At 49.3% G+C, this 55,674-nt stretch overlaps 2 protein-coding genes across 2 annotated transcripts; both read right to left on the bottom strand.

The window, feature by feature from the left end:
- Positions 1 to 232: 232 nt before the first annotated feature.
- Positions 233 to 16,468, bottom strand: FLYWCH1 (FLYWCH-type zinc finger 1). The gene is made up of 8 exons (XM_065892616.1): positions 16,135 to 16,468; positions 15,410 to 15,871; positions 13,937 to 14,380; positions 13,500 to 13,763; positions 9,608 to 9,871; positions 8,387 to 8,659; positions 7,161 to 7,233; positions 233 to 574 (listed from the first exon to the last, which is right to left on the bottom strand). The coding sequence occupies exons 1-8, from the start codon at positions 16,466 to 16,468 to the stop codon at positions 535 to 537; spliced, it is 2,154 nt and encodes a 717-aa protein (XP_065748688.1). The 3' UTR covers positions 233 to 534.
- A 21,335-nt stretch (positions 16,469 to 37,803) lies between these two features.
- On the bottom strand, positions 37,804 to 45,316 carry FLYWCH2 (FLYWCH family member 2). The gene is made up of 3 exons (XM_065893350.1): positions 45,207 to 45,316; positions 39,295 to 39,726; positions 37,804 to 38,108 (listed from the first exon to the last, which is right to left on the bottom strand). Exons 2-3 carry the CDS (start codon positions 39,623 to 39,625, stop codon positions 38,005 to 38,007), a joined length of 435 nt encoding a protein of 144 aa, XP_065749422.1. The 5' UTR covers positions 39,626 to 39,726; positions 45,207 to 45,316; the 3' UTR covers positions 37,804 to 38,004.
- Positions 45,317 to 55,674: the final 10,358 nt, after the last annotated feature.

Genomic DNA, 55,674 nt, shown 5'->3' on the forward strand with positions numbered 1-55,674 from the left:
CTGCCCGGAAAACACCTGGGGCGGCTGGAACCGCAGGGGCAGCTCAGCCTGAGGAAGCAGGAACTTCCCCAAACATGCCCCACCTTCGTCTTGAAGTGGCCTCCACGATGATTTTCCACGTTGTGGAGCTGAAGCAGGACCACACCCAACAGGAAAGCCCTTGGCAAAGCCGTGGGCTCTGAAAACAGATGGGTATTTGCACCAGGGCAGGAGCAGGTGTCTTTGTGAACGATGCTTCCTTCCTCAGAGCTTTTGGTGGCCGTGGCCCTCCCCACGTCACTCCACGTCACACACAGCTGCGGGCCACCAGCTCCTGGGGCTCTTCTTTGTCGGCAGGGAGACACCATCGAAGCGTTCCTCCTGGGAGGCCTCTTGAGGAAATGTGAAGGCCGTGGATGCTTTGGAAGAGTGAAAAAGGTTTTGTCGAGCAAAATCTAACCGGGTGGGAAATGCCGGGGTTCTGTGTGGACCTGGAGCATCCTTGACGCAGGTGACACGTGAAGTTCCTCTGCTGAGTCTGGGAGGAGGCTGGCCTCATTGGGACTCGCTGTCCAGATGTGTATCTTCCACCTTCCTGATGACAAAGAAACACACATTCTTGATATCCATGAAATCCAAACGTGGTGGAAAGAGATAATCAAGAAAGTTAAGGATTCCCGTAATCCCTTTCCCCTAGAGATCACCATCAACCAGATCATTTTTATACACACTCATATACATGCATCACAGCAGTTCCTTTAAAATGTGAGATTGGGAATTCCCTGGTGGTCCAGTGGTTAGGACTCTGAGCTTTCACTGCCAAGGGCGCAGGTTCAATCCCTGGTGGAGGAACTAAGATCCTACAGGCCATGCGGTGTGGCCAAAATAAATAAATAAATAAATAACTTCATACCCTTTAGCTACACCCCCGAACATTCTTCACCCTAGGCAACCACTAATTTAATTCCTTTTTTTTTTGATTTTTTTCTTTTTTTTTTTTAACATCTTTATTGGGGTATAATTGCTTTACAATGGTGTGTTAGTTTCTGTTTTATAACAGTGAGTCAGTTATACATATACGTATGTTCCCATATCTCTTCCCTCTTGCGTCTCCCTCCCTCCCACCCTCCCTATCCCACCCCTCCAGGCAGTCACAAAGCACCGAGCTGATCTACCTGTGCTATGCGGCTGCTTCCCACTAGCTATCTACCTTACGTTTGGTAGTGTATATATGTCCATGCCTCTCTCTCACTTTGTCACAGCTTACCCTTCCCCCTCCCCATATCCTCAAGTCCATTCTCTAGTAGGTCTGTGTCTTTATTCCTGTCTTACCCCTAGGTTCTTCATGACTTTTTTTTTTCTTAAATTCCATATATATGTGTTAGCATACGGTATTTGTCTTTCTCTTTCTGACTTACTTCACTCTTTATGACAGACTCTAGGTCTATCCACCTCATTACAAATAGCTCAATTTCGTTTCTTTTTATGGCTGAGTAATATTCCATTGTATATATGTGCCACATCTTCTTTATCCATTCATCCGATGATGGACACTTAGGTTGTTTCCATCTCCGGGCTATTGTAAATAGAGCTGCAATGAACATTTTGGTACATGACTCTTTTTGAATTATGGTTTTCTCAGGGTATATGCCCAGCAGTGGGATTGCTGGGTCATATGGTAGTTCTATTTGTAGTTTTTTAAGGAATCTCCATACTGTTCTCCATAGTGGCTGTACCAATTCACATTCTCACCAGCAGTGCAAGAGTGTTCCCTTTTCTCCACACCCTCTCCAGCATTTATTGTTTCTAGATTTTTTGATGATGGCCATTCTGACTGGTGTGAGATGATATCTCATTGTAGTTTTGATTTGCATTTCTCTAATGATTAATGATGTTGAGCATTCTTTCATGTGTTTGTTGGCAGTCTGTATATCTTCTTTTAAGAAATGTCTATTTAGGTCTTCTGCCCATTTTTGGATTGGGTTGTTTGTTTTTTTGTTATTGAGCTGCATGAGCTGCTTATAAATTTTGGAGATTAATCCTTTGTCAGTTGCTTCATTTGCAAATATTTTCTCCCATTCTGAGGGCTGTCTTTTGGTCTTGTTTATGGTTTCCTCCGAGCTTTCACTGCCAAGGGCACAGGTTCAATCCCTGGTGGAGGAACTAATATCCTACAGGCCATGCGGTGTGGCCTAAATAAATAAATAAATAACTTCATACCCTTTAGCTACACCCCCCAACATTCCTCACCCTAGGCAACCACTAATTTAGTTTCTTTTTTTAAAAAAAATATTTATTTATTTATTTATTTATGTTTGGCTGCGTCGGGTCTTAGTTGAGTCACATGGGATCTTTCATTGTGGAGTGTGGGATCTTTCGTTGCGGAGTGTGGGCTCTTCGTTGCAGTGCATGGGCTTCTCTCTAGTTGTGGCACGCAGACTCCAGAGTGCGTGGGCTCTGCAGTTGCAGAGCGCGGGCTTAGTTGCGCCTCCGCATGCGGGATCTTAGTTCCCTGACAAGGGATCAATCCTGCATCCCCTGCATTGGAAGGCGGATTCTTAACCACTGGAACACCAGGGAAGTCCCTAATCTACTTTTTAACTCCATAGATTTGCCTATTCTGGACATTTCATAGAAATGGAATCATACAAGTTGTGGTCTTTTGTGTCTGGCTTCTTTCACTTATCATCACGTTTTTGAGGTTCATCCGTGTTGTAGTGTGTGTCAGTTCTTCATTCCTTTTTATGGCCAAGTAATATTTCATTGTATGAATGAACCATGCTTTATTTATTCATTCAACCATTAATGGATATTTTGGGTTTTCACTTTTTGGCTATTATGTTTAATGTTGATATGAACATTGGTGTACAGTTTTTTATGGACACATGTTTTCAGTTCTCTTGGGTGTACAACTAGAAGTGGAATTACTGGGTGAACAAACACTCTATGTTTAACTTTTTTTTTTTTTTTGGCTGCATCACACAGCATGCAGTTTCCCCGACCAGGGATTGAACCCTCACCTCCTGCACTGGAAGTGCGGAGTCCCAACCACTGGACCGCCATGGAAATCCCTGTTTAACATTTTGAGGAACTGCCAGACTGTTTTCCAAAGTAGCTGTGCCATTCCACCAAGAGTGTATGAAGGTTCCAATTTCTCCACATCCTTGTAAACACTTGTTATTGTCTGTCTTTTTGATTTAGCCATCTTAGTGGGTGTGAAGTGCTAGCTCACTGTAGTTTTTGTTTTTTGTTTTTGTTTTTTTTTGGCTGCATTGGGTCTTCATTGTTGTACACGGGCTTTCTCTAGTTGCAGTGAGCAGGGGCTACTCTTCGTTGCGGTGCGTGGGCTTCTCATTGCGGTGGCTTCTCTTGTTGCAGAGCATGGGCTTTAGGTGCGTGGGCTTCAGTAGTTGTGGTGCACGGGCTTAGCTGCTCCGAGGCATGTGGGATCCTCCCAGACCAGGGCTCGAATCCGTGTCCCCTGCATTGGCAGGCGGATTCTTAACCACTGCACCACCAGGGAAGCCCCTCATTGTAGTTTTGTTTTGCATTTCCTAAGGCTAATGACGTTGAACATCTTTAATTGTGCTTACTGGCCATTAGTATATCTTGAACTTCATAAAAGAAATAAAATCTTTGAAATAAAAACTGTCTATTCACATCCTTTGTCCACGTGTTAATTAGATTATTTGTCTTTTTATTGTTGCGGTTTGCAAGATCTTAGTTCCCCGACCCGGGATTGAACCGGGCCCTGGCAGTGTAAACTCTGAGTCCTAACTGCTGGACTCCCAGGGAATTCCTTAAGAATTCTTTATATATTCTGGATACAAGTCCTTTAACAGATATGATTTGCAAATATTTTCTCTCATTCTGTGGATTGTCTTTTCACTTTCTTGATGGTATTATTTGAAGCACTAAAGTTTGTTTTTTTTTAAATTTTTCTATTTTTGGCTGCGTTGGGTCCTCGTTGTTGCGCGTGGGCTTTCTCTAGTTGTGGCAAGTGGGGGCTTCTCTTCACTGTGGTGCACAGGCTTGTCCTTGCAGTGGCTTTTCTTGTTGCAGAGCACGGGCTCTAGGAGCATGGGCTTCAGTAGTTGTGGCTGCTTTATTTTGTACAAAAAGGTAAGAGTGAGCAATTGTTATCACTTAGGGATAGTATCAGGGTCAAGTCCTGGAAACATCCTTGACCTTGACCCTGGAAGCTAAGGGTCAGCCTTGCAAGCAGGTTGTTCTAAGGACAGAAGTTGCAGGCCTGCTGCATTAAATCCGTTCTGTACACAAGCTGTATGATATTGATTTACAGCTGGGAAAGCAATCTTGCATTCCTGGCATAAGTCCCATTTGGTCATGGTGTATGATCCTTTTTTATGTTGCTGGATTCAGTTTGCTGGCATTTTGTTGAGAATTTTTACTTCTATGTTCCTAAGAGACATTGCTCTATAGTTTTATTTCTTTTAATTAATTAACTAATTAATTAATTTATATATTTTGGCTCTGCCAAGTCTCAGTTGAGGCACATGGGCTCTTCATTGTGGCATGCATGCAGGATCTAGTTCCCCAACCAGGGATCGAACCTAGGGCCCCTGCACTAGGAGCACGGGGTCTTACCCACTGGACTACCAGGGAAGTCCCTAGTTTTCTTTTCTTGTGATGTCTTTGCTTGGTTTTGATAACAGGGTATTGCTGGCCTTACAGGATGAGTTGGGAAGTGTTCCCTCTTCTTCTATTTTTGGGAAGAGTATCTGTCTTCTTTAAATATGTGGTAGAACTTGGAACTTCCCTGTTGGTCCAGTGGTTAAGACTCCATGCCTCCAATGCAGGGGGCCCGGGTTCAATCCCTGGTCAGGGAACTAGATCCCACATGCTGCGTGGCCAAAAAAAAAGAGAATATATATATATAATGTATATAAGTATGTAAATAATATATATTATATCTATAAATATGTATTATATATATATATATAGATATAGATATAGATATAGATATAAAACATATATATATGGTAGAACTCATCAATTAAGTCATCTAGGCCTAAGTGGGAATCTTAGTTCCCTGACCAGGGATCAAACTTGTGTACCCTGCAGCAGAAGCACAGAGTCTTAACTTGTGGGTAGTTTTAAAATGACTAATTCAATCTCTGTACTTGGTTTAAGTCTATTCAGATTTTCTATTTCTTCATGAATCAGGTTTGGTAGCTTTCTAGGAATTTTTTCATTTCATCTAAGTTATCTAATTTGTTGGCATGCCATTGTTCACAGTATTTCCTTATAATTGGTTTTTCTGGTCTAGCTAAAGGTTTGTCAATTTTGTTGATCCTTTCAAAGAAACAACTTTTGGTTTTGTTAGTTTTCTCTATTTTCTTTTTTTTTTAACATTAAAAAAATATTTTATTTATTTAGTTATTTATTGTATTCTTGCCTGTGTTGGGTCTTAGTTGCAGCACACAGGATCTTTGTTGTAGCACGTGGGACCTTTTGTTGCTGCACATGGGCTCTCCATTGCAGCGCACAGGCATCTCTCTAGTTGTGGTGCACGGGCTCCAGAGTGCATGGGCTCTGTAATTTGCGGCATGTGGGCTGACTAGTTGAGGCGCGTGGGTTCAGTAGTTGTGGCACGCGGGCTTAGTTGCCCCGTGGCATGTGGGATCTTAGTTCCCCGACCAGGTATTGAACCCGTGTCCCCTGCATTAGAAGGCGGATTCTTTACCACGGGACCATCAGGGAAGTCCCTACTTTTCTATTCTCTATTCCATTAATTTCTATTCTAATAGCTATTATTTCCTTCCTTCTGCTTGCTTTAGGTTTACATTGTTTTTCTTTTTCTAGCATTCTTTTTCTAACATGTAAGTTTGAGTTATTGACTTGAGATCTTTATTTTTTTATTATTTTTTAAAAATTTATTTATTTAATTTATTTATTTTTGGCTGTGTTGGGTCTTCGTTGCTGTGTGCAGGCTTTCTCTAGTTGCGGCGAGTCAGGGCTACTCTTCCTTGCGGTGCACGGGCTTCTCGTTGCAGTGGCTTCTCTTGTTGCAGAGCACAGGCTCTAGGTGCACAGTCTTCAGTAGTTGTGGCTCGCAGGCTCTAGAACGCAGGCTCAATAGTTGTGGTGCACAGGCTTAGTTGCTCTGCGGCTTGTGGGATCTTCCTGGACTAGGGCTCGAACCCGTGTCCCCTGCTTTGGCAGGCAGATTCATAACCACTGTGCCACCAGGGAAGCCCAAGATCTTTATTTTTAATTTTTATTAAAAAAAATTTTTTTTGGCTGCGCTATGCAGCATGTGGGATCTTAGTTCCCTGACCAGGATTGAACCTGTGCCCCCTGCAATGGAAGCGCAGAGTCTTAACCACTGGACCACCAGGGAAGCCCCTCAAAGTATTTTCTAATCTCCCTTGTAACTTCTTTGAGTCACTGGTAATACTTATAAGTAGGCTGTTTAACTTTCATGTATTTGTGAGTTTCCCAAATTTTTTTGTCATTGACTTCTAATTTCTTTCCACTGTGGTCAGACAAAATACCTTGCATGATTTCAATCCTTTTAAATTTGTGGGGTCTGAGGACTTCCCTGGTTGTCCAGCAGTTAAGACTCTGTGCTCCCAATGCAGGAGGCCTGGGTTTGGTACACGGTCAGGGAACTAGATCCTGCATGCTGCAACAAAGATCCCCCATGCCGCAACTAAAGACCAAGTGCAGCCAAATAAATAAATAGATAATTTAAAATAAATAAAAAATTTTGTGGGGTCTGGTTTCATGGCCTAGATATGATACATCCTGGGGACTGTCCCACATGTGCTTGAGAAGGACGTGAATTCTGCTTTAGGTGGTGGCCTCCTTCTTGCTCTGCATTCTCCCTTGGATCCCTTGGATCACTTGTTTTGAGGGGAGATAGCTGTCATGTTTGAGGGCACTCAAACAGCCCTAAGGAAATGTCTACATGGTGAGGAACTGAGGCCTCCAGCCCACAGCCATGTGAGTGAACAGGCCACTTGGAAGCACTTCCTCCAGCCCCACTCAAGCTTTCAGATGGGTGTACCCCCACTGACATCTTTCCTTCAACCCCAGAACCACCCCACCCAACCACTCCTGAAATCTCAACCCACAGACACTGTGACAGACAGTAAATATTTATTGTTCTTAGTCACTAAGTTTTGTGTAATTTGTGATTATGGTAATACAGTTACCCATAGCTCTGTTGGCTTTCAGGAGCACAAGTCTCGAAGCACAGTTGAACTTCAGGCAGAAGTTTTGTCTTTTCTGAGGAAAAAACATTGAAAACATGGATTAATAATTCTTTTCTTGTTGAAGCTGCCAGAGGCAAAGGCACACCTCCTGGAACGATGACTTCAAGGCCTTGAGGATGAAAACCAGGTGGAATGACTCTGATTGGGGGAGTCATTAGGGGAATTCTGGTTTTCTGATGCCAAAACTACCTATGCCTGGTAAAATAAACTGCTGGAGATCCTGAGTCAGTCTTCACCTTGTCACAAAAGGTGGGAGGCAACAATCTCAAAGATGGCACGCCCTTCACCCCAACAAAGGCAAACCACAGCGCCTCGTCCTTGGTTAAGCTGAACAGTGGCTTTCTCATGGAAAAAAAAATTTTTTTAAACAGAAATCAAGTTTCTTTTGTTTGTTTGATGCAACTTGGATTCATTCCCATATTTTATAAGATGTGGCCTTTAATATTTCCATGAATTAATATGAGACACATGATGCTTTCTAAAGACTGGTTTTACTAGAAAAATGGTACAGATGAACCGGTTTGCAGGGCAGAAATAGAGACACAGATGTAGAGAACGTATGGACACCAAGGGGGGAAAGTGGCGGGGGGTGTGTGGTGATGGGATGAATTGGGAGATTGGGATTGACATATACACACTAATATGTATAAAATAGATAACTAATAAGAACCTGCTGTATAAAAAATAAATAAAATAAAATTCAAAAATTAAAAAAAAGACTGGTTTTACATTCTGTTTATCTGAAGGGAACCCATTTTCAGTTTGATACAGTTAATTATTTGCAAAACTACGTGTGTGTGTGCACGCACGGGAGCACTCATGTTTGTGTGTGCACACACATTAGTATATTCTTCTAGGGCGGTCTATATTTTTTCATCAGATTTTCAAAAGATACTACCACCCATAAAAAGTTAGGACCTCTTAGTATAAAAGAGAGGGAAAAAATGGCAGTTACAAGGGGAGTTGGTTTTAAGGATGGGACCAATTTAGGTGTGTTTCTAGGCTCAGGAGAAGGAGCCAGTAGAGAGGAAGCTTAGAAGACTGGAAAGGCAGGAAGACCAGGGAACAAAGGTCCCCAGACAGTGCCTGTCGCCTGAGGTGTCTGAACCTCGGGCTGGTAGAGACCAAGATACCCACAGCTCTCTCGCCCCCACTCCTGTCTGTACCTGGGTCCTCTTGCTGGGCTGTGCTGGGGAGCCGCTCCCGCTGCCTCAGGGCCTCCAGGCCCGCCAGGTCAGGCAGGTGGCAGTGGCTGCGCATGATGGTCACCCGCTGGCCCTGGGTGATGGCCCGGCTGCGGCAGCCCATGCGGGCCTGGTCCCGGCACATCCAGTATACCTTCTCCCCGGCCGCCTTCTCCTTCCTGTAGAGGAAGGACTCGTACACCAGGAACCTGCCCCCGAGAGAGGTCCTCAGGAACTCCAGGGGCTGGAGGGTTTCTGGAAGGAACATGACGTGTGAGTGGGGTGCCTGGGCCGGGCCTTGGAAGCAGGGGACAGAGCCTGGGTGCCAGGGATGGAGACTGCTTCCTTTGTCCCACCAGCCAGCTCCAGCCAGGAAACTGCAGACCCCCCCAACCCCCGCAGGTCCCTCTTTGGTCCCTGCCCTCCACCCCAGCCTGTGCTGCAGGGCCCTGGGGACTGAAGCTCAAGCCACCACGGCCCTGATGCCCTGGAGTGCAGACTGTCTGTCTGTCTGATGGCTGTAGTGCTATCGGGGAGGCTGGCCCTGTAGCCGCCCAAACACTGAGCTTTCCTGCAGGCCTCTCCTGACCCTGCTCGGCCTTCATGCTGGCTGGCAAGCAAGCACCCCAGGGCAGGGGCTGGGCTGAACTGGAATACTCTGGAAGGGCCGTGGTTGGTCTCGACAGTGCACTAGGGGCCTCCCGGCTCCCTGTTCACCCTCCCCTTGGCCAGCTGGCAACCAATCAAATTCTCCCTTTTGAGACTTTTAAGACTCTGAACTGAAAGCTCCTGACATGTTGGGGTTGGGGTGGCTGAAGGCACTGGCAGGGGTGGGGAGGGAGAGGGGAGACAGAGGGTCCCCCAGGTCCAGGAGCACTGCCCCACAAATGGGTGCTGAGCATTTCCTGCAGCTGCCAGTAATGCCACTGCAGCCCCTGGCCCTGTTTTCTCCAGTGGTCTGAGTGGGTTTCTCCCACTGACAGCGCATCCCAGATGAGGACCAGTGCCATTAGTGTGGAGTCCAGATGTGGCCCCTGCCCTAAGGGAGCCCACAGACCAGGAGGACAGACACCACTGGACATGGGCCACAGGAGGAATGTCCCAGCAGGCAGCCTCCAGTCTGTGTTCTGAGCTGTCCCCAGGGGCTGCTGGGCCAGCAGGGAGACCGGGGCCCCGCCCCTGCCACGCCCCTCTCACCCACACCTGAGCCTTCCCTCTGGGCTGGGCTGGGGAGCTGCTCCCGCTGCCTCAGGGCCTCCAGGCCCCCCAGGTCGGGCGGATGGCAGTGTCTGCGCATCACCATGACCCGCTGGCCCTGGGTGATGGCCCGGCTGCGGCAGCGCATGCGGGCCTGGTCCCGGCACGTCCAGTACACCTTCTCGCCGGCCGCCTTCTCCCGCCTGTAGAGGAAGGACTCATACACCAGGAAGCTGCCCCCCAAAGGGGTCCTCAGGAACTCAGGGCCTCCTGGGGAGAAATGGGAGAGGGGGTCGGGGGAGGAAGAGCCTGGAGCCAGGCCTGGAGCCGAGGAATGAGGGGGGCCGTGACCCCGTTCTCAGAGCCTAGAGCAGCATGGCTCCTGGCATGAGACCCACGGACCCCACCCCACGCTGCACTTACCTCCTCACAGCCCAGGACACAGGCCCCCCATCCCCCAGACTCAGCCTAGCCTGAGCTCCCAGGGCTCCTTTCCCAAGCCTGGGAGAGAAGGGAGGCGGGAGACTGGTGAGGTGGAGATCGCTGAAGGCAGAGTCCGTCTCCTCCACCTCGCGGCGCCTGCAGGAAGGCGGTGTCTTATCTGAGGTGCCGGCAATGAGATGGCACAAGGGCCTCTCGCCCCTGCTAAATTGGAGGAATTAGTGGACAGGCCCTACGGGGGATAAGCAACCAGGAGCGAAATGGGAGTTGCATGCAGCCCCTTGTGCGTGGTGGGCAGTGGGGCTGTAGAAGGGTCCACTCACCCAGGGAGCCAGGCTGGGTGGGCTTTGACCTGAGGGCAGGAGGGGAGGCAGGGAGTGGCCTGGGCCACTGTCCTGACGTGTTGAGAGGGGGGACCTGGAAGGTGGCCACGGCCTTCTGCTCTGAGGACGCCCTTCCCGCCACCCAGGCACCAGGACCACACAGGAGGGGTGGAGGGGAATTCGGGGGTCCATCAGCACAGCAGCAGGGATGGCAGCCATAGTGGGGGGTTGGTGAGAATGCCCTGGAGAAGGGGGAGCCAGGGTGGGGGGTGAGTGGCCGAAGGGGAGGTATATGATGTGGGGCATGTTTCTGCTCCCCCAGCACCCAATGAAAATGTCCACTGAGGGATGAAAAAGGCACAGGGCATGAGGCCAGAAATTCAGAGAGGAGAGGAGATGGCAGAGATGCTGACCCAGGTTAGACGCTGGGCAAAGGGGGTCACCTGGTCACAGACCTGGCAAAGCAAGAGCTCGCCCAGCCTCAGGGGGTGACTCTCAGAACAAGCAGAGTCCAGTGGCCAAGCCTAGGGAGGCCCGAGGTCCCTCCGAAGTAGGGGTCTAGGGCAGGCCCCAAACAGGGGGACTGACGAGGACTGTCTGCGTGAAGAGCAATGAGACAGGTGCCCGCCCTGGGGGAGGAAGAGTCTGGGGTGTGGGGGAGGAGGAGGAAGTCTGCACTGACATGAAACTCCCTGTTTCCCTGCCCAAGTCCCTGGAGCCGGCAGCCAGGCTGAAATCGCTGCAGGAGGTTGGTCCTAGGGCTCTGAGGCCTGGGGTCTCAAGGGTCGCCTGTTCGGCACCCACATACGGAGCGTGTGGGTCTCTCCTTAAACCTGGCTAAGGACCACTGGCCACGTGGGTCAAAGGTTCTCACACCATCTTACATGATGAAAAAGTCAAGACTCTTACACCAAGTATCACAAATGAGACCATGCAAAGCAATTTAAAGTGTATACAACAATCATTCCCCCTTTAGTTTTGCTGCTTTATACAACTGTGTGATCGACAGAAAATTGAATGGCATGTACCTGGCTGGAAAATTTCACCAGTTGACAAAAAAAAAAAAAAAAAAAAAAGAGAGAAGTTTCACCCTGAATGGCAGAGACTAAAGAAACTCATAGAGAAAAGGTAGTTGGAGAAAACAAGGCCACTACCAGAGGCTGGACGGCAGGGCCGCTGCACTCCTCAGAGGATGGAATGCAAAGGAGTTCAAATACAAGAGTGAAAGTTAAAAATTAAATAGAAGGACTGGAAAGCAAAATCAAGGAAATGTCAGAAAAATGGGGACTCGAAAGTCATTGAACATGAGGAAATTTTCACGAGTGAAGGACATGGTTTCCGGCCTGAAAAGGCCCAAGTGCCCCCAGCAGAGCCAGGTACCACAGGGATGGAGACACGACCCTATACCTTCAAGCAAAGACCCCCTGTATGCACCTTGGAAAGATGCAGTCATTCGAGCACAAACACCAGACAACCATGGAAAAGGAGCCACAAACAGCCACACCTCCACTGCAGTGTGTTCCCACTCAGCCGTGGACAGATTTATAGAACAAAAGTGCAACAGTGGGGCTTCCCTGGGGCGCAGTGGTTAAGAATCCGCCTGCCAATGCAGGGGACAAGGTTCGAGCCCTGGTCCGGGAAGATCACACATGCCGCGGAGCAACTAAGCCCGCGAGCCACAACTACTGAGCTTGTGCTCTAGAGCTGCGAGCCACAACTACTGAGCCCACATTCCACAACTTCTGAAGCCTGCATGCCTAGAGCCCGTGCTCCACAACAAGAGAAGCCACCACAATGAGAAGACCGCATACCGCCATGAAGAGTAGCCCCTGCTCGCCACAACTAGAGAAAGCCTGCACACAGCAACAAAGACCCAAAGCAGGCAAAAATAAATAAATAAATAATAAATTTATTAAATAAAAAAAGTGCAACAGCTGCCTCGAGAGGAGGGGGCAGTGGGTAACTGCTGGGTCCTTGCCATCTCTGGTCGGAAGTCAACAGGAAATAAAAAACCAGTTGACAGCAATGGAAGGAAGCACGCTTTAGGGAAGAGGGCAGCAGATGCCCTAAGGAACAACGGAAAGGGGACTTCCCTGGTGGTCCAGTGGTTAAGGCTCAGCGCTTCCACTGCAGGGGGCATAGGTTCAATCCCTGGTTGGGGAACTAAGGTCCTGCATGCCGTTTTGCACAGCCAAAAAATTAAAAAAGGAAGCAAGGAAGGAAGGAAGGAAGAAAACAAAAAAAGGAACAATGGCTGAGTGGTTATTCGGGGTGGGAGTTGGGGGTAAGGACAGGGCGAGGCTAGATCATCCCTAGGTACATAAAAGTTATAAGGAAATGGGATAAAAAGAGAGTCAGAAAAAAAAAAATCAGAGATCTCGAGTTTGAGAGAATTTTAGGGCCAAAAAGGCTCTAAAGGTGACTCAGATGACTCAGAAAAGTATGGGACTGGGAACCCCTGAGGGAGAGCAGGGAGCAGAGAAGGCTGGGCCGAGGCTGCTCTTAGCAAGATGAGCCGGAATATGCATGTTATTGTGGCCACGAGAGTCAAACATAAGCACTGTGGGGCCAACAAAGGTGGGAGGAGGGGGGCTGTGACCCTCATCATAGAGCCCAGAGGGACCATGGTAGATGATCAGGCAGAACAGCTGGAGGAGAACAGAAGTCAACGACAGGAATGGGTCACCTTCAGCCCTTAAGCCACATCTGTAGGACGTGCTTATTACTGGGCACGGTGTCAGCCACCCACACTGGAAAAATGAGAAACCAGCTTGTGCGATTAGCTTTCTCTATGAATCCTATACATTCTTAAGAAAAAAGAAAGGATGAGAAGGAGGAAAGGGAGCCTGGGTTGATCAAGTGCTGCAGAGATTCTGGGCTGGTCTGAGCAGAAGAGTGAGGCCCACTGCCCAAGAGAAAGGGTGACGCCCCAAGTCACCTAATCGACTTGGGGATAAGGTGAGGTGGACCAGGAGGGGGTGTGGGGGTAGGGAGATGAGACAGGAGGGAGCTGTAACCTTCCAGAGGGTCCCCAGTAAGGACGGGGAGGATGCTTGCTGGAGGTCAAGAGGGAACGGGGTGGGCAGTCTGGGTCTTCTGACTGTACCCCGAGGCCGCTCCCCGGTCTGGCCTACCAGAGCTCCCTCGCTGAGCCGTGCCAGGGCGTTTCTCTCGCTGCCGCAGGGCCTCCAAGCCCCCCAGGTCGGGTGGGTGGCAGTGGTCTCGCATCACTGTCACCCGCTTGCCTTGGGTGATGGCTCGGCTGCGGCAGCCCATGCGGGCCTGGTCCCGGCACGTCCAGTACACCTTCTCCCCGGCCGCCTTCTCCCGCCTGTAGAGGAAGGACTCATACACCAGGAAGCTGCCCCCCAGAGGGGTCCTCAGGAACTCAGGGCCCCCTGGGGAGAAATGGGAGAGGGGGTCAGGGGAGGGAGGTTGGAAGCTGGGGTGTGAGCCGGAGCAGGGCCTGGGGCTGGGCCAGGCCTGGTGTCGCCCCCCTCCTACCTCCTGGGACCTCGGGGAGCAAGACTGGAGTGCAGGCAGAGCGCCAGGCCAGCGGGTGTGGACTCACCCAGGTCCTCGTCCTGGTCCTCCTCGCCTTGCGGCTGGGCCAGGAGGTCCTGATCTTTGGCCTTTGACCGTTTTCTGGGCCGGGGCCTGGTGAGAGTCAGGGGGCCCGGCCCCCTGCGGTAGAACAGGCTGTCCACGCCTTGGAGCAGCTTGTCCACTTGGCCCCCGGGGCCGCCCGGCCTGGCCCGCAGCAACTCCATGGCCTTCTCCTGCTGCCGCCGGGCCTCCAGACCCTCCACATCAGGCGGGTGGCAGTGGCCACGCATGACAGTCACCCGCTGGCCCTGTGTGATGGCCCGGCTGCGGCAGCCATGCAGCGCGTGGTCCCGGCACGTCCAGTACACCTTGTCCCCCACAGCCTTCTCCCGCTTGTAGAGGAAGGACTCGTGCACCAGGAAGCTGCCCCCGTAGCAGGTTCTCAGGAACTCCAGGGGCGGGGGCCCTCCTGGAGGAGGAAGTGGGGAGGGGCTGGGCAGGTGCAGGCTGGCAGAGCTCTGCTCCTTTAGTTTACCGTGCAGGGCAGGGCCCTGGGTGCATCCCCACTGATTGCCCACCCAGTGCCCCAAGGAGGCCGTGTGGCTCCTCTCCTGGTGGCCAGTGAGGAGGCCACGGCTCTGGGTGGTCAAGCACCACGTCCCAGGCCACACACTGGAGAGGGCCAAGCTGCCTCCGATGCCACACCCTGCCTGCTCAGTCACTCCCGGCCATACTTTTTCTTAGGGTTTGTTTGAAAATTGTATCTAATTATCAAATAACACATGCACACGCCATAAAATGAAATGGGACCAAAAGATACACAGTGAAAGACAAGTCCTTCTCACCCAGCCCCCGGCACCCAGCACAGCAGCCGCCTTAAATCCCTAAATCCTTCAATCCTTTCCAGGTCTGGAGGCACCCAGCCTATGGGACCAAGCCCACCTCCCAGTTACTGGTAATAAAAACTGCCGCAAAGAACAAAACAAAACCCAACAAACAAAGAATAAGAACCTCTGCAAAGACTCCATCTACCAGTTACTCAGTGACAACACACGCTGGACCAGGGCTGGCACTGCAGCACCAGATCCCCTAATGGCGAGGCTATCACACATCTTAGGAGCGACCTCCTGACCTGCAGCGCTTCAACAAGGCTGCCCAGCTACATGAGGCAGAGCTGGATCTTGAACCTGGGGCACAAAGCTCAAGCCTCCCACCAGGCCGATCTTCCCAAACTTCAAAGGTTACCAGAATCACATGGGGTCCATAAACCTCAGGTTTTTGCATCAGGAAGCTCCAGAAGGACCTAGGCCGCCTGGTTCACGAGCACTAGTTCTACCCCTTGGGCTTAATGATTACTTGGACACATTTATATTTTAAAAATCGTTTTGACTTTGAGCACATTAAGAAGCCACGTGGGACCCACATTTATCTTTGGGCAGAGGAAAGGGCTGTGGTTCCCACCTGCCTAAGAGTAGAGCCGGGGTTGGGGGGCACTCACCGGTCCCCAGCGTCGGGCGTTTCTTGGGAGGCAAGCTCAGCAGCGACAGGGCTCGGAGCCCCTCATCCTCCTCGGGAGCTGGCTTGCTCAGCACTGGCCCCGGGGCCGGCTCCGGCTCCTCGGGGCACAGCCACGGGCCCACCCCCTCCAGGGGCTCCTCCACTCGGCCGCCGGGGCCCTGGGGATCCCCCAAGCCTTCTGGCAGGGCTGGGCTGGGCAGCTTCTGTCTCTGGCGCCGGGCCTCCAGGCCCTCCTCATCGGGCGGGTGGCAGTGGCCCCGCATCACCGTGGCCCTTAGGCCACGGGTGATGGCCCGGCCCCGGCAGCCCAGCTCGGTGTGCTCGCGGCACTTCCAGTATACCTTGTCCCCCACAGCCTTCTCCTGCTTGTACAGGAAGGACTCCAGCACCAGCAGGCGGCCCCCAAATGGGGTCCTCAGGAACTCCAGGGGCTGGGGGGCTGCTGAAGGCAAGGGGAGGGCCAGGTCAGCTGACACAGAGCAAGGCTTGAGCCAGGGGCACAGATGGGAACACAGGGATTGGGGTGCCCTTGGATGACGTCCTGCGATCGTCACACCAGCCTGGGTCAAGGTCCAGGAGGCCCTGCTCAGAGCAGGGAAGAGATGGCTAAGGTCACCTCACTGGAAAGGGGAGTATGCAAAGCCCAAGTCTGAGCATGCAGGGCCACAAAAGTGGCCAGACAGGGGCAGCTGGCCCGAAACTCACCTGTGTCTGGCTTGCTGTGTTTCAGTTCCTGGGCCTGGGGGCTTGGTTGGACTGCCCCCTGCTGTTCCTCTACTGGCAGGATCTGGGGGGTCCCAGCCAGGGTGTCAGGGCCAGACATCTCCAAGGAAAGGACACAGTGCACTGCTTTGGGCTGGGAGTCCACTCCATCCCCATTCTCAGTGGAGGCTGTCAATAGGACCAGTTCAGAGAACTCCATGGGCTTCGTGGGGGCTGCAGGGACGACATCTGTGCCCGGCTCAGGGGACTCAGGGGAGGGCTCCTGGCCGGCCTTCACGCTCTCGCCCTCCTGCTCACTGGGCTCGGGCAGGGGCATTCCGGGACTGATGGCCTGGCCCCCAGGCCACGCTCAGGCCCCAGCAGATGGATTTCTCCTCCACCTCCCTGGAAGGAACCCAGCAGTTCAAGGGCTCCGTCCTAAGGCAGGAGGCAAAATCCCATCAGTGGAGGTGCCCTTGGACCTGGGTTCAGGAAGAATCTGGGCTGGAGGCTGGGGCAGATGGGGCTGCCTCAGTGCCCCCAGGAAAGGACCTGAATGGAGCCAGAGAACCCTGGGCTGGTGCTTCTGCTCTCTTGGTAGCCTTGGGTCCGTCACCTCCCCCAGCCAAACCTCACTTTCCCATCTGCAAAATGTGCCCAAAACAGGGCTCTCAAGGGGTTACTGGGGTGACCAAGGTGCTGACAGCTGAGTTACTAGGAATCCAGGCCCACAGGTGCTGAGCACGGGGTGAAGTGCTTCCACAGGTTTTTCCACTTAACCTTCAGCACCCCCCCCCCCCCTGCCGCCACCATGTTATTGAAAGTTGATCTTTCTCATTGACCCAGGTTACAGATGAGGACACCGAGGCATGCAGCCATGAAGGCGGAGCTGAGAGTCCAGTCAAGGTGGGTCCAGAGCCCGCCCGTACAGCACCTGGGGTACCTCATCCAGGATAACAGGAACCGGTCTTCCTGAGCACCAGGCGTTGGGGAAAAGCACTTTGGGCACTGAGTTCAGGTCACCAACCCTCCCAGAATGCCTGGTGCCCTTCACCCTGACACTGTGTCACTGGGAGCATGGGCTGGGCCCCTGCTGGCACTCCGCAGACCCCAAAGGAGGAGTCTGGCCCTGGGAGGAGGGACTCTCTGGATTCACAACTAGATCCATCCCCCATCCCAGGCAAGAGGCCCCGGGGCACCCAGTGCTAGGGGACACCAGGGCCCCACGAGGGCAGCGACCTTGTGTCTGAGCTGGTGCTGGCTCTGCCTCAGCTGAGTGGGGACAGGGCTGTGGAGGTGTCCAGAGAATCCGTGGTCACTGAGGGCTCCTTGGCTTCTGGTCTGGAGAAGCAGAAAGGATGGATGACAGGCAGGGCTGGCCTGGAGCATCAGTGTGGGGGCATAAGTGGCCGTTTTGTCTTCCTGGGGGACTGGGTGGTGGGTGCATGTCAGGGTCTTTCCCATCTATCAGTACTAGCCCAGAAACAGGATGCGGTCTCCCAGCACGTTTCAGCTTCCCCACCTGTGAGCTGTCATCCCCATCCCAAGCTCTACGGTTCTAATACCTGGGTCCCCCATTCCTGCTCCGCCATTTCCTGGTCTGGGGCCCACATTCAGTTCCCCAAGGCCTGTCAGCCCAAGCGCGGGGCTCCTGGGTCCCCGTGGAGACGGAGCCAAGGCCGACGGTGCAGGGGGCGCCGTGTCCCCTACAACCTCTCCCAAACCGCCTGCACGCCCAGCCCCGGGCAGCACCAAAGCCCTGTCCTGAGGGGCGAGACTCTAGGAAATCCAGATAACAGGTAACGGGACACAGGACTGGGAGTCCCCGGCCAGGTCTGTCCTCCAGCGTCATCCTCCTCCGGCCCCCGGACAAGCCAACCCCTGCTCCTCCTGTGCAGTCCTCCCCGCTCTGCCCATCCCGCCCGACAGGGCGATGTAGCGGTACTGGGGACTTGGGGGTACATGGGGACCGGCCCCAGCAAGACAGCGCCGGCGCCTCCGCGTGCAAAGCCGCTCGGGCGGGAAAGGGTTACGCGGGAAGCCACTCCCCCCGCCCCCGCTCGCTGATTGGTCTCTGCCCACGTCCCTCCGCCGGCAGCCCGCCTCCGGGGCTTGCGCGCTCCGGGTTGCCGGGCGAATGAACTTGGTCTCCACCCGGCGTCCTCTCCTCAATGGGGCGAGAGGACGCAGAGAAACTGGCCCTCCCTTCCACAGGCCTTTCAGACAACTCAGGCCCCCAAAACGTTGCGGTCACTGTCCACCCAGCATGCATGTTCCTACAGGACCATGCGGTTGGTCCCCGCCGTGCAGAGGGACAGGAGTTGAGGCTGCAGGGACCCCGACACACCAATGGCCTCAGTCTCAAGCGATCAGACGCCGAAGCCCGGCCTCCTTCAGGCCACTGGGGGTTGGCATGACAGAGAACCCTCACATTCCCGTGAAACTGTACCCAGAGTCATGTGTACCCCGAGTCAGTGTAATTCTCTCAACTAAAATCTCTGTACCTCAAAGGATATGGAACAAGTTCCAGCGCAACAAAAGACCTTGAACTGTGGCTGACTACAGACTGTGGATAGGCTTGGCTCCTTGCCAGTGGGCTTGAATTTAGATTCGATTGACGGTTCCCATTCTCAACTATTAAAGGGCCTTAAAGTGTAGACTGTTTAATGACCACAGATCCTCCCATAAAGTATGCAGGCCCCTTTGCCATGTGGTCTTGAATCTGGACTGGTCTCCAGCCCACATTGGTCACTTGCTGTAGCCAATAGAGAGTGGCAGAAGCTCGCTGTGGGGGTTTGGACGCCCTCACCCTCATGGACAGGGGCCCTGAGACTGCCAGAGAAGGAAGCTGTATGAAGGGCCACATGCAAGGGATGGAGGCACTGCCAGGCATGGAGGGAGGCCATTTCCAGTGTCCAGTCCAGCAGACCCTCTAGCTCTGTGTAGCCACAAGAAGGAGCCTGGGGAAACAAGCCCAGGCACCCCATGCAACCCTGATCAATAATAAACTACTGTTATTTTAAGCCAGTAAGATCAGGGCTCATTTGTTATGCAGCAGTAACTGATATTCTTGGCAAGTGACAACCTAGTCAGTTTTGACTTTTTGACAGATGAATTAATACTAATGGTTGTGAAATATCCAATATCAAAATGCTTTTGAACGCTTGAACTCTAGGGGCCATGCTACACAAATTTTAAATCCCTCAGATTATCACATTTAAAGGGCTGGTAACCCAGTGAAAGGAATAAAAATATTAAGTATAAAGGATAGCAAATGAGAATTACTTATTTAAAAAGTCTGTAACATGAAATAAGCCAGACATAAAAGGACAAATGCTGTATGATTCCACGTATATGTTGTACCTAGAGTAGTCAAATTCATAGAAACAGAAAGTCAAATGGTAGTTGCCAGGGGCTGGGGGGAGTGGAAATGGGGAGTTAGTGTTTAGTGGGGAGCGTTTCAGTTTGGGAAGATGAAAAAGTTCTGGAGATGGATGGTGGTGATGGTTGCACAACAGTGCAAATGTATTTAATGCCACTGAACTGTACACTTAAAAATGATTAAAGTGGGGGTTGGGATGAATTGGGGGATTGGGATTGACATATATACACTATTGATACTATGTATAAAATAGATAACTAATGAGCACCTACTGTATAGCTCAGGGAACTCTACTCAGTGCTCTGTGGTGACCTAAATGGAAAGGAAATCCAAAGAAGAGGGGATATATGTATACGTATAGTTGATTCACTTTGCTGTACAGTAGAAACTAACACAATATTGCAAAGGAACTATACTCCAACATTTTTTTAAAAAAATGATCAGGGCTTCCCTGGTGGTGCAGTGGTTGAGAGTCCGCCTGCCGATGCAGGGGACACAGGTTCGTGCCCCGGTCTGGGAAGATCCCACATGCCGCGGAGCGGCTGGGCCCGTGAGCCATGGCCGCTGAGCCTGTGCGTCCGGAGCCTGTGCTCCGCAACGGGAGAGGCCACAACAGTGAGAGGCCCGTGTACCGCAAAAAAAAAAAAAAAAAAAAAAAAAAAATGATCAAAGTAGTACATTTTTGTAAGGTATATTTTAACAGACACGCAAAAAAACAAAAACAAAACAAAAAAACCCAACTATAACAAACCATACATAGTAATGCTCCACCTACCATACTGGTAAATGAGGTTCTCCATACAATGCAGATTTCTGATTAACTAAAGTTATCCCTCCATGATTCTGAATTTTACAATTTCTCTCTCTTTCACAATTTATCCACTGAGGATGGATGCTGCCTAAGCTCTAATGACTCATCATCACTGCCTGGATAAAGACAGCATACAATTTTTATCCTGATTTGGTAAATGAAGTGTCCCGTCCAGTTCCCTTGGCACTCCACCCCCCGGGGGCCCTTTCTCCATCATTCATATCCTGCTCTCTCTGGTCTCCAAATCTCTCTGCCTCCTCTGGGTCTTTGCATTTAGAGTTCTCAGGTCCTAATCTTCTTAGGTCTCCTATATCCTAAAACAAAACCTCACAAGACTCTCTCCTTCCCTCAACAGTTAGACTTTGCAGGAATAGTCCATACCCCTTCCTTCTCACCCAGGCTGCCTGGCAGCTGCCCCCCAACTCTGCAGACACCACTCTCCTGTTGGGCCACTGTGCAGGATCAGCACCTGCTGGGTCAATCCATAATCCGTGTTTCCCTCTGAAATACCTGCTCTGGCCTGTATGTGGTCTATCCATGCAGTGGAATTTATTCAGCCATAAAAATGAATGAAGTTCTGATACATGTTACCATGTGGATGAACCTTGAAGACAGTATGGCTCGGTGAAAGGTGCCAGACACTAAAGTCAGCATGTGGTATAATTCCATTTAAGTGAGATGTCCAGTAGAGGCAAATCCATAGGGACAGAAAGTAGATTAGTGGTTGTCAGGGGCTGGAGGGGAGGGAAGAGGAGATTAGGGAGTGATACTAAGGCGTGTGGGGTTTCTTCTTGGGGTAATGAAAATGTTATAAAATTGGCTGTGAATACAATAAAACATTGAATTATACACTTTAGTTGGGGGAATTGTATGCTATGTGAATCATATCTTAATAAGGTTGTTTAAAAAAAAACTTGTAAGGGCTTCCCTGGTGGCGCAGTGGTTGAGTCTGCCTGCCGATGCAGGGGACACAGGTTCGTGCCCTGGTCCGGGAAGATCCCACATGCCGCGGAGCAGCTGGGCCCGTGAGCCATGGCTGCTGGGCCTGTGCGTCCGGAGCCTGTGCTCCGCAACAGGAGAGGCCACAGCAGTGAGAGGCCTGCGTACCGCAAAAAAACTCAAAAAAAACCTTATAGGGAATCCCCCGGTGGTCCAGTGGTTAAAAGACTTGGTGCTTTCACTGCCAGGGTCCAGGCTCAATCCCTGATCAGGGAACTAAGATCTCAAACAAACAAAAAATGCTCATAGGTATGACTCATGTCCCCAGGGTCACTTGGATAAAAAACAGTTTTCTCCATCAGAAACAGGCTTCTCACTCCTGGGCCTGGTTTCCTCACCAAAGGAGAGGGGTGGCATGGACTATATACTGAGATATTTTGTAAGTTGCTAAGATCATATTGTAAAAACTACATAGAAAACATTTTAAAATGTTGAGAACTGACACTCATAAATCACCCACGAGCCTGCCACTCAAATGCACAGCTGTTTCCATTCTTGTATTAGTGCCTTTAATATACACTTAATTTTCTGTTGCACACACATGTGTTCAACATGTTTGCTATTTTATTCCTCTTTAGAGTGGGAAGCCTGCACCTGCAGACCAGATGGAGCCCTTGTGAAGGACCAAAGCATTACCTAACGCAGGCCCCTAACATGAACACAAATCTAAATCCTCAGTAATACCAAAAGATGACCACAAGATGGCAATCTTGCTCCTTGAAATGCACGTAAAGCATCCTTGGTAGAATTAGATGTATCACAACGTTTAAAAACTAGAATTTGGGAGTTTTTCCATATCAGACAAATAATTCAGGAAGACTTCTGAAAACGTTTGTATTTACAAAATATATTACGTAGAAAGCAAAATCCAGTTAACATATCGGCAAAGACTATGTTTTCTAAGCTAAGGTTTAAAAAAAAAAACACCAAAATATTCCTTAGACCATAACACTGCCTCTAGACCTCAATCCACTTCATTTCTTCTGTCTCAACTCAAGTCTCAAGTCTGGTCACATTTGTTGTTTATTGACTAACTTTATTGTATGTATTTGTGACTTTAAAAAAACCTTAAATAACTGGGAGGAAATATCTCAAAATGTTAAAACTAGTAAGGAAAGCAATTAATTTTTTCCCTTAAATTTCTTTTGTTTTCTCAAAATTGTTTACAAGGTGCATGAACAGTTTACAGTGGGAAAATAGTAAACACTTTCAAGATAAGCTGCATCTCCTTGCTTGGTAATTTTTTTCTTTAACTCCATAACTCTCAGGAAAAGTAGGGATTCCAGTCCTATGCAAGATGTGTCATACAGGAAAATAAAGAGTAATATAGACAGGGGACTTCCCTGATGGTCCAGTGGTTAAGACTCCACACTTCCGATGCAGAGGGGCATGGGTTTGATCCCTGGTTAGGGAACTCAGATCCCACATGCTGCACAGTGCAGCCAAAAAATAAAATAAAATCCAGGGCTTCCCTGGTGGCACAGTGGTTGGGGGTCCGCCTGCCGATGCAGGGGACACGGGTTCATGCCCCGGTCCGGGAAGATCCCACGTTCTGCGGAGCGGCTGGGCCTGTGAGCCATGGCCGCTGAGCCTGCGCATCCGGAGCCTGTGCTCCGCAACGGGAGAGGCCACAGCAGTGAGAGGCCCGTGTACTACCAAAAAAAATTAAAATAAAATAAAATCCAAAGAAATTTTTAAAAAAAGAGTAATATAGATAATGGGACAGAAAAACAAGTGAAAATCAAGTACCTTGCAGTCTGTGTTGTGGGCCTTGCATGGCCTCAAAGACCTTTCCCCCAAGATATCTATTAACCACAAAGGGAAAGATAATGACTTGACAGGGGAGAAATCTCGCGTACACAGCCTTAAGTGCTCAAGGTCAACTTCACCAGTAATAAAACACATCAACACCATGACCTCCTTGATAAGATGCACCAAGGAGGACACAGCAACACCTCTGTAATATTCCTGCCCAGAACGCACACCCCCATGTGGCACCCCCAACCCACATGGAGGGACATTCTACAAAACAACTGACCAGGACACTTTGAAAGTGTCAAGGTCATCTTGGACAAGGAAAGGCTGAGGGCCTGTCACAGACTGGAGGAGACTAAGGAGACACAAGGACAAAATGCAACATGGGATTTTGGAAAAGAAAAAGGACATTAGGGGAAAAGCTGGTGAAATTTGCATACGGTCAATAGTTTAGGTTAATGGTTTTGTACCAACGTGGATTTCCCAGATTTGCTCACTGCACAATGTTAGGTAAGATGCTGACATTCAGGGAGACTGGGTGATGAGTATAGGAAAATTCTTTGTACTTTTTTTTGCAATTTTTAAAAAAGTCTAAAATTAACTCAGAATAAAAGGATTTTGAAAACCCAAGTTTCAAACTTACAGACACAATGGAAGTTGACAGAGAAAATAAATGACCCATAGGCCTCCTGGGTGGAAGGGTCGGGGAGGAGAGGAGGGGACACAAAAGGGATACTCTCTGACCCAGAGCCATGTGGTTGGTCCTCAAGCTGGCACCTGAGCCAGGAACAAAAATCCTATAACATCACGTGTACCTCAAGTATGGGGACCCAACAATCTCCCTTCACCATCATCCCCGCTCTGCTTCTGGGGAAACTGAGGCTCGGGCCTGAAGTGAGTGGCCCAGGACCACACGGGTAGTGAGAGTCAAGCCTTCAGAGCTGCATTGATCAGCCCTACAAACCAGCTATGTTAAGGCTTAGCACTGTGGCTTCCAGCTGATCTGGCCAACCGGAGGCACCATGGGAGACTGGAGGGTGTCCCCGAAGCGACCTGCCTGGGGCGGCTGCTCCAGCTCTGCTGGGTCCCGCCTGCCACCCTGGCTGCTCTGCCGGGCCTCGCTGTGGGGGTGGCATCCCACCACTGCTAATCCCTGGGTCGCTCACCATTTCCCATGTGGCTTCTCAGCTCTTCCACCACCAAGGAGAGCAATGAAATTCCCAGTGAAACCTTACGGTAGTTTCTGTTTTCTCGGGTGGTTTCTGATCACACATGCTTCAAGAGTCCAAAGGACTGTGATCACACATTTCATGTTCACCAAATACCAATGAGGTGCCTGGCACTAGGCGAGGGCTTTGCATGCTTTATTCCATTTTATCTCCCAAATACCCTCATCCATTAAGCCTGCTGTTGTTTCATTCACAGAGGAGGAAACTAAGGCTCACTCTTAGATTCCTGTGACCGAGAGCCAGGCCACTAAAAGACAGAGTCAGCATTCAAAACTCCTGTGTCTGTTTTCAGGGCCTAAACTCTTAATATAAGTTAAAATGGTTCTTTTTAATTTGAGGATTCCAACCCATAGGAATCAACGCAGTAGGTTAAGACTGGTGGTTCTCAGTCACGGTGATCTGCCCACCAGGTGACATCTGGCCAGGTCAGGAGACATTTTTGGTTGTCATAACTAGGGGGTGGGGCAGGCTACTGGCATCTGGTAGGTGGGAGCCAAGGATGCTGCTCAACATCCCACAGTGCCCAGGGCAGCCCCCCACCCCCTCTCCCCAGGAAGGATTTGGTCTAAAATAGCATCAGGGTCAAGGTTGAGAAACCTGCTTAAAAGCAGCGCTTGAAAAATAAAACAGAACAGAAAGAGTGCACCCATATACTGAGGTTAAGTACAGTTTTCATGAAGCTTTTATTTCAATTATTTGTATACGTAATTCTGGTCTCCATAAGAATTACTCGGGGCACTTGGTAAAAATGCAGATGCTTAGAGCACAGGATTCCTGGAGCCCCTCCCTGTTACCTCCCCACCAACCAACCAGAAGAAAATCACATACCCTGCAGCCTCACCCTAAATTTTGCCTATAAAAACTTTTCCCTGAAAATCATCGGAAGTTTGGGGTTTTTGAGCACAAGCCACCCATTCTCCTTGCTTGGCCCTGCAATAACCCTTTCTCTGATATTAAAAAAAAAAAATCAGATGCCTGGATTTCCCATCCAAAATTCTGATGGTGAGTCTGGAGCAAAATTCAAGAATCTGGATTTTTAACAAGTACCCCCTGAGACCCTGGTTCTGGTGGATCATGGACTTGGCTTTGAGAAACACTGGAATAGATGCCCTTGAGGTTAGGTGGCCAGAGGCTAAGTGACCAACTTAATAAGGATTTAAGGTTTTCTTTATGCAGGGCAACACATGAAGTGTTTCACATACATTACCTCGTTTAATCTGTCACATTGTACAGGTTCCCTCATTAATGCATTAAACAGAATCATTAACATTTGTTTATTTTATATCGGTGGGAGAGTCATGATTGCATCTTTTTAAATGATCCTTTAATAACAATTTAACAAGTTTCAGACACCTTAGGATATTTTGGGGACCTCAAGAAGAGTGGAATTTGTCCAAATTTTAAGTAGTACAGGTGAAATCTGGGGGAGAAAGCTCGTTGGGCACGGCTTTAGTACCTTGGGATAACAAATACCAGACTTTTAGAAATCCAATCTGAGGTTCCTCACAGAGACTTCCAGCAAAACAAACTCAAGACGGCCTACGAGGTGAATTAGCATGCCTGCCGCACCTATGTAAATAATCAGGCCCAATCTTACTGGACCAGCCTTATTTCATGCAAAAAATATCTTTCATTGAGATTATGAGGCCATAGGGAAAATTTGTGCTTCAATGGAGAACTGGGTTTTGTCTAGAACACAGCCTTTCAGGTTATACGATTCTAGCCTGTTGTTGCCTTTGAGCTACTTCTGCAGCTCTGCACAGATAACGGAACAAGATAAAATAATTCTATTCTGTAGACACGTTCTCTCTTTCTTGCCATGTAAATAAATACAGATAAGTAAGTAACTTCTCTGGTTTTGCCTCCATTTGCACATTCATGTCACTATTCCTAATCTACAGTCTTCCAGAATCTTTTTTGGAGTCTCCTGCAAACTGGTTTTAAGATCTTACTGCTTCCTTGATCGATGAGTTAAGTAAAAGTTTACACACGTGTTCATTTAGTATCTGTATGAAAGAGTTTTATTTTCTTTGTTTTGGTCTAAGCCTCTGCTTTTCAAATCTCCCTGGTCATTGCTCTTATAATCTTTGGGTTCCAGGCAGCAATTTCAAAAATTACATAGGAAATAACCAATCTGCATTGTGTGTAACAGAAGTGAGCATTATTTTATGAAACTTTTATTTGCAATAAATTTATATATTTGTTCTAGGTGGATTTAAATGTATTTTTAAATTTTTGGATGATCATTGTTTTGAGGTAAATACTTGGGCCCTGATATGTTTTTTCATAATATTCCAGTTTTACTCAGTAAAGATTTATTGAGTTGGCTAGAATATTTTTAAGTCAGGCAGATGTAAATGGAAAGTAGGAGAGCCTCACAGTTTACAGTTGGTTACTCTCTTATGCTGTTTCCCCTCCCCCAAAATTGAGGTACAGAGCAATCTGAGTCCAATACTCAGACTGCCTGCTCAAATAAACCCAACACCCAAGACACACACAATATTACAAACTGTTAGGTGCCTCTCAGACACCAGTGGGTCCAAGCCCTAAGATCCTGAAAGGCAGAGCCTCGCTCAGCAGCTGATGGCGGATCAACAGAATTACCTTCATACACAAGAGTGAGAACCACCATCACTGTCCGCCAACACCCGTCGTTAGCGCTGACTTGCTGGGTGGGAGACCTGGGGCAAATCCCATCACTTCTCTGGGCTCATTTCATCTGTGAAACAGGAAAAGTGGCAAATGAGATACTGTATGTGAAATTCTTCCATAAACTGTGAATCATCATGTAAGAACAAGGAGTACTTTGTCCAGGCCCAGCAGAGGTTCTGAATAGTGGAAGGGGGAGGAGCGAATATCCTGATGTTTGAAAAAGCTCCTGGATGATTCCAAAAGCTGCCCCGCCCCCCACCCCCAGCAAGCTATGAAAATTAGAGGTGCACACTGATTGGCTCACGGACCCTCCTACCATTATGTGCAAAGTCTCTGAGTGTGCATACAGGCATTAGTCCTGGGAGAGGTGAAGGTGGCAGTGATCTCCCTAAAGATTAAGAATTCTATTCCAGGGACTTTCCTGGTGGCACAGTGGTTAGGAATCTGCTTGCCAGTGCAGGGGACAGGGTTTGAGCCCTGGTCCAGGAAGATCCCACATGCCGCGGAGCAACAAAGCCCATGCGCCACAACTACTGAGCCTGCGCTCTAGAGCCCGCAAGCCACAACTACTGAACCCGCGTGCCTAGAGCTGGTGCTCCAAAACAAGAGAAGCCACTGCAATGAGAAGCCCGCGCACCGCAACAAAGAGTAGCCCCCGCTCACCACAACTAGAGATAGCCCGCCCGCAGCAATGAAGACCCAAGGCAGCCAAAAATAAATAAATAAAATAATAATTCTATTCCAAAGCAGGGCTTCTCAACCTTGGCACCACTGACATTTTGCACCAGATAATTCTTTGTTGTGGGGGGTTGTCCTGTGAAATGAAGGATGTTTAGCAGCATCCCTGGCCTCTGCCTGCGAGATGCCAGTAGCAGCCACCAAATCCTGACAACCAACATTGCTGCATGTCCCTTGAGAACCATTGCTCCAAAGCAACTAGAGGCAGAGGACACAGAAAGGGAGATTCCAGCTAATAGTACTCCCAGCCCCAGATCCCCCAACGCCCCTAGAGCACAATCGCGGCTATTTCCATGCCTCCCATATCAGGCCTAATTCGTCCTCACATCTCTGGGCACCTGGTCACACCATCTTCCATGCCTTCCCACCCCACATTACCTCAAGGCTTTGATACCCACCACCTCCTAAATGGCTTTTCTGCCCGGCATCCAGCTGTTCCGATTCTCCCTACGCAGTGCTGAGTTCCTAAAGCTGAAACATTTCCCTCTCCAATAAAAGTAGTGTCCGTCTCCATTATAAACGCTCTATAATCTAGCCTCCACATATGAACTCTTTCCCAAGTCCGACTAGGAGCTTTTGGGAAGAGGAACAAGGTAAACCTGCCTGAATCGCACCAAGTCCTGGAGATGATTTTGGCCCCGAAAAGCATTAATGTCAAAATAATAAAAATATACCCTTTCTTTGGAATTTAAGTTTACACATGATTATCTGTTATTGGACCTCTGCATCCTCCAAAGGTAAGGGGTAACGGAAGTAAAAGACTGGTCGTTAAAGCAAGGGCTTCAAACTGTGGTCAGACTCATTAGGTCCTGAAATCAGTTTAATGGGTTAGCAACAGACTTTTGGAATGGAAAGAACAGAACAGAATAGAATAGAATAGGACAGGACAGGATAGGATAGGTTGGAATTAGAACCCACGTAGAGTAGATCTGGCTGCGTCATGTGAGGTTGGGGTAAAAATCTCCCTTTAAACTTATCGCTCAGTAATCTGCATCTACAGGCGTGTAAAATATATTTCTCACTGTAGGTTGAGTCAAAAAAGTTTGAAAGCCCCAACAGGTAATCTAGGTATGCAGGAGTGGAAGCAGGTGTAACAACAGCAAAAAGTGCAAGGTCACTGGGACCTCCAGAGGCACAAAGACTGGATGGGGCTGGGGTGAATGCCAGGGCGGGGGCAGTACTGGGTGGGGCGGACACGGTAAAGGAAAGGCAAACCCATGTGGGGCTCCCTGACTTGGGATGTGAGGGCTCAGTCCCGGGGTCGGGTGGGTGGAGGGGGGTGAGGAGGAGCGAGGAGAAAGGAGGCTGCGAATTGCAGGTGAAGGACAAGGAGGCGGCCTGAGCGCCGAGACGCAGAGTCCGGGGACACCCCCCTCCGCAGCATCAGCAGTCCTGGGGACCCCCGGGATAGCCCGGCTGGGGGCGCGGCCGCGCCGAGTGACCCGAGACCCTCCCTGACCCGCTGGGGCCCGTCCTCACCGGGCACCGGCCGGGCGGCGACGGCAGCGGGGCCCTCCCTCTCCGGAGACCGAGCCGCGGCGGGTCCTCTGGCCTCGGGCCGCCGCAGCCACAGGCGCCGACCTCGCGGCCCAGGCCCCTCCGGCCACCGCAAGCCGGGTGCCCACTCCCCGCCCCCACCTGCCCTCTCGGGAGCGAGCTCCGTGCCGCGCGCGCCGCCCCGCTGGCCGTAGGGAGCGCGCACCGCCCCGCTGGGTAGCCGGCCTCTAGGAGCGCACTAGAGAGTTCCTAGCAAGCATGCGCAGCGGGGCCTCGGGGAGCCCATTCTTTGGGCAAACCCCATTTCTCCGGGTCTTCCGTGCGCGGTGCCTAGCTGACAGCCGGACCAATCGGCGCTGGGAGGCGGGGCCAGGGCTGGCGAAAAAGGCGGGGCAAGCCCAGGATTGGGCTGCGGCAGCCGGGGACCGAGCTTTGATCTGACCTGAGGCTTGGACGGCGGGGTCGGGGGGTTGGCCTCCGGGGCGGTGGACCCTCACAGAAGAAGAGATTTGGGGGGCTTGAGAACCCCAGACCTGATCCAGGATTTGAGTCTGAGCTCACTGAACGGAAGCGGTCTTTTTTTTTTTTTTTTTTTTTTTTTTTTACGGTACGCGGGCCTCTCACTGTTGTGGCCTCTCCCGTTGCGGAGCATAGGCTCCGGACGCACAGGCTCAGCAGCCATGGCTCACGAGCCTAGCCGCTCCGTGGCACGGACCGGGGCACGAACCCGTGTCCCCTGCATCGGCAGGCGGACCCTCAACCACTGCGCCACCAGGGAAGCCCGGAAGCGGTCATTTAAAAATTTTTTTTAATTTTATTTTTTATACAGCAGGTTCTTATTAGTTATCTGTTTTATACGTATTAGTGTATATATGTCAATCCCAATCTCCCAATTCATCTCACCACCACCACGCCACCACCCCTCTGCCACTTCCTCCCCTTGGTGTCCATACGTTTGTTCTCGACATCTATGTCTCTATTTCTGCCGGACAAACCGTTTCATCTGTGCCATTTTTCTAGGTTCCACGTATATGCGTTAATATACGATATTTGTTTTTCTCTTTCTGACTTACTACGGAAGCGGTCATTTAAATGCATCATTAGGCCCGTCACTTTCGTTAGCCAGCGGAAGGAAATTTCCTATGGACTTCACAGAAACTTTAAAATGACCTATCCCAAAGCTGGGTCAATTTGATTCAAACTAAATAATGATAATAACAGATTATAACTGAGTAAAATAAGAAGCCATGATCGATAGTGATGTAAGTAAGTAAATGGGGAGATGGGAAAGCTCTTACAGTAGAATGCCAACGAATAAATGCAGAAGGAAGGATGTGGAAAATCACCCTTTGGCGACCATCGTAATAATTGATTCGGGCAAAAATTATCAATGGCCGCTAAGACCGGAGGGTGGAAGTTTAACAAGGAACTAGTATTTACATCTTCCCAAAGTACATATTTCCCCACAATACATTTATTAATTACAAGAGGAAAAATATGAATTTTACAGTAGGCAAATGGTCCTCAAAGTGTAGTCTGGGGTTCCTGGAAGTCCCTGTGGGATATTCCAAAGGTTACATGACGTGTAACAGGTTGAATGCCAAAGCACAGATGAGAACCTGTAGTCCTCCATTAAGCCTACATTAAAGAGATTTGCAAAAAAAAAAAAAAAAAAGAACAACGCCATTCTTATAAAATTTCTTTGATTTGGAAAATATAGTGATTTGCATAAAAATATGCTAACACATAAAGGGTTTATTATTGTATCTTTTGGTAACAGATTTATTGGATATAACTCACATACCATAGAGTTCACCCATTTAAAGTGTACCAATTGAATGGTTTTTAATAGATTCACAGAGATGCGGACATCACCACACTCAGTTTTAGAACAATTTCATCACTCCAAAAGAAACCTTTAGCGATCACCCCCAAGTCCCCCATCCTCCCACACTAAGCAACTATTAATCTTTCTGTCTCTATAGATTTGCATATTCTGGACATTTCATTTAAATGGAATCATACAATCATATATCTTTTGTGTGTGGCTTCTTTCACTTAGCCTAGTGTTTTCAGAGTCCATCCATGTTGTAGCATGCCAGTAGTATTTCATTCTTTTTATCGTCAAATAGTATTGCACTGTATGGATATACCCCAATTTGTTTATCCATTCATCTGTTGACTGACGTTTGCATTGTTTCCACTTTTTGGCTACTATGACTAATGCTTCTGTGAACATTATGTGCAAATTTGTGTGGACAGATGTTTTCAATTCTTTTGGGTATACACCTGGAATTGGATTTGCTGGGTCGATGTTTAACCGTTTGAGGAATTGCTAGATTGTCTTCCACAGGGTCTACTCCATTTTACATTCCCACCAGCAGTGTGTGAGGGTTCCAATTTCTCCACATCCCTGTCAACAGTTGTTATTATCTGTCTTTCTGATTACAACCATGCTAATGGATATGAAGTGGCTTTTCGTTGTGGTTTTGATTTGCATTTCCCTGATAGCTAATGATGTTGATCCTCTTCTCAAGTGCTTATTTGACATTTGCCTATCTTCTTTGGAGAAATGTCTATTCAGATCCTTTGCCCATTTTAAAATTGAGTTGTCATTTTATTATTAAGCCTAAAAATTCTTTATATTTATATTCTAGATACACTTCCGTTGTCAGATATATGATTTACAAAATCTTTCTCCCATTCTGTGGGTTTTCTTTTCACTTTATTGCTCCCAGTTAAGATGGTGTCCTTTGAAGCACAAAAGTTCTTAATTTTGATGATGTCCAATTTATCTGTTTTTTCTTTTGTTACTTGTGCTTTTGATGTCACATCTAAGAAACCACTGCCTAATCCAAGTTCACAAAGATTTACCTGTATGTATTCTAAAAAGTTTTATAGTTTAGTTCTTACATTTGGGACTTAGACCCATTTTGAGTTGTTTGTTTGTTTGTTTGTTTTTATGGGCAAAGTAGGGCTCTGATTTCATTCTTTTACATATGGATATCTGAGTTGTGCCATTTGTTGAAAAGACTGTTAATTCCTCTCTGTGATTATTTTGGCTCCCCTGTTGAAAAACAATTAACCATAAATGTGAGGGTTTATTTCTGGACTCTCAATTCTATCCATGGGTCTGTGTTTATTTTGTGCCAGCACTACATTGACTCAATTACTGTTGGTTTGCAGTAAGTTTTGAAATCAGAGAGTGTGAATTCTCCAACTTCGTTCTTTCCCTTTCGTTTTGGGTCCCTTGAGTTTCCAGTTGTCATCTTTCTTGTCAATCTTTTTGAAAATGAATCTTCTTTTAAATTTTACATCATTGCAAACACACTCCATGGCAATTATTTTCAAGTATTCCTGCTTTTTCCACCTAACTGTATATTGTAAAACTCACCGCCCCCATATTATAACCGTATTTACATATGGCTGGCTGCATAGTTTAGTTATTTTCCTATTAGACACTAGTTTCTTTTTTTTATAGGCAAATGTATTTTATAAGATGCCCAGATCTCATTTTTCCCCTCATAATACATCATATAAATTCAGGGGAAACATTTAAACGTTTTTCAGATCACATGATCTGATATAGAATTTCTAACCAGAAGAATCCTCCAACTCAATTTGAAGAAAAAAACTTTTTAAGCATTTTTAAAATTAATTAATTTAGTTTTGGCTGCGTTGGGTCTTCGTTGCTGCGTGAGGGCTTTCTCTAGTTGTGGCGAGTGATGGTCACGCTTCATTGTGGTGTGCGGGCTTCCCATCGTGGTGGCTTCTCTTGTTGCAGAACACGGGCTCTAGGAGCGTGGGCTTCAGTAGTTGCGGCACGCGGGCTCAGCAGTTGTGGACACGTTTCTAAATTTCACTATTGCTGCTGTGACTGGCTTCATTCCTAGCTTTTGGGGAACCTGGGTGAAAAGTATATAGGCATGCTTTGTACACTTGCAGTTTTTCTGTAGGTGTGAAATTATGTCAAAATAAAACGTCAGAAAAAAAAAATCTGCCCCTTTGAGGGGATTCCGTTCGGGGAAAGCATCTTTTTCTGCACTGGTCCAACCCTTGCCCATCTATCCAGCCCTCGCCCATCGGTCCAGCCCCCACTCACAGCGCACAATCACTGCACACTTATTCTCTGATCACCCTGCGCGGTGGGGACCGGGATTGTTCTGGCGCGGGGAGCTGCGGGGCCTGGGGGCTGCTTTCCTGGACACTTGGCGGGTGGCGACCGGAGCGGCCCAGCATCCTCCGAGCGGACACCCGCCCTGCTTCTCGCCTGCCCAGGCGCGACGACGCCCCCGCCTCCCCTCCTGCAGGACGCCCCGGGCCCTCCGCTCACCGCGACCCTCCGCAGCCCCGCGGACTCCTCCCTCCGCCCGCCCTCCTTTGCCCAGCCGGAGCCCCCAGTCTCCCAGTTGGCAGAGTGAAGACGCTGCTCCTCTCTAGAAAACGCCACTACCCTGACACCCCTCCCCTCCGCCTTCCTCCTCTCGCTCTAAAGCTGCTGCTGGAAGTCCCCGCCGCCCCCCTGCCCCTGGGCTCCAGGCAGGTGCAGGTCCAGGTCCCATGGGGCCCTCCTGCCCTGGTCCCCCGCCCGCTCCGCATTTCCACGTTCTCCGTATCCTCCGTCGAATCCCCTCCTTCCCGCGTTCTCCCGCCCCCTTTCCCATCCTTGTTTTCAGTCCTCCGCCTCCCACTGCCTCATCCTCCGCGCCTTCCTCTCGCACCTACGCTCCGCCCAACTCCGACTGCGCGCTCTGGGTCCCCGCACCTCTGCCCCTGCCTGGGCTCCGAGTGCCGTACCCCATCCGCACCCTGCGCCTCTCCGCCCGCTCCCCTGCCAGGTCTCCACCCTGGGCACCTTAGGAGCCCAAGTCCACAAAGACCCCTGCCGTGGTGGCGTTGAGCTTACGTTATGGGGGGTGGGTTGGGGAGAAGCAATAGATAATAATAAACAATGAGTCACATGGGCTCTTAGAAGAGGTACTTGCTGTGGGGCAATCAGACAGGGAGGAGGAGAGGCTGCGACTTGTGTTGGAGTGTCTGAGGACGACGAGGAGTACGGATCTCACCCGCGTTCTTCGGATAGCCGGCCATCTGCCGGATTGTCACTGAGGAATCATCCCTGGCCCCTGCAGAAGGCAAGTTAGAGCCGGTGCCCGGGCCTCAAAGGGCCTGGGTGGGCGTCCGGAATCTGCTGGGCCTGACGGCGTCCGCGCGCGCCTCCTCCCGGCCTCCAGGAGAATCAGCCACACTGAGCCTGGCGGCGGCTGGGGGAACGGGGGCGTGCCTGGACCGGCTCTCCAAGCTAACCAAGGAAAATGCAACCCCCAGGACGCAGAGGTTGTGCACACAAGATGAAGCGGGGGGCGTTATCAATATTTTCTTCTTCTTCTTCTTTTTTAAAATATTTTCTTCTTAATGATATTACCGGATGTTTGCAAGGATGCCTGAGAGCCGGGTATTCACGGGCCGCGGGTGGAATGATAGTGGTTGTGTCCAACCCGTGTGCAGGAATCTCACCCAAGGCTTTTGAAAGGATTGTTACCAACCTGGAAACAACGGATACGTCCAACAATCAGGACTGGTTGGATAAATGATCCACCCATGTAGTGGTACGTTGTAAAATGGACGCTGGAGAGACATTTGTAATACATTAAGAAAAAAATAGGGAATTCCCTGGTGGTCCAGTGGTTAGGACTCCGTGCTTTCACTGCCGGGGTCGGGGTTTGATCCCTGGTCGAGAACTAAAATCCCGCAAGCCACGCAGTGCGGCAAAAAAAAAAAAAAAAAAAAAGGCACTTTATCACTCCAATTTTCTGAATATAAAAAATATTTATCATAGACTTATCTCTAGATGGTGGAATTATTGTAGATTTTGTAATTTTTTTTCATAATATTTTCTGTTTATGTTCATGACCATGAATTACGTTTTTTTGTTTGTTTTTTAGCTTGAAGGAAAGACCAATGCAAGATATATTTTTAAAGTAAGTGTAGGGACTTCCCTGGTGGTGTAGTGGATAAGACGCTGCGCTCCCAACGCAGGGAGCCTGGGTTCTATCCCTGGTTGGGGAGCTAGATTCCACATTCATGCCACAACTAAGGAGCCCATGTGCTGCAACTAAGACCCGGTGCAGCCAAATAAATAAATATTTAAAAAATAAGTGTACAGTAGTCATCCTATTTACTTTTTATCCCCATCATAATTAATGCCCCCACCCACCCACTCACTGAGTGCAGAGACTCAGAACTGGTATCAATCTGCCACTTCTGAGGGATTTCTGCTCCGTTGACCCTGGTGGGAACCACTCTTGACCGACAGGAACACACCTGTCCAGCAGGATGCCAACTGTGTGAACTGGAAGGCCACTTGCCCCCAGCTGCCTTCTCCCCTTGGATTCTCCTCCTGGTGGATGGCACTGTCATCCCGGGCTGGGCAGGCCAGTCTTCCCTCAAACACTGTCCCCCAAAAGAGGCCTTCACTGAGCCCTTCTCGGTCCCCTTCTAGCATCTCCCATCTCCCCTCCCTTTTCTCTCTCCCGGGCTGTGGTGGTGCCCTCACCGGCCTCTCCGCTCCCACTTGGGACCCCCTCCAGTCTGTTCTCCTCAGGGCACCAAGGGAGTTTTATAAAACGACACTGACCACATTCCTCCTCTGCGTAAATCCGTCCCAACCTCCTACTACCCGTGATGAGCCTGGAACCCACCTGTGGCCTCAAGGCCCTGGGCCAGTAGCCTCTGCCAACCATTCCTGCCTCATGGCCTTCCTGTCCTACTCCGTCTGGGCTCACTCCTCCTAAGCCCGCCCTCTTCACCTTTCAGCTCCCTCCACAGGGCTTCCTCAGGCACCTGTCATATGCTGAGGAGCTCCTGGTCCTCTCCTGGGCAGCCCTTAGCCCCAGATTTCATGGACTCATCAGCAGGAAGTCCTGTGTCTCCTGTCTACCTCTGGGAGGCTGGGGTTGTGACCTGTTTACCACTAGGTCCTGTGTACCCTGCTCTGGGCAGACATTAAGGTCCTCAAGAAGTGATGAGGCAAGAAAGCGGCAGGACTAGGAGGGAGAGGGAGGGTGAATCTAGGTGAGGGATATGTGGTGTTGCCTGCATGTTCCTTCAACTTTTATGGGAGTTTGAAATGTTTCAAAATTTAAAAAATAAGAAAAGCTTAACACCTCTGGATCCAGTGTATGAGCTCCCTGCCTGGCTTGGCAGTGGCTTCCCACCCTCCTGGCAAATGACGGGCACCACAGGCCGCTTGAGCCCCCGGAGGAAGGTGCACCCTTCCTGTGCCCCCACCCAGCCTCCAGGGGCCACCTAGTCAACCAGGCCCCCTCACTGGGGATCCAAGCGCCACCCCCACCCCAGGCTCCCACGGCAGCTGCAGAAGGGGTCGATGGTGCCACAGCAAAATACAGGGGAGTGGACGCAGCGGTGACCCTGCCCAGGCCAGGACTGCCTGGAGTCCAGGATGAGTGGCAGGGGTCGAGGCTGGCCAGCCCCTCTCCCCACCTCCTCTACTCCATGCCTCCTCCACCACCAAATGTTAAACCAGAGCAAGCCCTCAGGCGGTCTCCTGAACCGACAGATCCAGCCCTCCAGGATGACTCAGAGCCTCAGGAAAGGAGAAATCTTGTGGGGGATGGGAATCTATTTAAATATAGAATTCAGACAAAACAACTTTTCAAGTTATGGTTACAGAATATAATTGTTACAGACAACCATGCTGTAAAAATAACAGCAAAATGGAGAGTTGGGCGCTGCGGATGTGCTGCGTAACTCACTTTTCCCAAGAGGGAGTCAACAGATACTGATTAAATTTGGAAAATGTTTGAAAACATAAGTCCTCTAAACTCTACTTTTAAAAAATAATCCATTTCCTTTCGCCCAAAGGCAGTTTTCAAATGATGAGGACCACGTGGGCTGAAGCGACTTGAGGCCGATGCCTTTTCTCAGGGGACCCCGACTTATGGTTGAAGGAGGGGAACAGTGTTTCTTCATCTTTCCCTCCAGCAGGGCAGCACCCAGGGGACCTGAGGAGGGGCTCAGGCTCCCAGGAATCTCCCTCAGCCCCCAAACCACCCAGAAGGAACATGGCAGGGGCACAATACACTTCTGTCAGGCGTGCCCCCTCACACCGCAAGTTCACCTCCTCAGCAGAACCTTGGGCTGCCGTGGACATCAGGGCCCCTGTGCATAGGGGCTGTCAGTCCTGTGTGGCTCCCTGGAGGAGGTGGCCTTTATGAGGGTCCAGCAGGAAGAAGCAGGCTGAGGCCTCCTGGGAACTGGCCCTGGAAGGAGAGCCAGGGAGGGGCAGGATTGGCTTCCCAGGGGTTCAGGGCTGGACACCAAAGGCAGCAGAAAGTGGAAACCTCAGAGACTCCACCTAGTCTCTGAGTCAGTGGTCGGGTTTTCCAGGCTGAGGAGGCCCTGGGGGATGGAGGCCGCTGGAGAGCCCTCCTGGGCCTGAGAGATGACCCAGGCCAGGAAGCCCTGGAGCAGGGCCAGGTAAGGGCTGGTGGGGGTTGGGGAGGCTCAGGAGCAGGGGGGTGGGGATTGGAGCTGGGACCTCAAAGGACCCAGAATCATGGAATTTTAAAAACCTACCCGTGGTGGGATCTAGTGTACAGCTTCTTTTATTCTCTTTTTAATTTTTTTTTTCTGCTTACAAAAGTAAATTATGCTTGATCAGAAAAAGATTACAATGTTGAAAGTGAAAATCAGTCAGCGGCTGGGCCGCAGGCAGAAGCCCAGTGGAACGTGTAGAAGTTGCAGCCAAGTTCACTGACCCAGCCAGGATGCACCCTCAGTTGTCAGGGCTACGGGTCCTCCCTGGACACGATGGGGCCCATGGTGGACTCCTCCCCATCCACCAAGGGACTGGGGGCAGGCTGTCCTGCCAACCTTCCATCTTCTTTTCCGTCTGGAAGAGAAGGGGATGGGTCAGGCTGTTGTCAAAGGAAAAGGGGGAAGGGGTGGGGGGCAAACCTGGGGGTCCCAGCTGCCAGAGCAGGGGCAGGGATTGCTGACTCCAGAGACATGCTCCCAAAGGCCACTGGCCCAGGGACACAGAGGCTGTTTCCAGGAAACTTTGGGCCAAATCTGGGCTGAGCATCAGGAAGCTGCTGCTCCGTCCCCGCTGCCTGGCCCAGGACGGGGCAGGAGGTGGGGAGGGCTGTGGACAGGTCTGGAGGTAAAGACAGAGAGGCAGGTTGAGAGGTGTTGACTGCCCATGAGCACCTGCCCAGGGGAGCCCATGGGGCCAAGCTGCAGCCCTTGTTCCGCTCTTCATCTCTCCATCTGAGGAAGGATGACTTTGTCCTGATTCTCACAAAGGTGCCATATGGGGTGGGGTCCATATGGCCCCAGAGCCTGCCTGATCTGAGAAGTGAGCAGAGGTCTCAGTTGGGATAGAAATGGCCTGTCCCATCCAGCTCAGCTGGAAGAATGGGCTCTGAGCCAGAGGGGGCCCCCCCATCCTTTGCAGTGAGCTAGCTGGTGGTCTCAGGGTGGTGACTTGGCCCTTCTGAGCCCTGCCTCCACACAGATACTGAGGACAGAACCCTCTCTGCACTGGGCAGAGGCAGGTGGACATGAGGAGGCACTTGGAGCAGAACAGGCTGGTGGAAGGGCTCAAGGGTGAGCCAGGCCCGCTGCAGAGGGGCCTCCAGGCTCTGGGGTCCCTGACTCCAGCAGGCGATGGAGCCTGAGGGGTCCCTCAGGTCCCCTGAGAACTCTAGGCTTGTGGCTGGGGATGCCCCTATCTCATGAAAAACACATAAGAGTAGACACGGAGAGAAATAGGCCCAGGAACACAGACATATAAGAACCCACACAAACTTACTCTCCTAGGCAAATACACACATAGGGAGACAGAACCTTAGAGAAACACACGCACACACACACACGCACACACACACACGGAGGCCTATAGACACGCAGAGATTCACACTGAGATAATGTAGACAGATGCACGCAGAAATGTTCACAGCACACACATACTCCCCTGAGCCAGCCAAGCCTGCTGTCCCCCTGGCTGCCCAGGTGACAGGGGACTTCGGCCCCAGGAAGGTCTTGCTCCCGCCCTGCTCGCTGGGCTGGGGCCTCACCTGTGTCCAGCTTGCTGCGTTTTTGCTCAGGCTCCTGGGGGGCGGCCTCGATGGCCCGCTGAGCCTCGGGATGGATCTTGAGGAGGGCTTTGGCAAGGGTGGCGGGGCCGGGCACCCCCAGGGACATGATGCAGTGCACTCCTTTGCGCTTGGCCCCCGCCACTTTGGCACTGTCCTTGGAGGCCGTCAGCAGCACCAGTTTGGAGAACTTTCTGGGCTTCCTGGGGGCTGCGGGGACGACATCTGTGCCCGGCTCAGGGGACTCAGGGGAGGGCTCCTGGCCGGCCTTCACGCTCTCGCCCTCCTGCTCACTGGGCTCGGGCAGGGGCATTCCGGGACCGATGGCCTGGCCCCCAGGCCACGCTCAGGCCCCAGCAGATGGACTTCTCCTCCACCTCCCTGGAAGGAACCCAGCAGTTCAAGGGCTCCGTCCTAAGGCAGGAGGCAAAATCTCATTAGTGGAGGTGCCCTTAGGCCTGGGTTCAGGAATCTGGGCTGGAGGTTGGGGCAGATGGGGCTGCCTCGGTGCCCCCGGGAAAGGACCTGAATGGAGCCAGAGAACCCTGGGCTGGTGCTTCTGCTCTCTTGGTAGCCTTGGGTCCGTCACCTCCCCCAGCCAAACCTCACTTTCCCATCTGCAAAATGTGCCCAAAACAGGGCTCTCAAGGGGTTACTGGGGTGACCAAGGTGCTGACAGCTGAGTTACTAGGAATCCAGGCCCACAGGTGCTGAGCACGGGGTGAAGTGCTTCTACAGGTTTTTCCACTTAACCTTCAGCCCCCCCCCCATGTTATTGAAAGTTGATCTTTCTCATTGACCCAGGTTACAGATGAGGACACCGAGGCATGCAGCCACGAAGGCAGAGCTGAGAGTCCAGTCGAGGTGGGTCCAGAGCCCGCCCGTACAGCACCTGGGGTACCTTGTCCAGGATAATGGACACCCATCTTCCTGAGCACCAGTCTTCAGGGAAAAGTACTTTGGGGACATGAGCTCAGGTCACTGATACTCCCAGAATGCCCGGTGCCCTTCACCCTGACACTGTGTCACCAGGAACATGGGCTGGGCCCTGGGAGGCAGAGCTCTCCAGATTTACAACTAGATCCGGCCCCCATCCCAGGCCAGAGGCCCCAGGGCACCCAGTGCTAGGGGACACTAGGACCCCACGAGGGCAGTGACCTTGTGTCTGAGCTGGTGCTGGCTCTGCCTCAGCTGAGTGGGTACAGGGCTGTGGAGGTGTCCAGAGAATCCGTGGTCACTGAGGGCTCTCTGGCTTCTGGTCTGGAGAAGCAGAAAGGATGGATGACAGGGAATTCCCTGGTGGTCCAATGATTAGGACTCTGTACTTTCACTGCCAGGGGCCCGGGTTCAATGTCTGGTCAGGGAACTAGGATCCCACAAGCCACATGGCATGGCCAAAAAAAAAAAGAAAAAAAAATGGATGACGGGCAGCGCTGGCCTGGAGACCGGGGCTCTGGGGCATCAGTGTGGGCTAGCTGTTTTGTCTGTTGGGGGTGATTGGGTGGTGGGCAGATGGCGGGGTCTTTCTCAGTTTCCAGTTTAGCCCAGAAACAAGATTGCCGCCTTGGCAGACATCTCACCCTCCCTGTCCAGGACTCAGGCAGCACCGAGGCCCGTATACTCTTACTTGGCCCCCTAGACCTGTTTCTCCAACCTGGCTTTTAGTTGTGTTTCTCTGGGCCCCTCCAATGCACATGGCTTGAGGTGTCCATGCTCTGCACCTCAAAGTCTTCGAAGACCCCTTCATCCATGAGAGGAGCCTGAGGTGCAAGGCCAGTGCATGGTTGGGGTGCCTTGCCCCCTGCAAGCTCCCCTTCTCAGTCAACTAGACATGAAAGCAGAGACCTGACAACTAGACACGAAAGCAGAGACCTCCCAACTGCGACAGAGGAGGACCCCCACCTCCAGTGGGTGTAGCCTCAGGTAAATGCTTCCTGGTAGCAAGTCACCTGACCACAGGCACCCCTGGGATTGATGTCTCATTATCCCTCCTGTCCCTGGTCCAGCCCCTGGATAAGCTAACCCCTACTCCTCCCATGTGGTCCTTCCCAGCTCTGCCCATCCTGCCCCACAGGGCAGGCAACATGGTGGTACCTGGGACCTGGGGGGACATGGGGCCCAGCAGAAAAGACACTGCCTACCCCCCACCCCCCACCCCGACCCAGAGAACCACTCTGGGCAGGAAAGGGTTATGGTGGGAAGCCCCACCCACAGGACCCTGCCCCCACACCCTGACTGGCCTGGTGTACAACCCTGGCCAGCAGCCCACACCTGTGGTCCAGGGATGAAACTCCAGGTGGTTGGACCCCTTTCTCACATCATAAAAATAATTAACTCTAAATGACCATAGACTTAATTATGAGAGCTAGTGATAAAACTCTTAAAAAAAATAAGAAACGAGTAAATCTTCCTGACCTTGGATTAGGCAAAGCTTTCTTCAGTACGACACTAAAAGTACAGGTAACCAAAAAAGAAACACAAAAATTTGACTTCATCAAAATTTAAAACTTTTTTGAGTCAAAGGACACCATCAAGAGAATTAAAAGGCAGCCCATAGGATGGGAGAACATTTTTGCAGATCATACATCTGATAAGGGACTTGTATCTAGAATTTATAAAGAACACATAACTCAGTAATAAAAAGACAAATAACTCAATTTTTAAAATGGGCAAAGGATCTGAATAGGCCTTTCTCCAAAGAAAATATACAAGTGGCCAGTAAGCACAAGATGTTCAACATCATTAGTCATGAGGGAAATGCAGATCAAACTATAATGAGATACTATTTCACACTACTAGAATGGATCTAATAAAACAAAACAAAAAAACCAGACAATAACAAGTGTTGGTGAGGATGAGGAGAAAATGGAACCCTCATACCCTGCTGGTGGGGATGTAAATAGTGCAGCCACTTTGGAAAACAGTCTGATGATTTCTCAAAAGGTTAAACATAGAATTACCATATGATCCAGCAATTCCACTCCTAAGTGTATCCCCAAGAGAAATGGAAACTGATGTCTACATAAAAACTTGTACATGAATATTTGCAGCAGCATTATTCATAGATGCCAAAAAGTGAAAGAGCCCAAATATCTATCAACAGATAAATGAATAAATGTGATGTATCCACACAATGGAATATTATTTGATAATTAAAAAAATTCATGCCACGACATGGGTGAACCTTGGAAAAATTAGCTAAGTGAAAGAAGCCAGTCATGAAAGATCACATATTATACACTCCATTTCTATAAAATGACCTGGAGTCTATAGAAAATCTATAGAGTAGAAAAATCCATAGAGACAGAAAGTAGATTTGTGATTGTCTAGGGCTGGGGGTGGGAGGGATGGGGACCAGAAGAGTGAGGAGTGAATTCTAGTATGTATGGGGTTTCTGGGGTGATGAAAAAGTTCTAAAACTGATTGTGGTGATGGCTGCACAACTTGGTGAATTTCCTAAAAGCCATTGAATTGTACATTGTGAGTGAGTGAATTGCATGGTATGTAAATTATCTCAATAAAACTTATGTATTGAGAAAAGAGAAATTAAGTCTATAATCAGTGGTTTCCCCACTTCATGATACCTAAGAATCACCCAGAATTCTTGTTAAAAATGCACAGTTCTGGACTCCTCCACCCCCAGACTTCTTTCTCAGTGGGTCTGGAGAGGGACCTGAGAATCTACATTTTTTTTTTTTTTTTTTACCAGTACCCTATTTGATTCTGATACTTTGTGAAAAATGGATGATGCCATGGGCCCTCTGTTTAAGAAGTTTCTAATTTCTAGTTCATAGCTGAACTGTTTTTCCACCACTCCACATACAGGGGTGGACAGTTCCTCAGGCTGGATCAGTCTCTTTTCTGGATTCATCCCTAACCTTCTAGCAATTTATTTTTGAGATGTGAATGGAAGAGTTGACAGGCAGCTATTTTAAGCCTAAAACATCTATTTTGAAAATTAACTTTTTACTCAATAAAAGTTCATTGAATTAACAGAATTTTTAGAAGTGAAGCAGAAATGAATTAAAAAGATCAAAAGGCTTAATAGTTTACCTTACTTCACTCACTTTACACCCTCCACCTGCATCCCCAGTCGGATGGTTTGATATTGCTATGGGTCTCCAGTCACCCATTTACCCTAGCCAGCTGTCATGATATTGTAAGATGGCTCAGTGTAAACCCCAAACCACACAATGTTAAGAACTGGCAGGAGCTTCTTAGACACCTTGGGAGGCAGAATAATGCCTCCCCGCTGCCCATCGCTAAAGCTGTCTAGGTCCTGATCCCTGGAACCTGTAAATATGTTACCTTACATGGCAAAGGGGGAATTAAGTTTGCAGATGGCGTGAAGGTTACTAAACTAGGAGATTATCTTGGATTGTCCAGGTGGTTCCATCACAATCACAACGATCCTAAAAAGCAGGAAACGCAGGTAGAAGAGTCAGAAAAAGTGGTGTGATGATGGAGGCAGGGTCAGCGAGAGGAGAGATTCGATGTTGCTGGCATTGAAGGTGGAGGGAGGGGGATATGAGCCAAGGAATGCTGGAGGCTTCTAGAAAAGACAAAGAAACAGACTGTCTCTCCTAGAGTCCCCTGGAAGGGTTACAGCCCTGCCCACACCTTGATTTTAACCCAGTGAGGCCCATGTCAGACCTCTGACCTCCAGCACTGCATGACTTTTACAAAGCTGTGTTGTTTTAATCCACTAAATTTGTGGTAATTTGTTATGGCAGCAGTAGGTAACTAATACGAGGTCCAATCCCTTGATGGTGAGGTTCTGAAAGCCAGGATCATGGGAATTACCTGGCGGTCCAGTGGTTAGAACTCCCTGTTCTCACTGCCGAGGGCGCAGGTTCGATCCCTGATTGGGGAACTAAAATCCCACAAATGGCGTGGCCAAAAAAAAAAAAAAAAAAAGAAAGCCAGGATCATTGCCTGGAAACTGATGATGGATTAACAGAATTACCATTACCTTCATATGTATGGGAGAGAAATACCATCAATGTCCACCAACACCTGCATTCTCAGCTAAGAGGCCAACCCCTTACACTCTCTGGGCTGGTTTCACCTATGTAATGGGAGTAGTGGTGAACTTCGCAGGGGCTCTCAAGAGCAGGCAGGCAGGCAAGGGTGAAGTCTTCAAGTTACCAGTGATACTGACAGATGCCCCTTCTATAATTGCTGTCCCATGTGGTTCTTGGAGGGCTGCTCGTGGGATGATGGACCCACTTAGATATGCAGGTACACATCCTTACAGAGAGATTTTCAAAGCAGCAGTAAGACCCAGAATGGGTCAACAACTGCTACTCTATAGTGTGCAGGGAACAGCTTCCCCAAAGTGGGAATTTCATGTAATGGCACCTCTTTACCCTAATCACCATGGCTTGGAATCTTAGTTACTTTTACTCCTCCTTACCCACTGCAATTTGTCCTAAGACCTGTCTATGCTGCGCCCAAATGGCCCCTGCTCCCCGCCTCTCTCCTCTCGCATCATTACCGCCACCTCCTAAGCCTCCGGAGTGCCTCCCCCGCCCCAACATCTCAGACCTCCAACTGCCATCCCTGCGAGCATCTCTAGAGCCACAAGGATGGGACGGGACTGGGGATGGGTGCAGGGCGGGGGCAGTACTGGGCGGGGCGGACACGGTCAAGGAAAGGCAGACCAATGTGGGGCTCCCTGACTTGGGGTGTGAGGGCTCAGTCCTGGGGTAGGGTGGGTGGGGGAAGGACGAGCGAGGAGAAGAGCTGAATCGCTGGTGAAGGACAAGGAGGCGGCCTGAGCGCTGGGATGCAGAGCTGGGGGGCACCCCCCAGCATCAGCAGCCCTTGGGGATCCCCAGAGGAGCCCGGCAGGGACCCGAGACCCTCCCCGATCCGCTGGGGCCCGTCCTCACCGGGCACCGGCCGGTCGGCGACGGCAGCGGGGCCCTCCCTCTCCGGAGACCGAGCCGCGGCAGGTCCCTCAGCCTCCGTGCCTGGGGCCCCCGTCTGGGTTCGGGCAGTCACCTCAAGCTGGGGTCACGGAGCGAGCATGCGCAGCAGGGCTTGTGGGGGCCCATTCCTTGAGCTAGCTCGATTTCTCCGGGTCTTCCCCTCGCGGGGCAGAACTGGCGGCCTGACCAATCCCGTGCGGGGGCGGAGCCAGGGCTCGCGAGGGGGCAGGACCATGCCGTTATTGGGCGGTGGCCCCCGGGGGGCGGGGTTCAGCCTTCCAGTGGCCAGACTTCGAGTTTTGGGCGGGGCTCTCCCAGGACAAGGTGGGTGGGTTTAACTGAGACCACCCGACCTCCCCCAGTGTTTGACCTTGGCTCCACGCAGAGGAAGTCACAGCATTTGTTTAAAGGCCTCGATCGTCTCCGTCGTTCTCGTGAGCGAGCAGAGGGAAGAACTTTCAGTATGCTCATCAAATCTACTGATTCCGCTCCGCCCAGCATCCCTGAGGACGCAGCATTTTTGCCATTGGTCCCTCCCCGACCCTCGGTCCAGCCCTCGCCATTGGCCCCTCCCTCGTTATTGGTGCTCCCCCACCCTCCCCCGCCACAGGTGCAGACCTCGTCCATCATCCCGGCCTTCGCCCATCGGTCCAGCCCGCACTCACAGCACACAGTCACTGCACACTGATTCTCTGACTACCCTGGGCGGTGGAGACCGGGATTGCTCCCACACGGGGAGCTGCGGGGCCTGGGGGCTGCTTTCCTGGACACTTGGCGTGTGGCGATCAGAGTGGCCCAGCATCCTCCGAGCTGACACCCGCCCTGCCTCTCACCCGCCTCCCCTCCTGCACGGCGCCCCGGGCCCTCCGCTCACTGCGACCCTCCGCAGCCCTCCGCCCGTCCCCCTTCGCCCCGCTAGAGCCCCCACTCTTTTAGCTGCGCGTCCTAACGTTGGCAGAATGAAGACGCTGCTGCTCTCTAGAAAACGTCACTCCCCGGACACCCCTCTTCTTCTCCTCCTTTCTTTCTCTTGCTCTAAAGCTGCTCCTGGGCTCCCAGCAGGTGCAGGTCCAGGTGCCATGAGGCCTGCCTGACCCGGACTTCAGGCATTTCCCACGTTCTCCGCATCTTCTGCATCCGCCGTGTCCTCCAGTTCTCCCGCGTTCTCCTGTATCCTCCTCCTCAAGTCCAAATATCAGCAGAACCTGCAACTGCCTCTACAAAGGCTCCTAGCTCCCTCCTCCCCCGCCTCACCCCGCCACCGCCGCCCTGGCTCTGCAGATCCCTGATCACCACCCTCGGTTCAGCAGCCACGGCTTCCACCGAACTCCAATCCTTTCTCCAGGGGCCAGGTCATTTCCTGGGTATTCTTCAGAGTCATTCAAAGGCCTTCATGAATTTATTTGCCATTATCTATTAATAATCCACTAACTACTGGTTGTTTCTAATTTTATTACGTTATAAATATCTTTGTATCTAAATTCCTGACATCTGATTATTCCCTTTCTTGAAATTTCAAAAAATAGTAAAAGAAGGCAAATGTCTTAAGAGCTTTTTATTTTATTTTTGATAAGTTTTTTAAAAAATTATTTATTCATTTTTGTCTGCATTGGTTCTTCGTTGCTGCGCGCGGGCTTTTTCTAGTTGTTGCGAGCGGGGGCTACTCTTGGTTGTGGTGCGCGGGCTTCTCATTGCGGTGGCTTCTCCTGTTGCAGAACATGGGCTCTAGGCACGCGGGCTTCAGTAGTTGTGGCACGAGGGCTCAGTAGTTGTGGCTCGCAAGCTCTAGAGCACAAGCACACTAGTTGTGGCACACGGGCTTAGTTGCAGCATATGGGATCTTCCCGAACCAGGGATCAAACCCTTGTCCTCTGCATTGGCAGGCGGATTCTTAACCACTGTGTCACCAGGGAAGTCCATAAGAGCTTTTTAAACATGTTGCCAGATTGTCCCCAAGGAAGTGCACAAGCTTGGAGTCAGATGCCTGTGTTCAAATCCCAGCTCTGGCGTTAGCTTGCTGTATGACAAGCAACTGCTTCCCTGTCTCTCAGTTTTCTCATCTGATAAATGGGTATAATAACATCACTTACCTCATGGAGTCATTGTTAGAATTCACAGAGTATTATCCTGTGGGTCGTGGGTTCCAACATTTATATTCCGTAGTCCAGCGGTTCTCAGGCTTTTTGGTCTCAGGACCCCTTTAAAGAGTGATTATACTCTTTAAATTATTGAGCAGCTTGAAGAGCTTTTGGTTGTGTAGGTTACATCTATCAATGTTTACAATATCAGAAATTTAACATGAGAATTTAAAATAGCAATAATAAATTCACTGCATAACTGTATCTTCAAACCAAAAATGAGTGAGAAGAGTGGCAATGTTCTACATTAAAAAAAAAAATCTGTTTGGGGACTTCCCTGGTTGTCCAATGGTTAAGACTCCTCACTCCCACCGCAGGGGACACGGATTCGATCCCTGGTCGCGGAACTAAGATCCCGTGTGGTATGGCCAAAAAAAGAAGAAAAAAATCTATTTAATATCACGTTTGAGAAAAGACAGCTGGGTTCGCATATCTGTGTCTGCCTTCACTCTATTGGGATACGCTGCTTTGGTTGAAGTACGTGAAGAAAATTTAGCTTCACATATAAAAAACTGGAAAAGGAAGGAATATTTTAATATCCTTTTCAGATAATTGTAGATATTCTTCTTTGATACTACACCAACACTCAAAACATGGTAGTTTTTTGAAGGTTAGTTGCAACATGGAATCTGAGATGTTATCAGTGAGCTTTTTGTGTTCTATTACATGAAAATCCATTGATCTGTCTTGCACTTTGAAAGGCTCTTTTACCCTCATGTGATTTCATAAATCATGTGTTGGTCTTTTCGAAAATATTTGTTCATTGACTTATACAGATCTTGCAAATGTTGACACATCTCATTATACAATATAAATAAAATGTATAACATTCATTAATACTGCCACCAATCTTAACACAAAAGTCTGGCAATATTGGGAAGCTGTGAAGCTAAAGGTGGCATACAAGTTTTCCAAAATTGTACTTTTTGCCAGAAGACTTAGAATTTTATCATTGGCAATAAATTCTGTCAGTTTGGTGTCACTGCCTTGATTCACACTAAGAGTCACCATTGCTTCTGCATCATCAGTGCAAAGTCATCACAGTGAAAAAGGCAAACATTGTCTCAGTATTACTATGAAAATAATCATGGATCTTCTGAAAAGTCTTTGGGAACCCCCAGGGGCCACCAGAACACACCTTGAGAACAGCTGCACTTTCATTTTTCTATTATCTTGTTCATCTTTTTCTTACTGATTTAAGAAACATTTTTATTGAACTCAGATTAACCCTAGTGTTCCACATGTGATGGAAATATTTTATTATTTACATTTGGTGGGGGAGGAGGTTGGGAAAATAGGTGTATGATAGGTGTGTGTGTTTACACATCTGAATCTTTATTTATTTGTTTGTTTGTTTGTTTATTTTTTGGTGGCACCTCGCAGCTTGTGGGATCTTAGTTTCCCAACCAGGGATTGAACCCGTGTCCTTGGCAGTGAAAGCACAGAGTCCTAACCACTGGACCACCAGGGAATTCCCTACACAGCTGCATCTAGCGGTCTTTTCCAATTTGAGTTTCTCTGTTTTTTAAAATTATCCTAAGCAAGTTCTTCCCATACTTACTTGAATAAATACTGGATAGTTTCTGTATTAGTTTGTCAGAGATGCTGAACAAGGTATCACAAACTGAGTGGCTTAAACAACAGAAAATTTTTCCTGGTAGTTCTGGAAGCCAGAAGTTTGAGATCAAGGTGTGGATTGGGTGGGCTCCTTCTGAGGGCTGGGAGGGAGAATCTGTTCCAGGCCTCTCTCCTTGGCTTCTAGATGCATTACCCTGATCTCTGCTTTGTCTGCACACAGTGTTCTCCCCATGTGCATTTCCGTGTTCAGATTTCCCCTTTTTAAAAGGACACCTGTCGTTTCGGTTGTGTCCACCCTAATGACTTCACCTAACTCAATCATCTGCAAAGACCCTGTTTCTAAACAAGGTCACATTCACAGGCACTGGGGATTAGGACTTAAACTTCTTTGGGTGGGGGGGTGGGGACATAATTCAACTCATAGCATTTGCTTTTACCTTTTTCTAAAGGTTTGATAATTTCTCCCTTTCCACTTGATTCTCTCATGTTTTGGAATTTATTTATTTATTTATATATATTATCAAATCGTTTCAAAATACTGATACTGCTTAGGGACTTGTCTCTAATTTTAATTGATTGAAAATTAAGTTTCTCATTGCCCCCCAAACCAGGGATCGAACCTGTTCCCCCTGCAGTGGAAGGTGGAAGCACGGAGTCTTAACCACTGCACTGCCAGTGAAGTCCCCTGGAATTTATTTATTCAACAAATGTGTGTTCAATAGCTACTATTTACTCGACACTGTGAACTTGGGAACCTCAGTGAACAAAATAAAGATCCTGCTCTCCAGGAACCCATATTGTAGGGTCAATGGAGGAGACATAATAAAATAGATATAATAAGTGATCGAGTTATATAGTTTGTTTAAAGTTATATACCTTGCTATATATCAATAGTTTGTGCTATCTGAGGGAATGTTTTGGATTATGGAAATGTTCCATTTCTCGATTGGGGCAGTGGTTATATTTGTATATGGCAAATGTACATTTCCAAAGGGAAATTTTTATCCTATGTCAACTGTATTTCAAGAAAATTGATTTTGTAAAAAGCGTTGTGAAAGAAAGAAGGAAGGAAGGAAGGAAGGAAGGAAGGAAGGAAGGAGATCGAAAGGGGGGCCTGCAATTAGTATTGCGATTTATGTTGGAATTCGGGGTAGAGTAAGGATGTCACCGCATTCTTCGGATGGCGGGCCAAATGCCGGGTCATTGCTGAGGAATCCTTTCTGGCCCAAACGCCACCCTCCCCGCCACCCCCGCAGAAGGCAAGTTAGAGCCGATGCCCAGGTCTCAAAAGGGCCTGGGTGGGCTTCCGGGGTCCACTGGGCCCGACGGCGTCCGCGCGCGCCCCCTCCCGGCCGCCAGGAGAATCAGCCATACATTGTCCACGGCGGGAAACATGGGTGAGATCGTAATCCGCTCTCCACGTTGACCGAGGAAAAGCACAGAGGTCGTGTGCACAGAGCGAAGGGGTGTTTTGTCTGGTCTCCCCTCCCCCACCCCCCGTTACCGAATAACTAGAAGACCTCCTGTTTATCCTTCTGACATAGTTGTTGCATCGCAATTTCGCTCCTTGGCCTATGCTGACGCGACACGGATTTAGCTTCAAGGCTTTTTGAATTATTGATAACAGTGAAACAAATATAACGTAACTCGGATGTCCATCTAATGATGACTGGATAAATAAATGTGGGCTATCCCTGCAATGCAATATTGTTCAGCCATAATAAGAGACAAAATACAGATATCTGCTACACCGCGAAGGAACCTGGGAGACCAACCATACTCTGGTGAAAGAAGCCAGACACAAAAGGACAAATACTGCATGATTCCATTCATGTGAAATGCCCAGGACAGGCAAATCTATAGAGACAAAGTAGATTAGTGATTGCCGGTGGCTGGGAGATTTGGGGGGAAATGGGAAGTGACTGCTAAAAGGGGACTGGGTTTCTTTTGGGGTAATGACAATGTTCTGTGATTAGATAATGATGATGGTTGCACAGCGTTGTAAATATACTAAAAGCCACAAAATTGTACACTCTAAAATGGTGAATATCGGGAGTTCCCTGGTCATCTAGTGGTTAGGATTCAGGGCTTTCACTGCCGAGGGCCCATGTTCAGTCCCTGGCTGGGGAATTAAGATCCCACAAACCATGCGGCCAAAACAAACAAACAAACAAAGATAAAAAATGAAGGATCAAGAAGTGGCATATAGGGGCTTCCCTGGTGGCGCAGTGGTTAAGAATCTGCCTGCCAATGCAGGGGACACGGGTTCGAGCCCTGGTCCTGGAAGATCTCACATGCCACGGAGCAACTAAGCCCACGTTCTACAACTACTGAAGCCTGTGTGCCTAGAGCCCGTGCCCCACAAGAGAAGCCACCGCAATGAGAAGCCCGCACACTGCAACGAAGAGTAGCCCCTGCTTGCCGCAAATAGAGAAAGCCCCCGCGCAGCAACGAAGACCCAACACAGCCAAAAATAAATAAATAAATAAAAATTTTTAAAAAGTGGCATATATATTAAAACTGCTCCCTCAAGAATGGTTTGTATATCCATAGCCATAATTTCAGTTACTTTATATAATTTCACTTTATTTTTAAGATTTTAAACATCTTTATTGAAGTATAATTGCTTTACAATGGTGTGTTAGTTTCTACTTTATAACAAAGTGAATCAGCTATACATATACATGTATCCCCATATCTCCTCCCTCTTGTGTCTCCCTCCCACTCTCCCTATCCCACCCCTATAATTTCATTTTAAATACCAAAAAGTGAAACTAAAATATCTTTTGTTCCTTGATTCTAGACACGCATTTTCTGCCTATATTCATAACTTCTTTCACATTAAAATCATTGTTTAAACAGTACTTGCAAAGATCACTGATATGTTTTGTATTGATCCTGCCCTCATTGGCGTTGGTGGATACTGGCTTCACTGTACATTTTTCAATCAGATGGTGTAAGTGGCCTTTACATAGGTGAGGAAGGGATGTGTACTCCAGCGAGTGTACCATTGGAATCATATTACAAATGTGCCCTATGCTTAGGCACATGTATCCACAGGAGATGGTGGTTCTCATTTCTAAAGTATTCAGTTTCAGTTTCAATCCTGGGATAAATATATCTTGAAACTTTATCTCTTTTTCTTTAGTAGCTTGAAAAGTAAAAATTTTTTTAATTAATTTATTTTTGGCTGCTTTGGGACTGTATTGGGTCTTCGTTGCTGCACGCGGGCTTTTCTGTAGTTGTGGCAAGCAGGGGCTACTCTTCGTTGTGGTGCGCGGGCTTCTCATTGCATTGGCTTCTCTTGTGGAACATGGGCTCCAGGCGCACGGGCTTCAGTAGTTGTGGCACATGGACTTAGTTGCTCCATGGCATGTGGGATCTTCCTGGACCAGGGCTCGAACCCGTGTCCCCTGCATTGGCAGGATGATTCTTAACCACTGGGACACCAGGGAAGTCCCTCCATGGTTCATATTTTTAAAATAAAGTAGAACTAATGAAAATTTGGATCATACATACATTTTAAATTACTAATGGCTGTACAAATATTCTAGGTGGTTGTCACTGATTGGAGGAGGCTAAGGAGACATGACAGAGAAATACATTTGGGATCCTGGGTTAGATCCTGGACCCGAGAAGGACATTAGTGGAAAATCTGGTGAAATTTGAGGGCTTTAGTTAATGGGATTGTATCAATGTTCTTTTCTATGGTTGATTACTATGGTTATGTAAGATGCTAACATTAGGGAAAGCTGGGTGGAGGATATATGGGAAAACTCTATACTTTTTTTTCAGCTTTTCTCTGAATATAAGATTATTTCAAAAGACAAAGTTTTAAAAATTCTAGTTTGTGGTTAGAGAAATGTGTCTTCTCCACACTTTATTGTATAATAAATACAATTTATTGTGTCCCCCAAAAGATGCATTCAAGTCTTAACCCCCAGTAGTTGTGAATGTGACCTTATTTGGAAATACGGTCTTTGCAGACGTAAAAAGTTAAGGATATCAAGCGGAAATCATCATGGATTTAGGGTGGGCTCTAAATCCAATGACTGGTGTCTTTCTAAGGGCAAAGAAAGGGGATGGGGACACAGACACACAGAGAGACACAGGCAAGAAGGCCATGTGAAGATGGAAGCAGAGATTGGAGTAACGTGTCCATAAGCCAAGGAATGCTGGACCCACCAGAAGCTGAAAGAGGCAGGGAAGGATCCTCCCCTAGAACCTTCAGAGGGAGTGACAACCAGATTTTGGACTTCTGAACTCCAGAAGTGAGAGAGAATAAAATTCTGTTGCTTTGAGACACAAAGTTCATTGGCTGGAGCGGCGGCTGCGCGAGTCGCGATGCTGTGAGATCTGCGGGCGCTGGTAAATCGGGCCCAGGATGTAGAGCTGGCCGTGCCTGACGGCGAGCCTGACGCGGAATTGGGTGGGATAGAGAGCAGGGGGCAGTAGTCGGGGGTGAGGAGAAGGAGGAGGAGGCGGCGAATCGCTTGTAAATGGCTCCGAAGCATGACCTGAAGCCTGAATTCCAGGAGGGTGAGTCTGAGCCCCTGGGGAAAAGGCATCTAACAGCGTGTAAGAGGGAGAGGGAGAAGAATTGTAATAGGGGCGGGGCAGGCGCCAGCTATAGCAGCCTCGCTGCTCTAGCAACCCCCGCTCAGCCATTGGTGGGCGCAGCAGCGGACCCCTCCCCAAAGCGAGAAACTGTCAATGACCACAGGTAGTGGTCCCGCTCAGCCACTGGTGGGCGCCACAGTGGGCCTCTGCTCTTCCTCTCTTCTCTATAAAAGGAGTCGGAATTTGGACTGAGGTAAAATGTTTTGTTTTGTTTTGTTTTTTAGATGCTAGTCTGCCACCTTCTGGGTCTGCTAGCTTTCTGATTCAAATTGCTATTCCTTGTTCCAAAAAAAAAAAGAAAAGAAAAGACACACCGTTCGTGGTGGTTTATTGTGGCAGCCCCAGAGAACAGATACACCTACTTCGGATTGTCTCTGCACCAAAACATCCAGAGGGACAAGGTCCAATCCACCAGAAATGAGAACTGTAATTGGGGGCAATGAAGACGGAAAGACTGTACTTTTACTTTACGTTTACTTTGTAAAATTTCTCTTCTGTGTGGACGGTCTTATGAACTGAAAATGACTGAGGCAGTGAAGGCTGGAAAAGAGGTCACCAGGGGAAGGTGATGCTGGAGGTCCCACTGTCCCCTTTTGGGTCAAGGACCACAGGAAGGGGAAACCTCAGGGACCCTACCTAGTGGCTGGTTTTCCAGGTAGAGGGGGCCCAGGAGTATGAGGTCCTGTGACATAACAAGAAATATACAGTAGGGCTTCCCTAGTGGTGCAATGGTTGAGAATCCACCTGCCAGTGTAGGGGACACGGGTTCGATCCCTGGTCCAGGAAGATCCCGCACACCACGGAGCAACTAAGCCTGTGTGCCACGACTACTGAGCCTGCTCTCTAGAGCCCGCGAGTCACAACTACTGAGCCCACGTGCCACAACTACTGAAGCCCGCGCGCCCAGAGCCCATGCTCCGCAACAAGAGGAGCTACCACGATGAGAAGCCCACGAACCCACGAACCGCAGCGAAGAGTAGCCCCTGCTCGCCGTGACCAGAGAAAAGCCCACACGCAGCAATGAAGACTCAACGCAGCCAGAAACAATAAATAAATAAAATAAAATAATAAAATAAATTTATTTAAAAAAAGAGAGAATTATACAGTATATTTGATCTCTGCCTGTGGTTCCGGACACAGAGTTCCCAAATCCCTTGGAATTTCCTGGGTGACAGGAGTGTCATTTGTTCTAATGTGGTGGCTCTGGGTGGTTAGGTTCAGGATGAGGGCTGCCACCAGAAAGACCAAGGCTTGATTAGAAACTTAGAACTTTCAGCCCCATCCTCTGGGGAGGGAACAGGGTCTGGAGATTGAGTTAATGATCAGTCACGCCCATGTGATGAACCCTCCATACACATCCGTGAACTATGGGATTTGGAGAGCCTCGGGTTGGTGAACACCCAGAGGTGCTGGAAGGGTGGTGCACCCAGAGAGGGCATGGAAGCTCCTCGCCCCTTCCCTCATACCTTGTCTAGTGCATCTCTTCCATCTGGCTGTTCCTCAGCCATGTCCTTCATGATAAACCCGTAACTTTTTTTTTTTAGCCACGCTGCGCCCCTTGTGGGATTTTAATTCTCCAACCAGGGATTGAACCCGGGCTCTCAGCAGTGTAAGCACAGAGTCCTAACCACTGGACCTCCAGGGAATTCCCTTTCATTGTTAAAAAATTTGTTTTATTGAAGTATAGTTGATTTACAATGCTGTGTTTATTTCTGCTGTACAGCAAAGTGATTCAGTTATACATATATGTTCTTTTTCATATTCTTTTATGTTATGGTTTATCACAGGGTATTAAATATAGTTCTCTGTGCTATAGAGTAGGACCTTGTTGTTTATCCATTCTATATGTAATAGTTTGCATCTGCTAATCCCAAACTCCCACATTTTTCTTTTTTAATTGAGATTTAATTCACATGCCATAATATCCACCATCTTTTTCCTTTAAACAATTTTACTTATTTGTTTTTTTAAAGGAGCAGTCTTTTTTAAAATTAATTAATTAAAATTTTTGGCTGCATCAGGTCTTAGTCGCAGCATGCGGGCTCAGTAGTTGCAGCGCATGGACTTAGTTGTCCAACGGCATATGGGATCTT

This window comes from Phocoena phocoena, chromosome 15 (genome assembly GCF_963924675.1).
Source record: "Phocoena phocoena chromosome 15, mPhoPho1.1, whole genome shotgun sequence".
Taxonomy (NCBI): Eukaryota; Metazoa; Chordata; class Mammalia; order Artiodactyla; family Phocoenidae; genus Phocoena; species Phocoena phocoena.

Bases quoted from the DNA above. Each gene is read 5' to 3' on its own strand.
- FLYWCH2 (XM_065893350.1), bottom strand. From the start codon at position 39,625: ATGCCCCTGCCCGAGCCCAGTGAGCAGGAGGGCGAGAGCGTGAAGGCC. The intron at 38,109-39,294 runs GTGAGGCCCCAG...CTTCTCTTCCAG, and splicing joins ACGCAGCAAGCTGGACACAG to ACGGAAAAGAAGATGGAAGG.
- FLYWCH1 (XM_065892616.1), bottom strand. From the start codon at position 16,468: ATGCCCCTGCCCGAGCCCAGTGAGCAGGAGGGCGAGAGCGTGAAGGCC. The intron at 15,872-16,134 runs GTGAGTTTCGGG...CCTTGCCTTCAG, and splicing joins ACACAGCAAGCCAGACACAG to CAGCCCCCCAGCCCCTGGAG. The intron at 7,234-8,386 runs GTACAGACAGGA...TTTTTTCCTCAG, and splicing joins AGCCCAGCAAGAGGACCCAG to AAAAGACAAAACTTCTGCCT.